The sequence below is a fragment of the Prunus mume genome, linkage group LG2, assembly GCF_029339155.1.
Source record: "Prunus mume cultivar Tortuosa linkage group LG2, ASM2933915v1, whole genome shotgun sequence".
Classification (NCBI taxonomy): domain Eukaryota; kingdom Viridiplantae; phylum Streptophyta; class Magnoliopsida; order Rosales; family Rosaceae; genus Prunus; species Prunus mume.
In genome coordinates, this window is record NC_142699.1 from 38171566 (window position 1) to 38243654 (window position 72089).

Below are 72089 nucleotides of genomic sequence, written 5' to 3' on the forward strand. Positions count from 1 at the left end.
CCATTCTAGGTCTAAGGCGTGCTCAGTGTTCCCGTCGAACTCTTTATCTTTTCCCTCCACTCATGGTCCCATGGCAACCATCTCCGATGACCAAGGTAACAAACTTTTCCAGCATGCCAACCAGAAGTTACATCTTCCTTGCATAGGACATGCCATATAACCTTTGTGCTCCACCCAGAAACCATTGCATATCTGAAATCATTCACGATCCACATAACGCTGCCCGCATAAGTGAACATCTTCCCAGTTGATTTATCGCACGTGCGAACACCGTTTGTCCACAAATCCTTTAGCTCATCAACCAGCGGCTTAAGTAAACATCGATTGACCTCCCAGGATCCTCAGTTATCAAAACAGTCATCATCATGTATTCTTTTTTCATGCATTTCCAAGGCGGCAAATTATATGGGAATACGAAAATCGGCCAAGTGCTTGTGGTGTTGGTTTAGAACCCCATACGGATTGAATCCGTCCGTGGCAAGTCCCAATCTAACATTTCGGGATCAGCACGGCAAACTCGGGAACATTCGATCAACTCTTTCCATGCCTCCCCATCTGCAGGATGCCGCATCACATCATCGTCTACCCGCTTTTTCCCGATGCCATCTCATGTACGTGGCGCAAGTATGCGTCGACATATACAATCGCTGCAACCTAGGTTTCAGGGGCAAATAACGCATGACTTTTTGTGGGATCTTAGTCGTCCTATTCTGAGATGTCATCTTGAACCTCGACTCATTGCATATAGGACATGTATCCAACGATTCATGCTCTTTGTAGAATAACATGCAATTGTTTTTGCAAGCATGGATTTTTTCATAACCCAATCCAAGACCATTCAACACCTTCTGCGCGCTGTTTATGGTCTTTCGCAAACAATTGTCCGTCGGAAGCATTCTCTTGAAAACCCCCAAAAAGTAATCGAAACACAGGTTCGACATACGATACTTTATTTTTCCGTGCATTAGCTCCACAATGGCCGTGAGAACGGAAAAGCTCTCGCACCCGGGTATAACTCTTGGTTGGCATTTTTTAACAATTTCTCATATTGTTCAAACTCCGCACTGTCTATTGGTGTAGGCACATCATCTTGCTCTTCTTGATTCATGTTGGTCGATGCAAATGGAAAAACATCCTGTATAATATCCATGACTTCATCATTAGCATCCACAATAGGTTGAACATTGTCCACTCTTGTGGCATTTGAAGACGAAGCATGCTCTAATTGTTCCCCGTGAAGGTTCCAAATGCTATATGTCTCAATCATTCCATTTCTTACTAAATGAAATCCAACATTTTCAATTGTCTCCCATAACGTGTTGTTGCACCTCCTACAAGGACAACGGATTCTAGTTGCACCCGGGTTGTGTCTACGTGCAAACTCAATAAAATCCTCGATTCCATCCAAGTATTCGCATCTGCACATCTGTTAGGGTTTTGTATCCACCTTCTGTCCATAATTCCTGAAACCAGAATCACAACACAACAATCACAACAACTTCATACGGTTATAATGTCACCTTATGCCTCCGGTAAGGGTCCTATCCCATTCGAATGCATAGCTTGCCACGTAACCTACGACTACATGAGATTAGATTTCGACGCGTGGATGAATTTAAAGACATTCACTCAGAGTTCTTGAGGTGGCCATAGGTATAAATACCTATGTACCACCCGAAGAACGTACCGAGATGACAACGAAATATCCACAATCGAAACCTAATCCTGTAGCCATAGATTACGTGACAACACTATGCATTACCAAACTGTCCAAATAATGGGACAATTCAAGAATTAATTGGACCGCAGTCATGCATTACGCATCCATGCACGAAATCCAACTAATCTCGAACGGGAAACTAAGTGTTACTAAACATAAAAATAAAAGCACGAAGTTAATTTCAATTAACTTCGTACATCACAACAGATTGTACTACGTTACGCACAACATAATATAAATATAACTTCACAAGAACATTTTAAACATATATAAAACAAATAAAATACCTTCTCAATCGTTCTCCACCAATCGCTAATTACAAATATCCCTAACGAAAACAAATTAAAAAACCTTAGTACGAACTTAAATTAATACTTTTAAACTAATGACGAAAAATACTTACCCAATCAATGTATTGAAATCCCAGCAGCAGCAGAGAGGTTGAGAGAGAGGCAGAGGCAGCATGCTTTGTTTTTGCATTCTGCCTCTGCAATGGCGGAATTCTAATATGAAGAAGAAGGACTTTGCACGACGAACATACTTATTCGTCGCGCAAACTCCCGTCGCAAAAAACCAAATTATTCGTCGCACAAACACCTGCCGACATCTAACTTTTGCGCGACGCACTTTCCGTCGCGCAAACTTTCGTCGCGCAAAATTGTCGCAAGCAAAACAAAATTCCGTCGCGCAAAAGAAGATATTCGCGATAAGCGTTGAACTTTACGCGACGAAACGTAAGTACGCCGCGCAAAAAAAATCCCACCCAGGTCATTTTGGCGCCAAAAATAAAATATCTCTTGTTCTCTTACGCGATGAAACGTATTTCCGTCGCTAAATCGTGGGACTGTCTATTTGCGTGACGGAGGTTGTGTTCGTCGCGCAATGTTACTTCAGCGACGATATTTCTCGTCGCAAGAAATGTTTCGCGCTAAAAATTCCCCCGCTTTTTTTAACTTTCGCTTTGCGATTTAAAATTTGTTTGTCGCAAGATATAACTTTATGCGCGACAAAAGAGTTTGTGGCTTAAATTTTGAGTGCATTGAGCGGCGATTTAATATGTATTTTCGTCGAAAGCGATTATGGTTTGCGCGACGAGTTTATATTCGTCGCGCAATGTTTCGTCGCGCAAATAGTGAAACGTAGTAGTGTAGCTAAATTGGTCACTATGTTTCCCAAAGTTTACAATACTTTATAGACATTTTATTATCTTTCGTTAACTTCCTTTTAGTGCAATTTTTTTTTTAACAAGTTAGGGCATTTTGTACTATTAGCTTTTAACAAATTGGGGGAAAATTTGAGTTGAAATCGGAATTGTGAGGTATAAGGATCACAAATTGGATGCTATATTGAAGCTTGAATAGATTGAGTGACAACAGTGTTGTGATTTCGGATGGCAAGGAGACGTAATCAAGGTGATAGAGCACCAAAGTATTTTGGAAAGTTGTTGATTTCATTTTAATTTGGCTTGCCTTTTTTATTTTCTTTATACCTCACAATTCAATTTCAACCCAAGATTTCTCTAAATTGTTAAACCATAATAGCACAATATACCCTAACTCGTTGAGTTAGAGGAAGAGGATTGAAGGTGCTTCTTAAAAAAATAAAAATAAAACTGCACTTAATGGAAGATAACAGAATGTCTATAAATTGTAAACTTTGGAAAACACAATGATCAATTTTGGCTAAATTTTTTTTTTCAGTGACCAAATTGAATTTCCATATAAAACCTAGTGACAAAAAAAAGTATTTAACCCTTTAAATTACATAGAGGATGGAATCCTAGTGAAAATTCACTTCTCAAAGCAATCATTTGTTAAAATTTGGGAATATTAAGATTGGGTGTGTAAGGTTTTGGGTCCCCTATATTTACATCGCTTGAATATAGGGGTGCGTGATTAAAGGATTAAAGGATTTATAATTGGAGTTCGGTTGATTAATGGGTTTAATTTCTGAATTTCGCTTTTTTTTTTTTGGTTGAAATACAATCGATAGTCTTACAAAGAGGAGGAGAGTTTAGTGAAAATTCAATTCTAAATGCAATCAATTTATTGTTAAAAATCAAGAATATTAATTTATTTTTAGAGAAAAAATTGCGTAGCATTAGATAATCAGAACATTACATGATGAGAAGCATGTATAATGTGGCCTCGTTAAAACCTCTCTGAGGAAACTCAATGGAATAAAAGCCCAGAGAAGAAAAGAGTACCACACATGCATGTGACTACAAGAGAGTCAAACATCAAATACTATAAGAAGAGTCCTCAAGCAAACAACCGTGCAGTCAAATAGGTGGGTCAGCAAACCAAAGGACAAATCCTCCTGACCAAGACTCAAGCATGCAAGACGATCCGCAACCCCATTAACAGTACAAGGGACAAAACAAGCGGAGTAGGAAGGCAGTGAATCAAGAAGTCGTTTAATTTCTCAACCAGACTCTTCTGCTGCATAACAAGTTTCCTCTTTGAGAAGCAAATGAATAGCATTAAAGGTGAAAAGGATGCATCCATCACAAAGGAGATACCATCTTTAAGGCAAACAACATAGTTCCCATAACTGACAACAAACTAAGAGCGCAACATCGCCACCACCCTACAAAGGTGGCCATAGGATTCTTGCATTACGATGCCAACCCACGTAAACTAGAAGTCAAACTAAGCCCCCCATCAACGTTAAGTTTAAAATAACCAGGAGGAGGAGGTTGCCACTGTTTCTCGGGAGTTGGCAAAGAAGACCGCCTATGATGAAGTAATAAATCTTCTGATACTCAGCATCATAGTTCTTGGCACAAAAAATAATTTGCTCAAGAGGCAAAACAGGAGAACCAAACAAAGCTGCATTACAAGCATTCCATAGGGACCAAAGACCAATTGCAAACAAAGAATGTTGGGAATTAAGAAGAACTTCCATACACTCCAGCCATCTTGCAATGTCTAGCTGACCTGCCTCACCATCTATAGTTTGGGGTTAATTATTGTTTTATTGTTAGTTAGTTGTCATTGAGTTTGCTAGAAATAGCACTCCCTCTTATAATCACATTCATTAACAATATAATCTAATTCTGCTTCATCTCTCTGATCTTTCTTCCCTCGTTTCTCTCACTCTCAAATTCTAGATTTCTTAGCTCTGCAATCTTCTCTCATGGAATCTAACAAAGGTAAGCAGTAAGAAGTGAAGTCCAACCCAGTTTTTCCAAAATCGAAGAACTCACCGTGCACAATCAGAAAGAGCATGAAAAGGTGTTTCAACCTGGCCAAGATAGCGAAAACAATGAACATCTTGGGTGATTTTCCGACGTTAAAGCACATCACGGGTAAGGAGAACATTTTGGGCCAACCGCATAAGAATTGCTGTATTTTTGGAGGAACTTTTAGCTTCCAGAGATGTTTCCATAACTTCTAAAACCTAGAGGATGAAGGCCCAGAGGTAGACAAAGAAGTCGTCTTTTAGAATTCCAAAGCAGTCTAATACTCACTCCTAACTATATATCGACCATTACTAGAAAAATGTCAAAATACGACAATCACCATTATCACAAGCCAGAGGAATAGAAAGGATTAGCTTAGCTTTGAGAAAAGTAAAGAGACGATAAATCTCAGAAACATTCCAACGTCCACTAGCAATAATAAGAGCACTTGCCCCAAATCTCATAAACATTCAAGGTGATCAGGAACCCACAGATCTCCATATATATATATTTTTACTAAGCGTCCATGGCCAATATGCCATTGAAGACCACGAGAAAGGTGCTCCCGACCCCACATAATCGATTTCCATGTAAAAGAGGGTGTCGAACCCACTTAGGCATAAAAACCGAATCAAGAAAGTAGCGCCTTTGAATATTCGGCAATAAGGGAATTGGGAAATTCCAGAGACGCCACCCTTGTTTGGCAAGTAATTCTTGATTAAAACTAACAAGCTTGAGAAAGCCTGGGCCTCCTTCAATCTTATGCGTACTAAGGCTTTCCAATTCTTCCAATGAATGCCTTTCTCACCTCCTCTTTCGACCACCAAGTGAGCGAAGATACTTCTATCTCGAACATAAACCAGAGGGAGGTGAAAACAATCATAAAATAAGTAGGCATAGCCTGACAGACACCTTTGATAAGCACCTCCTTCCCAACTTTGGAAAGAAGTCTGCCTTCCCAACCAGAGATTTTTCTCCATACATAATCTTTGATAGCACGAATAGCGTTCATGACAAGGAACAACCGATACGTCCAATAATGCTTGGATTTGAGCTTGAACTATTTTAGGGGTAGATGGGCTAAAACAAAGAGCTCACTTGTCAAAATTAATTTGTTGTTCCGAAGCCACTTCATAAAGACCAAAGATGTGTTTCAACTCCATAATCTTTGAAAACTCAATCACAAAATAAAAGACTGTCATCAGCGAAAAATAGATGATTAATAAATAGTGCAAAGGGAGCCTTTTGGAGCAACACCGAGAAACCTTCAGCCACTATAAGGAAAAGATAGGATGACAGTGGGTCTCCTTGGTGAAGACCCCGAGAAGGAATGATATGCCGAGACGTCCTCCCCTGCAGTAATAAGGAATAGGAGATAGTGGTATTGCGTCCCATAATCAATTGAATAAAGTGATCATGAAATTCCATTATGTGCATTATGCGTTCCAAAAATATCCACTCCACCCGATCATAGGCCTTGGCCATATCAAGTTTCAAGATAATCTTTCGTCTTTCCAATTTCCCTCTACGCTTCAAACAATGAATGGTTCCAAACGCTGCAGAACATTATCGAAAATCATACGATGGGGAACAAAGGAGCTTTGATATTCCAAGATAACATCTAGCAAGAACTTTGGAAATAATTTTATAGAGAACATTAAAAAGACTGATGGGGCGAAATTCAATTACCCTAGATGGTGAATTAACTTTCGAAATAAGGGCAATTAGAGTATGGTTGAAAGCAGCCACCCCTTCACTCCCATTAAGAATGTTCAAATAAAGTTGATAGACATCAAAGCTAATAATATTCCAATAACGTTGGTAAAATAAAGTTGGCATTTCATCTGGACCGGGAGCTTTAGGCGATCTCATAGATTTAATGGCATTTTCCACCTCATCGCGAGTGAAAGTCAGGGACAGAAAATGCTGAGTCATTTGAGGGACATGGGTGGAGACTGTCTCAAAAAATATCGCTACTTATATTTGTACCAGTAGAAGAAAATAGGCGTGGGAGAATCCAGGACGATAAACATTGAGCACAAAGAAATATATTAGCCGTAGGAGAATCCCCAGGTTGCCACCCTTCTTGAACTATTTGTTCACATTCTTGATCGGTTGTCCATTGTTCTTCAAACTAAAAGTGACGCATGAAGGGAAATTATGGTGTAGGGATTTCTAAATTCCCTAGAAGCTATGAGAAAACAAATCATCTAGCCTATGCATATCAAATATGAAATCAAATAAAAGCGAAAGCAAGAAAAAACTATAGATTCATGCAAGTCTCAATCTAGGTCCCAATCTTTGTAGGTTTATGAAAGTTTACACTTTTGACACTAATATCACATATTAAAAAGAAGGTAGAAAGTGAAGTTACTTTTGGAGCGTATCTTGAATCCCAAAATGGTATTCAAGTAGAGGGAGTTGTCCCTTAGTTGTTGATTCTCCTCCTTGTTCTCCAAATAGGCACAATATGGTTATGCCTCCCCAAAGTATCTTCACCAAGATAGAATGAGAATGAGAGAATAAAGAACCAAGAGAAGAAGGAGAGGTGCTAGCCTTTCTTCTCTATGGTGGCCAGCCAAGGAAGTGTTTGAGAGAGAGGCTTGATGTTTTCCTCTCTTCCAAAACACCTAACTTGAAACCCTAATGAGCTGTTGTGCTATGATGACAATCATATAGAGACATATTATCACACATGTGCCACTAAAGAGATCTCATGTGCCGCACCCTCCTCTTCCTTGGCCTTTTTGGTCTACTTTGGTCTACCACTTTAACCTTATAATGTGTCACACTTTGCCTAAGTCTATAAGGTCCATTTTCCTTTAAATGCTTAAGTCATGTAAGACCAAAACTAAAGTTCCAAAACTTTAATTAATTCATTAAGCTAATCTAATTAGTTTAATTGATTTAATGACTTAATAAATTAAATCACTAAGTTGCCTAACAAGCATTGGTCCAAGTCAACCTTGTGTTGATTGTGTCAAGTCTCGGTCAATGATTTGACCTTTGATTTTAACTTTTGACTGTGACTTTGATTTTGACCAAGCCGCAAATCATTTATTCTCTTTTCAATTCTCAATCCATACATTTTTGGTGTGCAATCTTATAAGTTCAAATTAGCGATGTTGTGGGTAAGAATGATTAATTCTAAACCAAATGTGAATTGTATACCTTTATACAATTCTCCCTATTGGCGAAGGCTAATTGTACAAACCTTGATTGACATTTAGCAGTATGTCATGGCTGCCTAAGCTAAATAAAATTCATTTTGAGAACCTAGTTAGTTTGTGATTACAATGCAATTCAGTTATTATTTATTACAACACTCTATGTCATGTTGTTGGCATATGGTTAACTTGTGTCAAATCCCTTAACATGACATATTTAGATTATATGATTCACTTGGATCTAATTGAAAACGTTCTTGTTTCAATTCTCATTGTGTACTTTGGCCAAAGATTCAATGAATCATATCTTTAGAGTATTTTCTCTTCTTACTAAGAGTAGAGATTCTTTGTTGTACATTCACATGCCTCTGTGTATATGCTGAGTATCATGAGGAACACCTTTAAGTCACATACAAAAGACAACCATGATGTCTAAGACATTTGTGAGTAAGACTTCCATACAATAATTCTTGAGTTGATCATGTTCAGTGAACTTCATCTCTATATAGCACCTACACACCTGTCTTAGTGTCTCTACATTAATAACTTGAGACTACTCATCCTCTAAATTGAGTAAACATAGTGTGAATCAGGCCTTGCGGATTACCATTGTCTAATTAGTGATCCTATAACCAGGAACTGTTTAGGATTCGATACTACTATGATGTAAAGGTCTCGTGAATCTAACTTCTTTAGACTGCTTACATCCATATCTTTATCCATGGACTTGTTACTTTATGTACATTATGTATCTTAGAGTAACATTCATGCCCTTTTGATTATATTATATTATATCCTTAGAATAATCCATTTTAATATTGGCTTTATATGGCATATATCTAACAATGCGGACCTCTATGATGCCAAACATCAACACCAGATGATGCATCAGGATGTAAGAAAATTGGTTGGTGATCAGATGAGTAAGCCGCAAGATGATATGTAGTAAAGGTACCCCAATGCTGAAGCAAAGCTAAATTACCAAAACCCCAGTCTAGTCGTGCTTGAACATTGGTGTCATCTTTGCAATTGTTCGTCCAAGTAAAAGGATGACCCACAAAATCAAACGATACCATATTACAATCTCCAACCCTTTGAAATTCTTCAATTTGATTGGTTGAATGGGTACAAGGACCACTTTTTTCATCTATATCAAGAATTTCATTGAAATCACCGCAACACAGCCAAGAACCAAAACCCAACTGACTTAGTCAACAAAGAAGTTCCTAAGAATAAGACCGTTGGCTAGGATCAGGATGAGTGTAAAACCTAGTAAATCTAGTTTTAAAAGAGTTATGAAAAGTAATCCTAATGTCGATATGACCCGTAGAAGATGAGAGCAGCATGACCTATAAATTAATCTTCCAAAGAATACATAGCCCACTAGATGCTCATTCTCTGGGAACACAGCACATCACCCAAACCAAGTCTCTGAACAAAACCACCCATTTGAATTGTAGTCATACAAGTCTAAGCAAGGAAAACGATGTCTGGCTTCTTCTCATATATAAGATTTTTTAGATCGTGGAATGTACGACGGTTGCCAAGCTCCCATACGTTCTAACTTAACACTAGCATGACAGGGACAAGAATTGCTCTGCCGTATCCATTGAAATTAACAAAACAGATTGCACCACAATGCACAAAATAGAGAATTCAATGGCATATTATTAGAAACCAACTGAGCAAGAACACCATAGTAAAAATGAGTTCCTAGATTTGTGAACAAGGACCCAAATACAGAACCAACGCAGCAATAGGACAGAGACAACAAGGGGACGCTGGGCAGAAACCCTAATAGTGAGTTGCCAGTCGAAGAATATCAATCCAATCCTGACACAAACCCTAATGCAAATCCAAAATAGCGAATCAAGGCATGAGTGAGAGCAACCAGAAGAGCCAAAGAGAAGGATAAATTGACGCCAACGAAATCGATTGTGAGTGCTGTCAATTCAAAGAGGACGACAACGGCTAAATCATAGAGAAACTCTAGGTTGAACGCATGACTCTCCTCGAGCAGCAAGAAAGCGTCATTTTCCATGTATAGGGTTTTGTGTCTGATCTAGCAATAAGTCTTACTGCACTTGTCAAGTGATAAAAATTAAATAGAAGACCTCGAGTGCAAAATAAATATTATGCTATATCCCATGTTCTACAAGTCCCAGCACAATATTACATATGTGAATATACTCATTAGATCAAGCAATTTGTAACATCCTGACCTAATTTAATCATTTAAATCAATTTATTTCTATTTCAAAATTACAATTTTGCCCTTGAGGGTAGGGATATTTTGGTCAAATTTTTAATCCGAAAGGATTTTGGGTAAATGAATTGCACCATGACGTAGATCGCGTTGAGTTGAGTTCGTAGATACGTAGTGGGCTCAAATTGAAGTTGTAACAAAGAAGTTACAACCAAAGGAACCTTAGTGGCATAACCGTAAATATTTCAAAAATGTTTTCTTTAAACCTGGAATTCCTCTCTCTCTCTCTCTCTCTCTCTCTCTCTTCCAATGCGAACAGCCCCCTCCCCCAGTTTTTGACAATGACGGTTTTTGGGTCACCAAAACCACATCTAGCCTCCATTTTGGACGGACCGATACAAAAGTTTAAGCTTACTTCCCTCTTCCGACCCACCCCATTTCCTTCACAAGACCGCCGTTATATGCCGTAAAACGTAGAAAATTCGTTGCTTTTTACGTAAACTTTTTGACACTCGTTTCGGCGATTCCGACCACTAATTTCTTTGATCAAGATATGCTTTTTCATCCTCTCAATGTGTTCTAGCTGATGGATGGGTTGAATAGGATCGATTTATGCGTTTCTTAACTCAATTTATCGCTTGAAATTTGGCTGGTTTTCGGCAAGTTTTGGTCACTTTTTGGTCACGGTCCAAAAGTTGCCCCACTCATTGTCTTGGTCATGTAGGTACAGGTCTTGACCGGCAGTTTGGAGATTTTCCTGCTACCAGAATTTCTTTGGGCACCCATGTGCTTTCGGCGCATGGGCACTTTTTGGGTGACCCATTTGGTTCTAAAATGATCATCATGTTGTCCCAAGCACGACGGTATGCTCGGATTTGAATTTGGTTATCGTTTGACTGTCGAACGGATTACGCATATTTGGCGTTATCCGAATTCGATATGTTCGGACTATTAGATTGACTCTAATTTCAAATATGTTGATCTAGGCATCTCTAGGATCGTGTAGGAATTCACGGATCGTGAATTGGAGTCCCGGATGATTCGATTCCATGATTCAAAGATTAGATTAAACGGTAACCATCCAATCATGCGATCGCAAGCGATCTGACCGTTTGATTTGGACCAAACTTGCAGGACATGTATGTTAAACCTTGTTGAACCTGTAGGAATTTTCAAATTGGAATTCGGAGGTCGTGGGACCCTCAGGCCCAGTTGACCAAGTTTGGACAGTTTGACCCTCGGTTGACCTTGAGTCTTTCGAGGTAGTTTCACCTTTCTAGAAGTACTAGAACGACTGTGTAAACGAGTCTCGACCGTTATTTAAGTTATTTTGATTATGTTGGGATTATGAGATGGTTTATAGTATCTTATGGAATTCTTGGATATTATCTTGATAATTGAAATTATGGAATAGATAAGCATGGGATAGTTGATTGGTGGGTTGTGAAAGTGAGCCTTGGGCTCGGCTATAATTATTAGGAAATGAGTGGACGTTTGTGTTTAAGCGTACCTCGTTCTTCTATTGTGGAAATTTCTTGCTTAAATAAGTTTTTATTGAAAATTGATTTAATTTGGCTTAATGAGGATATGGGATCTCTAAGGATTATTATTTAGCATTATTTAATATTATTTTGATTATTATTAAAGTATCTGGATTAGGTGATAGAGGGTTGTTTACGAAAGTCTATTATTTTTAATTGTTGAATTTAGTATTTTATAGAAATTATGTGTAAACAAATTTTGGTTTTTATTTGAATTATTTTTGGGTCTTTACGAAATACATGCTTGAGAGTTTATTTTCGATACTATGAATAGATATTTGGAAAAATTGAATTAAGGAAGGGAATATTATTTGTATAATATTTATATAAGGATTACGAACTTCACCATCATATGTATCGTCCTTGGTCACTATACCCACACATGGCGTTGGATTTTCCGATGTGTGGGCTTCCTTGGTTATAGATTCTAGTATTGATGGATAGTTGGAGATTGGGGATATGGTTGGATATGTCGGAACCTGGGCACCTTTGACGGAGTGTTACCATAGACCCTTGGCGGGGTAGTCTGCGTGAGTAAGACTTGTCACAGGCGTATAAGTATTGAGGATTCTACTGTGCCTGTTAGTGAGCCTAGTCCCCCTGTTGGACGGCTCTTTCCTGGCTACATGGTTGTTGAGGATTCCTCCATGTGGTTCAGCCAAACAACCCCCGTGTTGGATCGCTTTCCCCAGTACATTATGTGCAATATCATATGTACCTCCCCTTGGATACTGATACTTGGAAATAGTGGATATGGATACCTAGATATGATCGGAATCCGAGCACCCTTGACGGGGTGTTATCATAGACCCTTGGAGGGGTGGTTTGCGCTTGTAAGACTTGTCACAAGCTCACGAGTATTGAGGATTCTGCTGTGCGTGCTAGTTAGCCCAATCCCTCAGATGGATGGCTCATCCCTAACCACATAGTTGTTGAGGATTCCTCCATGTGGTCTAATCAAATGATCCCCAAATTGGATTGTTTTCCCTTGGTACATGATGATGGTGTGAGGTGGGTGTATATATATGTATGTATGTATGTATGTATGTATATATACATACATATTAAATATATATATATATGTGTGTGGATTTGTTTCCGGGTTGAGATTCTTGAATTTGGGCTTTGTGAGCACCTTGCACAGGTATGAATGTTTAAGTCATGGATTGGGAAGTGTCGTTTGACAACATACGCCTTGGATAAGGTATGGTTGTGGGGAAAGAACTTATAAAGGGAAAGGAACTCATAAAGTGTGCAGGGGTTGCCTTGTCGAATTTGATGTTGTAATGAATCTAAATTTAACTGTTTGTATTATTTTAAATAATCGTATATTATCTGAATTGTGACTGTTGATCGTAGAACTACGTGTGACTTGATCCTCAAAGAGGTACGTAGGTAACCTGGGGCCTCACCTAGGTGCAGCTCCAAGATAACCATATTTTTGTGGACTTTCATTTGGTCATTGGGATCAAATCCTATTTATTAGAGTTGTAAAGTTTGGTTTTGAATTTGTTGGTGACTTGAAGCCCGAGCTTGTGTAGGGCAATCTTTATATATTTCTACTTATGTTGAACTCCGTTTCGTTTGTAAAATGCATGTTAGGGTTGATTGTAAGGCCAGAGGCCTATTATGTAAATTGCATGTTATTAACTTGTGCATTCTGCCGGTTGAGTCATAATTGTCTTAACAAGTTTAAATTTTTTGAGAAATGTCCATTTTTCAGAGGAGACTGCTTAAATTCAAATGTAAAGTCTCTGGTGCCCCTTTTTCCTTAATTTGGAAAATAGGCTATAGTATTAGAAGTGGGCCCGGCATCGGTGTGATATATGAAATTCCACAGGATTCGTCCCAAGTTCCAAGGAATTCAGGGCGGGTCCTATCACAATTCCAATCAAATAGAAATTAAGTCGTACTGCACTTGTTATAAAAATCAATACTATGTGTTATACAAGCCTTGTGTAATAAAAATTAAATACAAAACTTCGAGTGCAAAAATAAATATTATGCTATATCGCATGTTCTACAAGTCCCAGCACAAGGTTTGTCAAATTTGTTTGCCCTTACGACTTGATGTATTTACAATGTTATAGATGTGAATATACTCATTAGATCAAGCAATTCCAATCAAACAAATAGAAATTAAGTCGTACTGCACTTGTTATAAAAATCGATACCATGTGTTATACAAGCCTTGTATAAGAATAAATATAATGTTCTTAACCACATGTGCTATAACTTACAAACCTGCTTAAGGTTGCGAAAGGTTGCAAATTTTTTTAATTCGGAAGCTCGTGTGAAAGCTATAACAGATGATAATATACTTATTATATCAAGAAATGCCAATCAAACAAACAAACCAACAGTACAAAAAAGGACACACACACACATATAATGTATAAGCAACTTATCTCATTATTTAAAATACTTGACTAGAATCACATCCATTTAAATATTGGAAACATTAACCACATTAGAACGTAGTTTTACAAACTTAAACATAACACAAATGATATGGGACTATTAGTTAACAATTTTATTTAACTCCATCACCCTCATAGTGGTCATCCATATATCTCTTCCAAAACCAATGTTTCTTCCACACTCTCTCTGTCATTTCTTCAATAGGCACATTTTTGGTCTCGGGAATTAGAAATAGCACAAAGAGTGACATGACCAAGACCCAAGCAGAGAAGAACAAGAAGATGGCATACTTCAAGCTGCAAAGCATTAAGAGGAAGACTTGTCCTATAACAAAACAGCAGAGCATGTTGACACAAACTGTCACACTTTGCCCTGCTGACCGAGCCTCCAATGGAAATGTCTCACTAGGGATCAACCATCCGATGGGTCCCCAAGACCATGCGAAGGCGGAGACGAAAGTACACACCATGACCACCACCAGAATTGACAAACCATAAGATAAATTATTAGAGTGGTCCTTTACCTTCAAGGCTAGCACAATTGCAACGACTATTTGAGAAAGGAACATTTGGATGCCAGCTTCCAATAAGAGCATTCGACGCCCAACTTTGTCAACCAAGAAGACAGATACAATTGTGGCAAGAACATTGACAGCTCCTGTTATAACTGCGGCGTAAAGGGAGGCATTGTTGCCAAAACCCATACTCGCGAACAAAATGGGAGCGTAGAAAAAAATTGCATTGATGCCTGTGAATTGCTGGAAGATCTGCAAAGCAAACATCGGCAATCAAACGATGTTAACAAAATATGACTCTTATATTTCAAGTAACTGATTGACCAATGTACATATACTGACCTGCATCGCTATTGCAATGATCAGTGGGGGGCGATTTTTACGCTTAAGGAGATTCCTAAAGGGGTGCTTTATCTCTTCTGCTACACGACTTGCCTCTACTATCTCCGCAAACTCTGTTTCAATATTTTCTGTTCCCCTGATCTTTTTAAGCACTGATCTTCCTTCATCCAACTTACCGCGTTGTATCAAACTGTTAGGAGTGTCTACCACAATGAGGGACCCCAAGGTTAGCATAAGTGCAGGAACACCTGCCAGACCCAGTGATAGCCTCCAACCCCATCCCCCTTTAATTCTGTGTCGACAGAACACATGGTTATTGGAGGTTAATTAGTGGATGAAGGTTAAGCATAAGAGTAGCCATAATTATTTTCAGTCATTCCCATCAGTCTGGCATAGACAGTTTATCTTCCTTGCCTAATTGATTAAGAAACTAGTTTCATTTTCTTGGTATTTTTCATGTATATTGCTATTTCAACCAAGGAGAAAGGGACATACTTAGCAGCACCATAATTGACAAGGGTTGCCAAAAGAATTCCAATGGTTGCATTAAGCTGGAAAAGTATGTTGAGTCCTCCGCGTATTCTTGTTGGGGCTATCTCCGAAAGGAAAAGTGGGACAACCTACAAAACATGAAAATAATGCGTGATGAGCACGTTAGGGGGCGAGGCATAATGCATATGCCTCAAGAAAATGGAGGCTGAAGCTCCTATTCAAATGGTAGGAAGAAAAACAGAGTTGGTTCATATTATGTCTGAGCGCGTACCTCCAATATTATAACTAATGTCATAAGGTGTTATTTTGAGACGCAATAACTTTCCCTATATGGGCATGTGCAATTTTTCTCCGTTCGAAACATCAACACTAAAAAGATCAACAGAGAATACCATTTCCTCTAAATCTACGTGTGGTCACAATTAGATTAAAGGCTTAATTACTGTTTTACCTCCTAAACCGGATGCTCGGTCTCACTTTACCCCTAAAACTGAAATTTTCTCACTTAACCCCCATAATCTCTAAAAATTGCTGAAATTTTCTCACTTTACCACTTCAGTCCATTTTCATCCACAAAACCGTTAAGTGTGCTAACATGGCATAGTCATTTTAGTAATTTTAGCTATTAAAAAAACTTCAAAATCCAAATTATAAATAAATAAAACAAATTTTAAACATTTAAAAAAAGAAATTTAGGGTTAACAAACCCCTTTCTTCCCCTCCCCGCAGCTAAGAGGAGAGAGGAGAGAGAGAGGGTGGGGTCGGGTAGGGTCGGGTCGGGGAGGGGAGGGGGGGTTGAGATAAGAGAGAAGCAGAGGGAGAGGGAAAGAGAGAGAGAGAGAGAGGCATACACGAGCTAAAATTACAAAAATGCCCATACTACGTCAGCACACTTAACAGTTTTGTGGATGGAAATGGACGGAAATTGTATAAAAGTGAGAAAATTTCAACAAATTTTAGAGATTTTGGGGGTTAAGTGTGAAAATTTCAATAAATTTTAGAGATTCTGGGGTTAAGTGATAAAATTTTAGTTTCAATGAGCAAAGTGAGACCAAGTGTCCGTTCCTGGGGGTAAAACAGTAATTAAGCTTAGATTAAATTGTGTTAGAATTGTACTGTTTGTGCCTAGCTCTTCAAAAAAGAAAATAATAATATTTTGCTAGAAATTGATAACAGTAATACAACATTCCCAGCTCTCAAACCAAAGTAGAACACGAAGAAGCAAAATTAAAAAATTAAAAATTAGAGATAGGAAACCTGATTGCCGAAACCAATTCCACAGCCAAGCAAGATCCTCCCAATGATGACCAATGCAAGGTCATGAAACGCAGCGTTTAGGACTGTACCAACTATAAAGAAAACCCCAGCAATTAACATGGTTTTCTTTCGACCTAGCCTTTTGGTAGTGTATGATGCGAAGAAGGTTGCCACCAGAGCAGCAAGATACAGCAAAGATGTGAACAATTGCAAGCTCTGATTGTTGTATTTGCAATAATTGCTATTGATATTCAGTTTCTGAGTGCTAGCGTAGACATCAGGGTAGAACTTTTTCAAGAAACCGGGCATCGCTGTCACACCTCCTGCATCAACAAGAACCCCAAAAAAAAAATTCATTGTAATTTAAACTAGAACAGACGATAAATAAATTGCGGGTATTTTATTTTATATGTGAGAGACATAGGGGCTGACCAGAAATGGCAACCTCATAACCAAACATGAGGCCTCCAGTAGAAGCCAGTACACATGAAAAGATGACAATTGGTGTGATCTTGGCTTCAACACGATCTTCTGCAGTACTGGCTAAGGCCAAGGAGCCCTGCTTCGCCATAATTACTGGCTATGATCTCAGTCTTGAAACAGTCTAAACAGCCTTATGAATTAGTATTTGTTGAAGTTCCTTGATTATGAAAGAAAGAAAGAGAGAGAGTTTCTGCAGAACCAGTAAGCAGGTGTAACACTTTTGAGAGACTTACAGCTCTATAAATATCAGCTTCTTCACCAAACTGAAGCTCGTATATTTAATATGGTTTCTGTGCATTTATTGTCTGTTCCATTCCTTCTTGTTCTTTCTTTATGATTCTATGTAGAGAAATCCAGGTACATATCCTGTCTTGTCAAAATCAAGAGACCTGCGAGCCACGGCGCAAGATTATTGTTGCACTTAATAATAGCACTGGATATGGTGATCTTATCACGTTATATGTATTTTTACTTCAATTGATTTAATCAAAGGTACATGTTTAAATGTCTATGTTTACTCCATCAATCTAATTTTGGTGCTTATATCTATTAGCCAATATGTTTCATTCGTGCCAATGGTTTCCATCACAGTGGTGGTGGTGGATTCCCCCTCCCCCCATGGCACACAGGTTTGAAACTCCAATGGGTTTCTTTCCTCCAATGTAACCAAAACAAATATGTTTCATTCTTCTAAATTCATTAAAATTAAAAAAATTAATATTAACAAAATTAATAGAAAAAATTGTATTAATTATAAAATATTCAAATTCGATCTAAAAATGAAATTTAAAAGACTTTCTCTTCCCCCAATTTCACACTCAAACCAAACCACCTTCCAAACCTAAGCCACCTCACCATCACATTTGCTAAGCCACCTCCCAAAAATTAATTTTTATTTTATTTTATTTTTCCTAATGGATGATAAATTGTGAAAGAAATAATAATTTTAAAGTTGCAGTCTTATTTTCATGCGAGTTCGCCTATACATTAAGAGATGCTTTGTTTGTTTTAAAGTAGGCTTATTATCTGTTTCAGGGGGTGGGGGTGGGGGTGGGGTGTGATGGAGGTTGGGTCTAGGAGGAGAGGGAAGAGAGAGGCAGAGGGAGAGAGAAGAGAGTAGATAAGGAGCTAAAATTAATAGAATGCCCATGCCACGTCAACACACTTAACGGTTTTGTGGAAGGAAATGGATGAAAGTGGTAAAGTGAGAAAATTTCAGCAATTTTTAGAGATTCAAGGGGCTAAGTGAGAAATTTTTAATTTAACGAGATAAAGTGAGACCAAATGTTTGTTTCATGGGGTGAAACAGTAAATAAGCCTTTAAAGTATATGACTTGTGGGCTTCCATAAACAGAAGTACATCTCTATTGTAAGGACACAGAGCATCTATATAATACTGCAATTCATTCAGTTTTTTATTTTTTTTATTTATAGAAAAATGGTGTTATGATTTACAAAATATGCTAGATTGTCTCATGAAAATTATATGCAATAATTAAAACACAAGTATGTATTAGTTGTTCTTGCGGTTTGGAGTGCTACTACATACCGCAAGAAGGAGGTCGTTGTTTCCTAGGAGACATTTGCCATTGAAACCTTGAAGCACCAAAAAGGAGCTATTTCTTCGTAAGGTCATAAAATCAAGTTCTAGACTCGACCATATTCGAGTTTTCCTAAACTTCTCTCTATTCTTTTGTTTGATTAATTTTATGCATTAATTTTGGCCTTATTTGCTTGAAATTATTTATTTATTTATTTCTAGAATTATAGCAATTAAATGCCTATTTTTCCAACAATCTTAAGACGAAATTTTTTCCTTTGTAATTGTTTATTTGCTATATTAGACAGACATGTTCCAATAGAGTTCTTGATTATGTTATTCCAGAAGACATGTCAATTTCGTGACTTTATGAGTTTTGTTTCAGTATATCTACGAAACTGGTTTTATTAATTTTTAGTTTTAGACATAAAAATTCACTTTGGAAAGCCAAAACTTTTCAAAAAACTTTCAAACAAAGACATTTTTGTCCATTTTTGCTTCTTTTAAAATTTTTCTCCCTCCTTTTGCTTTTTCTAAAATTCCCTTAATTACTGTCACTTTTTAAATGATTTTGTTGTGATTTGAAAAATTTAGTAAATTTAGCGTACAAACCAATATAGAAACAATTTTTAATTGGATAGTAACTAACACTTTGAATTTGGAAAGATCTCCAAATGGATGTAGTTATTAATTTGGAAATTCTTTTTAAATTTAACAATATATTTAGATTTAACTATCCAATCGGGTTATTTAATTAAAAAAATTATTTATTTATGAAGTATACGAGATTAATTATCTATTAAATAGTGCACATACAATTTTATTTTGAAAAAGAAATGTACCCATTACTTCCTATTATGAAAAATAATGTACCTAGTATGAATTTACTTATTATTCAAATAATATACCCAACTTTTATAAATGCATTTTGGATATAATTTACCTAATAATATCCTATTATCCATATACCTTGTAATTTACCTATTAAGGGTATATTATAGGTATACTAAAGCCATTATATTGTGAAAATAATTTACCTATTATATTCTATTGGATATATATATATTGTGAAAATAATTTACCTATTATATTCTATTGATATATATATATACATATTGATGAAAATAATTTACCTACCTGTATTAGATATATACAAGATAGGTAAATTTGTAGGTACATTATATTGTATTGACAATAATTTACCTATTACATTTTATTGGGATAAAATTTGAGGGAGTTTTTATGTAAACAAATTATTATAAAATGGATATTTTTTATTGTTAGAAAATTTAAGGATTACAAGGAATGCCCAAAAGAAAAAAGTCATTGATATGCTTCAAATGATGAAGTATTAATTAGAAATGAGGGACTTAGTGCAAGTTTGACATTGCTTTTTGGGGTGATAAGTGATTTTTAAAAAAATTTGAGAAGCCCAACCCGTTTGGTAAACTGTGAGAAAATCACTTATTGTTAAAAATTGCTGTGAGAGAAAGCTATAAGGGAAAATAGCTAATGAGGTGCTTTCATTTTCTGATTATGCAGGAATCGGAAAAGGCGCTGAGTTTAATGATTATGCGACAATCATTTTCTGATTATGTGTAAAATCTATACCAACAACACTTTTAACAAAAATTTTATCAATCGCTAAACTGCTTTCTCTCACAGTTGATTTCTCTCATAGCAAATCTGATGATTATTTTCACAAAGACAAGAATGCCAAACTAGCCATTAATGACATGCTTGAAAACTATCATATTGACTTATTTGAAGTTTGGTGGGAAACAATGTAAATATGTAGGAGTATTATGACCTTTTATATCTTATGAGGCATTTTAGTTTGAATTTGGGTTTTATACATTGTTTTCAAAATTAATGGGTTGGTTGATGTCTAGGAAATAGAAATTGTAGGGGCCTCCAGCCCTTGAAAATAATATGATGTAAAGTGAAGCATTTCATGTTTGGTAAACAATATATTTTTAAAGTTCGTATGAAAAGTAATGTCAAAACCGTTCAGTAAATTTTAATATAAAACTATTGTAACTGAATAATGATTAAAATAGACATGATGTTGAAAGTGTTATGTGCTGGCTTATGGTGGTGGTGGTGGGTGGTGGTACATGTCATTTAAATTCAGAAAAGAAAAAAAAAAGTATTATCATTTATGCATATAATCCGATTGCATCATATGTAGAGTGAATTTAAAACAGCAAGATGTGCGTGTATACAAAAATCATCATATCATATTGCACGTGGCTGCTGATTGATGAAAATATAACTGATGCCGAAGGGTATCTGAAATACGTGAAAATGCTTGACATTTCACTTTATTTGCTTTGTCCTCTTTCTTTCTATTGGATAAATTGTTGTGTTTAAAAAAGAAACAAAAATTTGCATGCTCGATGTGGCGTGCATAAATTGGCCTAGAGCCTGTTTTGGTCTGGATCCAAAGGGTGTGGTTGGGTCTGTTTTGAATAAGTTGAGACACAGTTCTCCTGTTGTGAGATGGTGGCTTAGTAGATGCAATGTTTATTGTCTTTGTTTTTTTTGTTTTTTGTTTTTTATGAGAATGTTTGTGTCTTTGTTTTACTGCCTCTGTCTGTGTGCTTGCATAAGTCTGCCATATCAAAATACGTTTCATGAGAAAGAACGAAGCGAATTGATCTTTGCCTTCCTCTAGGAGTCAATGCCGTGTTCCAAATGGTTGTGTATTTAATTGGGTAGTTGCCGTTTTCATTTGTACTGTCATAGCCAGAGAAAATGTAAAAGTTTCAATTTATTTTTTGAGGACTTTTTTTTATTAAGAATGACGATAATATACTAAACTCATACACACTACACAGATACTAGAACTCGAACTTAGAATCTTGCCTGAAAGAGCACTTACTCTAAACCACTACACTGATGAATCATTTACCTTAAATAAGTTTTTTTCTTCTGAATTATGTTGTATTTTTATGAGAGGATCAAGTTAGCAATAGTTTCTTTATAATAAGAAATTAATTTGAAAGCACAAAATGTAACGTTGATATTTGAATATGTTTTAAACTCATTGTCACTGAGTTAAAACAAGTCTAAGATGATAAGCATTTTCAATCAAAGTTGAATTTATGAGTTGCGACAACCGAAAGTGATGTTGTCATTAGTCAAATTGGTATAGCTTGAAATTCATTTTGGATGAATTACATGTTTACGTATATATTTTAATCATTTAATGAGGGTATAGTAAATTAGAGTACGTTAATTATAACATAGTTCTATTACTAGTGCAACATTATAATGATTTAAATAATAAATATAAACTAACAGGTGGAGTTATTTCATTCTGTCAGGGAAAGTAAAAGTGCCCTACTTCTCAAGGCATATGATAGGGTGAATTATTGGCACCCACATTATGAGAGAATTCTAGGGTTCGCCCACAACCGCAATTAAATTTTGGTACCGAAAGGGGGTACCTTCCTAATATGACGTTTGTGGGTGTGTACGACTTAAGTATTAGAAGGTTACTTAGCGTGCACAATTAAGTCTTGACAATATAAATTAGAGACTTGACGTTGTAAACAATTACTCTCAAGTGAATATAAAGCTGAAATGTGTTTGCATACATTATAAATAGTCAACCTAATAGACCTAATTTTCCAAGGTTTGTCTAAAGAGTTAATATTGAGGAAAATGGGTTATAAACATGGACATTTAAAGTCGTCATAGTGGATACCCAATCTAGCTGACTAGAGATTCTAAAATTTAGGTTCAAAAGGAACATCTAAATTATGGATAACCAAATAGTAGGACTATGATGAAATAGTGTTGCCTGTACGTAGCGTGTTTTAAGATAAGATTTGTTTTTAAAGATTTCAATATAGCTTGGAAATCTAAGTATGATATATCAAGATATTTTATTAGGAAGTCACCTATACGAGTGAAATGGGACCTTTAGTATGAGAATTTTTCAAGGCTAAATTCTCTAAACTACATGAATTCGAAAGTGTACAATTAGAACCAGATATTACTATTGTTTGGATTTACAAAAACAGTTGAACAATTTGAGGTGTGTTCAAGGTTCAATGATTAGCCAAGTTGAACAATTTGAGGTGTGTTCAAGGTTCAATGATTAGCCAAGTAAATCCGATAGTATCTCACTAGCATAGGAAAGGTTGAAGGACAAAACCTACCTATATCTTGATATGCAATATCTTTCCAATCGAATTCTTTCAAAGAGTTTGCAGTGTTTTGTGTTTTTCTTTCGACCAATTTTACATCCATGTGGGGGGATTGTTGGAAAAATTAATTTTTATTTTATTTTATTTTATTTTTCCTAATGGGTGATAAATTGTGAAAGATATAATAATTTTAAAGTTATTTGTTTGTATTAAAGTATATGACTTCTTGTGCGCTTGTAAGGACACAAAGCATCTCCACTTGCATCTCACTATTTAAAATGCTTGACTGAAATGAAATTTTCATCTGAAACATCCATTTAAATATTGGAACGTTATCCACTTGACATACTCAACGAAAACCAGGGCCCCATCATAAGAACCTAGGCTTACAAACTTAAAACAAAACACAAACGATAATGGGAATTAAAACATAACACAAACGAGAATGGGACTATTAGTTAACAATATTATTTAGTGGTCATCCATAAATCTCTTCCAAAACCAATGTTTCTTCCACACTCTCTCAGTCATTTCTTCAATAGGAACATTTTTGGTCTCGGGAATTAGAAGTAGCACAAAGAGTGACATGATCAAGACCCAAGCAGCGAAGAACAAGAAGATGGCATACTTCAAGCTGCAAAGCATTAAGAGGAAGACTTGTCCTATAACAAAACAGAAGAGCATGTTGACACAAACTGTCACACTTTGCCCTGCTGACCGAGCCTCCAGTGGAAATGTCTCACTAGGTATCAACCATCCGATGGGTCCCCAGGACCACGCGAAGGCAGAGACGAAAATGCACACCATGACCACCACAAGAATTGCCAAACCAAAAGATAAATTATTAGAATGATCCTTTACCTTCACGGCTAGCACTATTGCAACGACTATTTGAGAAAGCAACATTTGGATGCCAGCTTCCAATAAGAGCATTCGACGCCCAACTTTGTCAACCAAGAAGAGAGATACAATTGTGGCAAGCACATTGACAGCTCCTGTTATAACTGCGGCATAAAGTGAGGCATTGCTGCCAAAACCCATGCTTGCAAACAAAATGGGAGCATAGAAAAAAATTGCATTGATGCCTGTGAATTGCTGGAAGATCTGCAAAGCAAACATTGACAATCAAACAAAGTTAACAAAATGTGACATAATTTTTCAAGTTACTGATTAACCAATGTATATACTGACCTGCATTGCTATTGCAATGACCAGTGGGGGGCGATTTTTACGCTCAAGGAGATTCCTGAAAGGGGTGCTTTATCTCTTCTGCTACACGACTTGCCTCCACTATCTCCGCAAACTCTGTTTCAATATTTTCTGTTCCCCTGATCTTTTTAAGCACTGATCTTCCTTCATCCAACTTACCGCGTTGTATCAAACTGTTAGGAGTGTCTACCACAATGAGGGACCCCAAGGTTAGCATAAGTGCAGGAACACCTGCCAGACCCAGTGATAGCCTCCAACCCCATCCCCCTTTAATTCTGTTTCGACAGAACACATGGTTATTAGAGGTTAATCATAGACAGTTTATCTTCATGTACCTAATTGATTAAGAAACTAGTTTCATTTTCTTGGTATTTTTCATGTATATTGCTAATTCAACCAAGGATAAAGGGACATACTTAGCAGCACCATAATTGACAAGGGTTGCCAAAAGAATTCCAATGGTTGCATTAAGCTGGAAAAGTATGTTGAGTCCTCCACGTATTCTTGTTGGGGCTATCTCCGAAAGGAAAAGTGGGACAACCTACAAAACATGAAAATAATGCTTGATGAGCATGTTAGGGGGCAAGGGATAATGCATATGCCTCAAGAAAATGGAGGCTGAAAGCTCCTATTCAAATGGTAGGAAGAAAAACAGAGCTGCGTCATATTATGTCTCCGATAGGCGTACCTCCAATGCGCCTATTATAATGTCACATGGTGTTATCAGTCACATTACCACATATCGTTTGCTTTTGAGATGCAATAATTTTCCCTATATGGGCATCTGCAATTTTTTCTCCATTCATAACATCAGCACTAAAAAGATCAACAGATTACCATTTCCTCTAAATTCTACATGTCATCACTATTACATGAAATTGTATTAGAGTTGTACTGTGTTTTACTATCCTTTGCCCTGCCTAGCTCTTTGAAAAAGAAAACAATAATGTCTTGCTAGAAATTGATAACAGCAAATACAACATTCTCAAACTCTAAAAACAAAGCAAGATCCTGATTGCCGAAATTAAAAATGAAAACCTGATTGCCGAAACCAACTCCACAACCAAGCAAGACCCTCCCCAGGATGACCACGGAAAGGTGATTAAACGCAGCGTTTAGGACTGTACCAACTATAAAGAAAACCCCAGCAATTAACATGGTTTTCTTTCGACCTAGCCTTTTGGTAGTGTATGATGCGAAGAAGGTTGCCACCAGAGCAGCAAGATACAGCAAAGATGTGAACAATTGCAAGCTTTGATTGTTGTATTTGCAATAATTGCTATTGATATTCAGTTTCTGAGTGCTAGCGTAGACATCAGGGTAGAACTTTTTCAAGAAATCTGGCATGGCTGTCACACCTCCTGCATCAATAAGAACAACCCAAAAATTAAAACAAAAACAAAAACAAAAATCATTGTCAATTTTAACTAAAACAGAAAGAAAAAAAAATTGTGGGTATTTTATTTTATATGTGAGAGAGAAACAGAGGGGCTGACCAGAAATGGCAACCTCATAACCAAACATGAGGCCTCCAGTAGCAGCCAGTACACATGAAAAGATGACAATTGGTGTGATCTTAGCTTCAACACGATCTTCTGCAGTACTTGCTATGGACAAGGAGCCCTGCTTAGCCATAGTTACTAGCTATGACCTCAATCTTTAAACAGTCTAAGCAAACTGTTAATTGGTAAAAATAATGCTTGAAGCTGCTTCTGCAGCTTATAAATATACATACAAGTTAAGAAGAAAGAAAAGGAGAGAGTTTATGCAAAACCAGCAAAGGGGTTGTTTTTAGGATATCTAGATTGTGTTTGTGTGTTTGAAAAAGAAGAGAGAGAGAGAGAGAGAGAGAGAGAGAGAGAGAGAGAGACATTGCATGAGAAACAGGTGTCTCAGTTCTAAGAGTATCTTATCGGCTTCCTTATCTAAATCTAAAGCTAATATTATATGTTTTCTCTGTTCCTTTGTCTGTTCCATTCCTTCGTATTATTTGTCAATGATTCTATGTAAAGAAATCCAGAGACATTCCGTTTCTCTTGTCAAAACCAGAAGACCGTGCGTGACTCTGTGAGCCCACAGTGCAACATTATTGTTGCGTTTTATGATAGCACTGGACATGCAAGATTATCTGTATGTTTACGTTAATTCATTGAATGCAGTCATATATCTTGAAAGATAATTATGTTCTTAGTTTTCTTTTGCAAATTAAGTACTGAAGAAATCGATTGTTTTTATTAGGCGGCACACGGTTCAATTCAACCGAGGGGCGCAGTTCCATTGGTTCTTCTTTTTCCCGTGGCACACTGTTCAACTAAATAATACTTATTTTAAGTGCTGTTATTTTTACCCACAGTCTTATTTTTTCACCCATCTTATCTTTCCACTCACCATATAAATTTGAAAATACACAATCATATCTTTCCACCCACCATTATTCCTAAAATACATTTTATTTATTAATTCAAGCAAATTCAATCTCTCTCAGTCTAGCAACAAGTCAAAAAGAGAAAAGAACAAATTTATTTATTAATATATATATATATATATATATATGAAAATGCTAGGGAGATTAACTTTAAATACTAATCTTATGTACATCTCTTAATAGAGCGTGACCCATTGTATTGGTGGGCTCCACCTCTATTGAAAGATGGTACACAAATTCATCTAAAGTTTAGATATCTAGCATTTACCTATATATATATATATATATCTCTCTCTCTCAACAACAACGAAGAAAGAGAGAAGAACAAATTTATTTACCAATTGACAAAAATTGAAGGTTCAAGTTGCTCCAATAAAGTAGTCAAATCGTATATGAATTTGAATGTCAGAAAGATATGTCAAAAATAATATATCAAAAAGCTTTATTCAAATATTATTTTTAATTTATAATTGTGACATGTCAACTCTCAAGCACTTAGATTGAATTTAAATGATGTGGCATGTTGAGAGGAAAAGGCAACAAAATCATGGAGATCCTTTTCATTAAGTCTTTAAAAGTCATTTTACAAAAGGGTAAATTTGTCTCTAAAATTTTGATGATAAGATGGGTGGGAAAATAGAATAAGGGGTGGAAATAGCAATACTCTTTATTTTTTTCATCTGCACTCTTTATTTTATTACAATTTAATTATTTTCTAGCTTGGAGTAATGCTAATGAGGTGTAGTCCGGCATAAAAGGCCTTAACTTGCAGAGTCATGCTTTTCTTAGATATATTGGCATTGTGTGAGAAAATTCCCTCTCATGCCTATTTGAAAAAAAAAAAAAAAAAAAAAAGAAGAAGCTAGATTAACATATTAAACAAAGTACTTATGTTCAAAATTTTAAAATGTTCTTTGGTATCAAAATCAATTTTACAAACGTTTCTCATTGTTTTTGTTTTGGGCTTTGGCACACTATACATAACAAAGGTGTGCGCAAAAGAAAGATTAGGAATATTCGGGCCCGTTTGATAACCATTTCAATTTTAGTTTTTCATTTTTCATTTTTTGTGCTAGAGTATAGAAGAAAATGAGAGTAAGAATGGGGTTGAGGATGAGGATGAGATTGTGAGAATGGCGAGCCAGAATGAGGTAATTAGGCCCAATGGGCCGGAATGGCCCGTGGCCAATCATAGGCAACGTCAATTCACAATGGATTGGCCCATATAAAGTCCATTTGTTAAATGAATAATACTAGTCTTACTACATTTTTATACCACAGTTTTATACTACATGATGTGGCAGCTGATGTGTACACACCACATCATGTAAAATAATAGTTTCTGTTTTTCTAATTTTATTTATTAAAATACATTTCATTCATTTAATTGATATGACATATGATATGAACATGCCACATCATGTGGTATAGAAATATGGGATAAAAATGTGGTAAGTGTAGCATTATTCTTGTTAAATTATATTTCTTTTAGAGAAAAATATTACATGATATTATTATATTTATATCTTAAATTCAAGACTATTTCTTTTCTCTAATAATATATATATTAAAAGTTAATATTTTCTTTTTATATAAGTTAATTAGGTGATTTACTTCCTTGTTTCATATAATTGACACATCCTTGTATAATTAGAAGATATTCTCCTAATTAATTATTGTATCTATTTCCTTGTAAAGCACCCTTGTAAACTCCTATATATACATACAATTAACCCGAAGTATTCAAACCAAGTATCATATTTTAGCATGGTATCAGAACAACCGATCTTAGGTCGTCTTTAAGCCCTCAAATCATATCCTCAAATTCAAATCGAAACCCTAAATCAAATTCCTTACCTCTCAAATGAAATCTTCTTATCAAACTCCTTAAACACATACCTCTCAAATCAAATTCCTAAATCAAATTCCTCAAATCAAAATCCTCAAATTCTTAAATCCACTCCTCAACTACAAACACCCACTCATATCAAATCTTCCTTCCGTTATTATGTCAGGCCCCCCCAACGATTCTCTCCCTCCTTGTAGACTCAAAGAAGCATGCAGTCAATCATGTTGAACAAGCTACATGGGCTTGTGCCTCTATAGCCACCATCAAAGGTTTTGCTTTCCATACGTCATCTCCAAAGCACACATGGATTATTGACTCGAGTGCTATGGATGACATGACATTTTATCCTGACCAACTTATTACTCATAAACCCTCCACACAATCAGTGGTGTCTAATGCTAATGGTACCCCCTCCCTTGTGGTTGGGGAAGGCTCTCTATCTCTCTATAACTTCATCAATCTTGATTTTGTATTGGTTCTTCCATCTTTAGACCATAACTTGTTGTCTGTTGCACAACTTACTACTAGTTTGGGGTGTCGTGTAATATTTTTGCCGAATCATTGTATTTTTTTACGACATCCTCATCAGGAAGACGATTGGTTGTGGTACTAGGCAAGGCAAACTTTACTACTTAGACTAGGCACCGGATAGTGAGACTAAGGTTGGTCAAGATTTCATAACAAGTGGAGCTCGTTCTGAGAGGTACAATGACAAAGTTTGGTTATGGCATAAATGTCTTGAGCATGCCTCGTTCTATTATGTGAAGAAGTTGTTTCCATCATTATTTTCCAATTTTGATGTTTCCAGTGTCTAATGTGATACATGTGAATTGGCTAAGAGCCATCATGTTCCGTTCCCATTAAGTACAAAAATAAGTTTGGTTTCCTTCTCCTTTATTCATTATGATGTTTGAAGGCCTGCTCAAATCGTTGCTCTGGATGGACTCGATGGTTTGTCACTTTCATTGATGACTATACCCGAATAACTTGGGTTTTCCTTCTCAAAACCAAAGGGGAAGTCAATTTAACGTTTCAACTATTCCACTAAATGGGGGGACTTAGTTTGATGCCCAAATCCAAGTTCTCCGTTCTAACAATGGCAGAGAATTTCTTAATCATTACCTCAACAAATTCTTATAGGATCATGACATCATACATCACACTCATGTCCATATACTCCCCAAAATAGAGTGGCTGAGTGAAAGAACCAACATTTACTGGAAGTCATAGTTGCCTCTCTATGTGGTGCCAACATGCCTCGATCTGTTTAGGGCTAAGGACGTCCTCTTTGCAGCTTACCTTATCAATAGGATTCTCTCAAGTATGTTGAATTTCCAAACTCCTCTTCAAACACTTCACCAACATATCCAAATACTTCCCACCCCAAACCTTGAACCACAGATTTTCGGTTGTGTTGTATTGTTACACTTACATGATTACCAACAAGCAAATTGAAGCTCCACGCAGAAAAGTGTTTTTCATTGGCTATGCCCTTCATTAGAAAGGTTACCGATGTTATCACCCTTCAAGTCAAAAGGTATATACCTTCATGGATGTAGTGTTCCGGAAACACGATATATATTTTTCAGAAGCGCATTAGGAGAATTTAGAGTCAAACACCCTGACTTTCTGGATTTTTTCACAACCAAAGAGACTTAGCATCAAAGCGACAAGTCGACCCCCTTTATCCGTGCGCATAAGGAGTCTCTCGCTTTAAACGCCAGTAGTCCTTCCAAAACGATCGGTCTCCTCCTCGGTTTTTCACACCATGTATCTCTACCACAACATGACCAGTCGTTAGAGCCACACGACTGATTGCCTCTCTGTTGCCAAAATCAAGAGAAGACTGTTAATTCATTTTCTGAGATTTTGCCTACTCCGGACTCATCTTTAGCTCTAGAACCATACTAATTGCATGTTGAGGATGTCATTCAAGTAACATCTCCCCCTAAAACTGATAACACTAATGAAATATATCATGATAATTTGATTTCATAAAGTATAAAGGATACAGGTACCCCTATATATACCAACTTTGATAAAGGAAAAACCGTTGGTAAACCTCGAGTACCAATACGAAGCACATCTTAAAGGCAAATGAAAATACCCCATCAATAATTTTATATCTCTAAACAGATTATCATAGTTACATGTACACATTATGAACCAATTGGCCGATATATTTGTCCCAAATAGTGTGAATATAAAGCATTAGAAGACTCAAAATGAAACGAAGCCATAAATGGAGAAATGCGAGAGCTCCAGAAGAATACCACATGGGATATCGTGCCTTTACCTCACAAAAATAAGACGATGGAATGCAGGTGGATCTATACTATGAAACTCAAAGCAGATAGATCTATTGAAAGATATAAAGCCAAATTGGTGACGAAGGGGTATACATAGAGTTATGGGGTGACTACTAAGAGACCTTTGCCCTAATAGCCAAGATCAACACTATCAGAGTTCCTACTATCTCTAGCAGCAAATCTATATTGGCCATTACATCAGTTCGATGTTAAAAATGCTTTTTTACATGGAAACTTGGAAAAGGAGGTATACATGGATTTACCACCAAGATGTAATTTAGCTCATGACAAGAAAAATCAAGTTTGCAAGCACAGGATATCATTATATAGGTTAATACAATCTCCTAGGGCATGATTTGGAAGATTTACTAAGTCCATAAGGAATTTTGGATACACTCAAAGTAATTCAAACCGCATCTTGTTCTTGAAGTGTGATGGAGGAAAAATTACTACATTAATTGTTTATGTAGATGACATAGTTGTAACTGGGAATGATGGATGAGAGCAACATAAGCTACAAAAGTATTTGTCTAGGGAATTTGAGATGAAGGATTTAGTTGCTCTAAAATACTTCCTCAGAATTAAAGTAGCAAGATCAAAATTTGGTATTTTTATGTCTCAAAGGAAATATATGATGGATACACATTGGAACATGAATGCTAGGATGTAAGCCTGCTAACACACTCATTGAGATGAATCACAAGTTGTGTGAAGACATGGACCATCTACCAACCAATAAGAAACAATACCAGGGCTTTGTTGGAATGTTGATATATTTGGCACCCATAAGACTAGATATTGCATATGTTGTGAGTGTGGTTAGTCAGTTTATGCCTTCACCCAGTGTTTCTTATATGAATGCAGTTGATCGGATCTTGAGATACTTAAAGTCAGCACCTGAAAAGGGATTAATGTTATGAAAGAATGGAAATCTTGAAGTTGTTGGATATATAGATGTTGATTGGGCTAGTTCCATTACATATAGACACTTTACATCGGGTACTTTACATTCGTTAGAGGTAACCTAATCACTTGGCGGAGTAAAAAACAAAATGTGGATGCCCGGTCTAGTGCAGAAGCAGAGTATCGAGGTATAGCTCAAGGAGTTTGTGAATTATTGTGGATCATAGGACACTTAACAGAATTGGGTTTTAAACTAGACAAGCCCATGCAGTTACATTGTGATAATAAGTCAGTAATCAATGTTCCTCATAATCCAATTCAACATGATCGAACAAAACTTGTTGAGGTGGATAATCATTGCATGAAAGAAAATATTGAGAACAAGATAATCTGCTTACCCTTTGTTAAATCAAAAGATCAGTTAACGGATTTCTTGACAAAAGCCGTCTGTGGATGAGTGTTTTGTGACTCACTTACCAAGTTGGGTATGGTAACGTATATGTACCAACTTGAGGAGGAGTGTTGACGTGAGTTAACCTACTAATTCAAGAAGATTTATTTCCTAAGTTAATTAGGTGATTTACTTCTTTGTTTCATATAGTTGACACATCCTGGTATAATTAGGAGATATTCTCCTAATTAATTACTGTATCTATTTCCTTGTAAAGCACCCTTATAAATTCCAAAATATCTCTTTATGAAAAAGATACAATTAACCTAAAGTATTTAAACCAAGTATCATATTTTAGCAATAAAATGAAATGATATAGAGGACTCAATGATCTATACAATATGTAGCAATAGCAAAGAGAGTATTTCTCTCTTAAAAAAGCACATGTTAATTATATTTTGACCAGATAAAAAAACTAACATAGGCAAGCAGTCTCGATCTCTTGAACTACGGGGGTCCAAGAGATTTGTGGTCACCTATCGTTGGATGTAAATTCAACGGTTCGCTCACTCTCGCACTCATTTTAAGAAACTTTTTTGTACGGTGAGTGACTACAAATCTCTTGGACCCTTGTAGTCCAAGAGATCAGAACTGCATAAGCAAGTTGTATTTCAATAATATGAAAAGCATATGTATTTTTGAGGGGAGACTGTGAATTCATTCATGGAGAAAAATTGTTGATAAAAGAAATCTCTTAAAAACAGGAGCATGAACCAATTCCTGAGAAAAAGAAATAGAGATAAACCCTGCCCGTTGGTTTCAATGAAGGGTGAGGATTGGATTTCTTAGAGCATTTCCAGAATTAGCCCCTTGTTATGGTAAGGGGAGCCCTAGGGCAACTACTATTCATGTGAATAGTGGCTGCCCTAGCTCTCCTCCAAAGAAAGTGTATTTCCAGCAGTTAGCCCTTTGCCATGGCAAATACTATTCATCTTTTTTTGTTTTTTTTCACAACTTTGTTTATTTAAACAATTAATTTTGTTAATATTTTCGGATAAGATTTTTGGGTTCCTACATGTCAATAGTATTCATATCGGATAAGATTTTTGGTTTCAAATTTCAAATAAATTTCAAATTTAAGATACATTTCAAAATTCAAATTTCAGATAAATTTAAAATGTCAAATTTCATATACATTTCGAAATTCAAATTTCAGATAAAAATATTGAGTAGAAAGTGAATAATAGTAGAAGGAGAAGAAAATATATGAGGATTTGGTGTTAAAACTGAAGAGTATTGGTTGGTATTTATTAAAAAAAAAAAAAATCAGTATTTTTTGGGTATTTTTTTTTTTTTTTATTTTATTGGAAAAAATTGGCTGCCGATTGGAGCAAAATTATGATCGGAGAGCCTCAGGACGCGACACGTGGCACATATCCTTTGGCGGACATCAGTAGCGCTGGTGTTCAAATTGTTTTAACGTTGGCGCGTGCACGTTAAAAATTTTGAGAGCCTGCACGACGTCAGCTTAGCCCGCAGGCTGGTTCGCCAGCCGTTAGCTAGGTCCCACTCCTTTTGTTGCTGGAAACACCATTTTGGGCTCCCCCGCACAACCACCACAGCCCTCCTCTTGGTCCCCTTGCTGGAAGTGCTCTTAAACCAAACCAACAGGCCCATACAATTTTTTGATATCATAAACCGATTTATAAAAAAAGAAACGTTTGAGTCTTGGTAAGTGGGTGTTCTTAGACCCCTCGCGAGTCACGACCCAGGCAAGGCAAAGGAGGAAGACCCTCCAACTCTCGTGAATATTCGGCCCACTGTTGCTTCCTAGTCCTCCATTGTTGAAGGAGGAGGAGGCCTCCATTACCATTACCCAGGTATGGCCTAAAGTTATGGCCTTTTCATTTTCATTATAGAATTGACACTGCAAATTCTTGACATTTGGTGTGTTGGGATTTTATTGGGTGTGATTAGCAAAAGGGATAAGCAGGGAGAAAAAAGAAACCTATGGCCTTTAGGTTTTTTTTATTGGGTGTGGTTAGCAGAAGGATAAACAGGGGAAAAGAAAGACTTTGTAGGTTTTAGTACAATTTGATACAATGAATAGGTAAAGAGCAAAATTTGGGTATATATTTTCATCGCCCTCTTTGATTTCCAACAAACCCAATTGTTCATCGTCCTGCTCTTAAAGAAGAAATTTGTATAATGGGGGGAACCTTGTTTTGTATGAACTCCATTATTTGCTTGACATTTATCATTGTTGTACAGAAAATGTCAGTTGTTACTGATAAAAGGCTCAGGAGAGGAAGCCCGCCATGGTCTGATCTTCCATATGACATATTGTGTTGCATTATGGGGCACCTTTGTTTTGTGGACCAAATTCAATTTCGTGCTGTTTGCAAGAATTTTGGACTGGTTGCTGGTATTAGGCCTAAAGATAAACTGCCCTGGGTTCTAACATTAAACTTCAGTTTTAAAAATTATATGTACCCATCTAGCCTCTATGATCCATGTACCCTTGAAGCATATAAGCTTGATCATGAATTAACATCTTCTAGCTGGAGTGGGGTTGTCAAACTACAAGTTTGCGGTGCAAGAAACGGTTGGTTGCTTCTAGCTGAAATTACACCATTTTTTTTCTTTGGTCACACTGATTTTTACCTCTACAATCCTTTCACTGATGATGCGAGTATCAATTTGCCCCGTTTAAGAACCAAGGAATTTAAAGCCACATTCACCTCCAATCTGACATCCCAAGATTGTTTGTTTTTGCCATACATGCTGATGAGGAAAGAGAGAAAGTAATGTGCATAAGCACCTGCAGCCATGGTGATAGAAAATGGACTGAGTCTCTAGCTGTTGAAGGTAATTTGAAGCAAGTAATTGGTGTGGTCTATATCAAGGGCATCTTTTACTGTATTTTCAAAACTGGAATGCTAGGTTCCTACAACCCTGCTACCAAAAAGTGGAGTTTGCTTATTTCAGAAAACACGAATTCATCAGAGTTACAAAGCCTTGCAGGCTCTTTTGAAGCTAGATTTGTTGAGTCCGATGGAGAAGTGTTACTAGTATACTCTAAGCGGAGCTATAAGCCTTGGCACACTTTCAGGCTGGACTGGTTGCAAATGACATGGGTGAAGGAAGTTAGCTTGGGTAACAGAGTATTATTCCTTGGTGATATCTCATTCTTGATTTCTGCAGATGGGGAAATAAAGGATTTGTCTGATCGTATCTATTATCATGGATTTAGGAGATCGTACTTCTACCCAATCAAGTCTGGGATTGGCCAAATCCGCAGCCATTCGTTAATACGCCAGTCCTGCAAACATTATGAGGACCGCAGCCCTCATATGCTCAGAGTTTGGATTGAACCACCAAGTCTGTAATGATATGTGCTACTACAGGTATCAATGAAGTGCAGCAGAATTTTAGAATTCAATCTTTGCTAGTAACATTAGCAACTAGTACTAAAATTAGAATGAACCTTATCTTTTGAATTTTATGTTAAATCTTAAATGTTGGTTTGAGTGTGACAAATTCATTTTGTGGTTTAATTATTGCTTGTTTATGTCGATGATCAATCTTGTTTTCGAGGTTTATATTTTTGGCATAGATTCATGCACAGGGTTGTGTTTACCACTTCCATTTCGATTTGGTATTCGAGGATTTGCTTCAAGAGTTTATTTGGGTTTTGATTCACAGTTACATGGAAGTGTAGAAATTTAACATCTTCTGAGGACAAAGCAAGGCCTTCTTCATACTGAAACCATTTCTGAAAAAAGTTGATCTGCTTATGTTTTTGGCGACAGGAAGATAGATACTGTCATACAGACGACAAAATGAACGATATAATCTTTGATCTAAACAAGAAGACTAGCTCCTTTCAGAAGAAGGAAAAAAAGGAAAGCACTTGTCAACTCGCTTCCTAATTGAGCTGAAAACCAGGCATATGCCCAAAAGAATGAAGTTTGTGTGGCTTAACTTGTAAATAAATAAAAAGGAAGAGAGGCTACCTAATATTAAATATTAATTAAAATATAATTCTGTGTGGCTTAATTATAATTATGTGTTACAAAATATAATTCTGTTATATTAAAAATTATATAAAAAAAAGCATAAACAAAAACTTTGAAATTTGACTTTTTGGGCTTTAAGATCCGTCGAGGATATTCTTATAATTTTCTTTGTACTTTCAAAGAACTCCGGTGAGTATCGACTAGGGGCGATATTGTCCAGCCCAATACTCAAATTGGTCCAAGTCATGTGCGTAGCCCACTACTCACTCAGTAAATAGGAGGTACGCTCTCTCTCTCTCTCTCTCACACTTCAACTCTCGTTCAAGAATCAAAAATTCGGCGACCATTCTTCTTCTCCCAGGTAGTTTGTTTAACAAATTGCTCATCAGTTTTCGTTTTCAATTTTTGACCCTTTCTCTTCCATCAGTCCTTTGCGTGATTTCAAGTTAAAAATCTTCTCCTAACCGAATTGATTGCTTTACCTCGATGCTTGGTTGCAGATCAAACTCACTCGCATTTCACTCAAAGTTCGTTTTCTCTTTCTTGGAACTTTTCTGAAGCTGAGGGAATGATTATCGAGTACGTGTTAGGTTTTTGTGCAAAGAAGCTTTGTCTACTTTGCGCAAGAGCAAGAACATTAATTTCACCGTTTTTGTCTTCTCTCTTCTCTCGGTGCCCTAGGCTTGGCCAGGTATGATTTTATATGATTAAATTTGTTGGATTTCTCATTTCACCCTGTTCTTAAAAGTTTAAATTGATTACAGCATTGTGGGTTTTAGATTGCAAGCATGAATATGAATTTCCTGAACCGAAAAAAGAAAAGAATGTTTAAAGAAAATTTTAATTGCCTTGTGCTGTCTTTGGTATGCGTTTTGGTTCTGTATTATAAAGTACATATTTATAAGGCCTATTTCTGGATTTCATTTCTTGTAGATTGATCAACCAAGATGGGATGACTTACCTACGGACTGTTTGGTGAATGTGTTGGAAAAAGTTGGTATGAGGTCCTTGCTCTTGGATGTCCCTTTTGTGTGCAAGTCATGGTACAGGGCTAGCCTCCACCCTTTATGCTGGCAACGTCTCATTTTTGTTGACACTGAAACTAAGATGGACCTTGAAACTCATCGACTTTGGCGTTATCACAGTGAAATTGAAGCTGAGATCGACATTCAATCTGATCGTCTCTGCTTCGAATCCTTGATCAGTAGATTTGTATCTCAATATCAAATTGATGATAGCTGTTTCTCAGATACCGCATTTATAACGTCTGTAGTCAATCGCAGCAGAGGACATGCAACTTTCCTGAGGCTACCTGGATTCTGTCCAGAAGCAGCATTGAAATATGTTGGGGATGTGTAAGTTTTCTCAAACTCATAGGTGGAGAGAAAAGAGTCACTCTTTGGTTAAGCTGTATTATCTAAGACATGCACTTCGATATTAAAACCTTTGTATTGTCACCTGAAAAATGAGTCTTGGTAAACTTTTATTTGCAGGTGTCATGAACTTAAGGGTTTGTCTTTGCCCAGACGTTTACTGCTTTGTTCATCAAGCATTGTAAAAGAATTGATTGGAAAGTGCAAACATTTGGAGTTGTTGTCACTGGGAGGTAGCCATAATTTGGAGGAGATTCTGTTACAGTTCAGCATGGGATGCTGCAGGAATTTTCTAAACATAAATGTGCCAGCTGTTTTAATGAATAGACAAGGAGCAATGAAGATTCCCTATTTGATTCCTAATGTTAGCTTCCTGAGCAGCTATAATTTGGAGGAAATCCTTGCACAGATCCGCATTCACTGCAAGCACTTTTGCCGTTTAAATATGTCGGGTGCTTTAATCAAAAGAGAAGACGTGATGGCAATTGTCAACTTGCTTCCTCATATTAAGTACCTAATCCTGAGGAAGGCATACATTGATCGGGACGATCTTCTCACTTTACTGCGAGGCTGCACAGAACTTGTGCTTTTGGATGCAAGGGATTGCTCTGGTTTTGACGAAGGTGATGTTGAAATATCAGTGCTTGCTTCTCATATTGGTAAGTTCAGCTGTGAGGGTTCTAGGTGTGTTGATGACCCTCTTTTGTGGTTGCGTACTCACATAAGCATTTAGACATTAATGTGAGTGTTTGCTTTTCAAGCAAAGCAAAGCATAGTGTCTTAGCTTAGGTGTTTCTTGTCCACTTCTCTTGTTAACGGAGTTCGATATTTTAAACCCCCTTTCCGTGACAACGAAGTGATTAACGGTTGAGAATTGTTTCCATCAGAAAGTGACAGTTGAGAATTCTAAATCTGGTGAGATTACATTCAGCTTGTTGGTATGTTTGGAGGGTTTATGTAATAGGATCCAGACTTTACCTTTGGGTTGTGGAATTGTCTAATATAGTAGATACTAGCAAAAGGTGCCCGCGCGATGCTGCGGGTTTTAAAATTGTGTGAAATGTGTATAAAGTGATGAAAATAGGCAGAGATTACGTTCTATGTACATATACATGAAAATGTAAATAGTGTCATCGCATTTAGTTTCTCAAGTTTTAGTTACAAAAGATAAACTAATAACATGTTTTATATACTATTTGATACGTGTCTATCTATTTTTGGTTATAATGTATGTGTATATATAAAGCACACATACATACGTGTATACATAAGAAGTAGACACATGCCTATATATATACATATTAAAAGTTTATTATATATACATATATATATATATATTAAAATTTTATTATATATACATATATTTGCATATCTATATGAGTATATATTACTTTATTAGGACCATGTATTTTTCGCCAATATGCTTGTTTGAATATAATATGTGTGGTTATTATAATCTAACAAAAATATAAATCATGATAATTAAGAATATATAACTTTAAGACTATATGTTTTTGACAATATACTTGTTTGAATATAACAAAAATGCATATGTGTTTGTTATATCCAAATATAGGGAGTATAATACTATTCCATTTTGTACTCTATGCATGCATGTATTTTTTGAACTTTTAAACTATCTTAATTTAAACATTTAATTAGATAATTAATTTTATACATAAATGTCACTTACAAAATAAGTATATTAAATGGGGCCTAACAATTGTAGTATTCTAATTATCTAGAGCAAACATCAAGTTATATTTATACAAACCAAGATTAAACATATATTGAATTACATAAGACATAAACTCTCTCTCTCTCTCTCTCTCTCTCTCTCTCTATATATATATATATATATTAATTAAAACATACATATAATTATAAGTAATATGTAATTTATAGGAAGTTTAAAATTTTAAAAATATATATTTAAAAAAATCTTTGCCTTTTGTTGTTGAATAGGACAAAAAGTAAAAAGAGCGAAGGGCAATACGGTCATTTTACTGTGGTTCCAAATAGGACAAAAAAGAACAAAGAACATACGTAGGGGCAAAACCGTAATTTTACTATTCCTAAGCTACAGTCTAGGAACAGTGAATTCCTTAACTCAGTTTTAGTATATATATAATTTTTGTCTGATGGTCTCTTCTTTTATCTTAGTTTGAATAGTGTAGCTAAAATTGTATTAAAAGTATATGATTTTAGATATAATTCCAACTCTTTTAAAATTGAGAGTTCTTGTGTACAATGACTTCCCCACAAAAGGGTTGGACTTAATTCCAACTCTTTTAAGCACGTTTATCAAACAGTCCATGTCTAACTCCTCCAGTGACCCATCTTTGTTCATCCTCATCATCGGTCTACAAGAAATGCAGACACTAGAAACAAAGTTATATCACGTCTTCAACTTCGCTTGACTTTTTCTTGTTATTTCAATTTTGACAATTATCTAGTCTTGGTAATCAAGTCCAATGACCTAACATTGTGAAGTAAAATAAACGGAATGCTCACGTGTTAGACCAGCCGCAAGCGTTTTTATTAGAGACAACTGAAGTCTCACGTGTCGTAGTTGCATATTAAAACTACATGATTTAACACTAAAGAAAACAACATTAACTAAACTTACACAAATTAAAAGGCCAAAAGTCATTTTAGGTCGCTATGGTTTACCATTTTTACTAAGGTCCTGTTTTCAATTTCGTCACTTTTGTTCCTGTGGTTTCAATTTGAACTAATTTGAGTATAATTCCCAATTTTTGATACTTATTGAGAGGCATTTCGTCTAATCTTGCAGCACCTTCCCAACCACCCTACAGCCACCCAGCAACCCCTCCAAAAACTTATCTTTGTTGTAAACCGGCAACAAACAATGCTCCATTTGAATTTTTGTTGATAAAAATTATGGCCATCTATGCATAAACATCAACTAACAAAATCATAATCGAGCGGGCCTTAGGATTACACAAGGGAGATACATTTCTTAAAAAAAAAAATTCTGAACCCAAAGAAAAACTCACAATTATAATCATAATCCATTTCATTTCTTCGTAAGGGATGAAGGTAATCTCCAGCCAAAAAAGAAAAACAAGGTAGCCAGAGCAAGTCTACTTCGGTCTTTTGTAAGCTTCATAAAAGTAGCCCATGATTACAACAGTATCATCAATTGCAGCCCTTACTGCACCTTGTGCTAGTGTCACAAGCTTTGATAGTTTCTTATTATGTAATTCGACATAATGTCTAAAAAAAATTATTAATGAAGATTGTATAATGGTACCTCTCTTTGTACATCTCCAATAAGCATTGTTTGTTGTTGGTTTAGACAGTGGGATTGTCAATGTTTACAACATGGAGGAGTTTTTGGAGGGCTAGTGGCGGTGGAGGTGGTTGGGGAGGGGCTGCGAGTTTGGACTGAAATGCCCCTCAATAAGTATCATAAATTGAGAATTATCCTTAAATCAGATCAAATTAAACTACAAGTGACAAAAGTGATTTAATCGAAACCACAGGGACCTTAGTGGTAAAAGTGGTAAACCACAGGAATCAAAAATGACTTTTTGCCAAAATAAAATGACATGGGTGAAAGTGGAAAGTTAATCTTAAGTTCATCAAAAATGAATATTTGTGTAAACTCTCCAAATTGTCCGTTAGGGGAGAGAATAGGACATCAATATAAAACCCAAATGGAAATTCTTACTCTTTTACGATTGGACAGGTGGCACAACCTTATTGGAGTATAACTGGACAGGGCTTTTCTGACCTGGCATCCCCGGAAAGTCGTACGCATTCGGGTGTCGAGTTCAGCCTCCCTTGGGTCCTTTCTCTGCTGTTCGTTGCAGATGAAACTCAAGCACTCAAATCAATCAAAAGGTTTGTTTACTCTTTCTTGGAAAGAATTTTCTTGATGATTCTACTTGTCTTGCTCTAGGTCTGGTTCGGGGTCTTTTGATTTCCACCTAAAAACCCATTTCAGTTTCAATCGCTTTCATTTCTTCTTGATTTTGTGATTTTGTTTTTCTTCTGCTGGGACTATAAGAGGAAGATTTTCGTCCTGTGTCCCCAAACCACTCCAATGGCGAATCCCGACCTTCCCCAAACCAAGAAGCTTCGTCAGGTATGAATTATATATTTCTTTTAACACTCTACTCTAGTAATAATCAGCTGTGCCCATATTAAAATATTCAAGGTTTAATCTTTGTTTCATGATTAAAGTTACTGGATTGGCTGAAATTATTGGTTTCAGTTCGTGGTGGGTTTGAGATTTCAAGAATGAAAATGAAAATAATGAAACTAATGATTACTTTGAATCTAATTAGATTTTGGGATTTGATTGGATTTGTTGAATTTCGTTATGCATTTTGTTTATGTGTTATATTTTAGCATATCTACAACTACAACTATATTTCTGGATTTTCGATTCTTGTAGACGGTTCAATTTCAACCAAGATGGGAAAACCTAAACGTGGACTGTTTGGCAAATGTGTTTGGAAGAGTTGGTATCACGGCATTGCTCTTGGGTGTCCCTTTCGTGTGTAAGTCTTGGTACAGAGCAAGCCTCGACTCTGCATGTTGGCAACGTCTCATTTTGCCTGATGTTGATACTGAGATTGACCTTGGAAATGAGGGATTTTGGAATTCTGACAATGAAATTGAAGCTGTGGTTGACAGAAGACTAGAGCTTTTCCGTTTCGATACCTTGATGCGCAGATTTGTATGGGGATATCAAATTGATCATAATTGCTTTTCTGAGACTCAATTCATAATGTTTGTAGTCAATCGTAGCAGAGGACAGGCTACTTTCCTCAGGCTGCCTCCACTCTGTCAAATTGCATTATTGAATCGTGTTGCAGATGTGTAAGTTTCCTCAATCAAAACTATCAATGTGTTCCTATCTCTATAGATTGAGAGAAGTAGACTCTTTGGTTAAGCTTTATTTTCTGTGATATGTGTTTTAACATCTAAAAGTACAACAGTTAATTTGTTGTATTTGTTGTGAGTTATGTGCATTAAATTTGTGGTTCAACTTACTCTTTAAACAATTTTTTTTTTTTCTTCTTCTTCTCCAGGGTTCCTAGCTTATAAGTATTGTATTTATGTTTTAACGTTGTTTATGCCTGAGTCATTTTCAGCTTTGTGTTTTAACCTTTTGGATCCATGTCTGCTCTCTTGTTCTTCTGTCTCATCACCTTCTTCTCTAAATCTCTCTAGATTTCTAAGTTCTCTAAACTGGTGCTACATCAAGTTTGTACTCACCCCAAAGACGAGTCATGGTAACTTTTGTTTGCAGGTGTCATGGACTGAAGGGTTTGTCTTTGCATCGCTGTTCACTGATCTATTCAGCAAGCATTATCCCAGAGCTGATTGGAAAGTGTAAACATTTGGAGCTGTTGTCATTGAGGGGGGGCAGTAATAATTTGAAGGAACTCCTTTTGCAGATCAGCATTCACTGTAAGAATTTTTGTCGTTTACTTGTGTTGAATGCTGTAATTGGTAGAGAAGATGCATTGGCAATTGTTAACTTGGTTCCTAATATTAAGTACTTGAGCTTGAGGAAGTCATACATACATCGCGATAATCTTGTCACATTATTCCGGTGCTGCAAAGAACTTGTGCTTTTGGATGCTAGGGATTGCTCTGGTTTTGATGGCGGCGATGTTGAAATATTAGCGCTTGCTTCTCAAATTGATAAGTTCAGCTGTGAGGGTTCTAGAAATGGTGACTGGAAATCATGACGCTCTTTCTTGGGAATGTGTTTGGAAGAGTTGGTATGACGTCATTGCCGTTGAATGTTCCTTTCGTGTGCAAGTCTTGGTACAGTACAGAGCAAGCCTAAACTCTGCATGCTGGCAACATCTCGTTTTCCCTGAGGTTGATACTGAGATTGACATTGACACTCATGCTTTGGGGTTCTGACGATGAATCTAAAGCTTAGATTGACAGGGGAATTGATCGTTGCTGTTTTGAAACCTTTATGAATAGATTTTTATGTGAATATCGAATCCATGATAGTTGTTTTTCTGGCACTCAATATATAAAGTTTGTAGTCAATCGTATCAGAGGACATGCAACTTTCTCAGAAGAAGCATCAATGTTTGAGAGTAAGTATCATGGTCACCGGGTGAAGTTATTTTTGGTATTGGTAAGTCTTGATGAGTATTTAATCAACTGCAGTTTCAAAACTGAGATTGAACTACAGAACTTTCCATGCCAATGTCCAAATTTTCACTGATGACAGATTACTACGGAACATAAGTCACACGTGGTCAACATCCACTGCAAGATTTTTTATGGTTTACACGTGTTCAGTGCTTGTATTGCATTAATAGAGAGAAGGCATTGGCAATTGTCAACCTGGTGGTTCCGTTTTTTATTATCATCCTAATTTTTTGTTAATTTTGAGGTTTGTTTTGCACCCGGTTTGATTCATGTATGAGACAATCTTGAAGTGTATTTAGCAATCAGCGTTAATCTCATAAATTATTTGTGATACGATACTTCTCTCATTGCCCATAAGGAGAAACTCCTCATTGCTTTCTATTATGGCTCAACAACGTCTTTTTGTTTGATTTTCAAAGGTAGATTTTCCCTTCACTTTTATTATCTTTAAGGGTTTCAACAAGAATGACCACAAAAAAAAAAAAATAATAAAATAAAATAAAAGTTGGCATAAATTTGCTAATAAATCTGGCGTAAGTTATAACAAAAAGCCTATCATCAATTTTGTTGGGGAAAAAAAAATTGGTGCAGCTATGGATTTGCGAGCATTACCACTCAACCTTTATTATTCTTAATTGAATCCATTACTTTTTATCAAAAAGCCAAAAACCCATAGCTTTCATCTCTGACGAAACTCACATCTCTATAGCTTTCACTTTTATTTGCCTCAACTCACTTTTCTTCTTTTAAAATTTCTTTCCTCAGTCAAAATTTTGAGTCTTTGTGACCCTTTGCAACTTTAACCTAAATAATTCCCCTACAACCAAATTTGTCGACAACAACATTGATATGGAGGTTTTTTTTTTTTTTTTTTTTTTTTTTTTTGGGAAAAGCGATATAGGATCAAGTAAATTTTGAGTTGTAGAGACTGTACCAAGCATATCTTTTTGTCACTTGAAGGAAAAATGCACTTTTGACAATTAAAAAAAAAAGAGGACACATGTCACTTTATTATTGGGGCTTGAGTCACAATATTAGGTAAATGCATACTTCCTCGTCATGGGCAAGGAGAGAAGCATTGTCCATTTAAAAGGGTCTTTTCTTTGAAGTTGATATTGATACTCTATAAAATTCAATTTGTCCCTTTAGCAAGTGATTATTATTATTATTATTATTATTATTATTATTATTTAATGATACAAAGAACATTAGTAAGTATAAACTTTAGATTTCTCTCTATTAATTACTTAGACTATCTGTAAAATTTCACTTGCAATGTTGTGATTTATTTCATTACAATAGATGCAATTGTAGTAGAGGGTGCAATGTGATGAACCCTCTATTGCAATAGGCCAACCATGAGACCCACGTGCTAATTAAAAATAGAAAAAAAAATACAACAATTAATGTGCTATGTCGTTAATGCATTGCATTAGGCTACCCATGAGACCCACATCTCTATTGAATTGCATTAAACCTTTCTTTGCCTATATTTTTTAAAGAAAACAATCCAAATAAATAAGTTTGGCATGAGAATAAATTTTTTTTGTCTCAAATATATTCAAAATTGGTCTCTTTTTACATATTTTTTTTAAAATATTTCAATGGTACAATTTGTTATTAAATTTATCCATTTCATTTTATTTGAGTATGAACAAAAAATATATATATGTAAGAAGATACAACTACTAATATGAAGCTATTGAAATATACCATTGCAAGTAAAAATACAGTTCAATTCAATAGATATCAAAACAGTTCAATTGATTGAACTATTGAATAACCATTGTGGATGCTCTTAGGGTCAAAGCAACCTCTCGTTTTTCCAGATATTGAAAAAAATAAAAGGGCACAAAAGGAGAAAAATGACAGAGTCTAGCTCTCCCTCATCGGAAAACACTTATAAGAAACGGGGATAACATTGTTTTGCTATCTCTGGCCAATCACATATTGGCATATAAAAAAGTTATCATGTGTGGCATGCTGTGATTGGCCAGGAATAACAAAATAGTGTTATTTCTGTTTCATATAAGTGTTTGTCCTCTTTCATTAAGAAAAAGTTCATATCTTCAATAGAAGGAGGCTGTGTATATATATATATATATATATATATATATATATATGGTTGAGGGAACCCTCAAATAAGTTTATTTGAGGGACAGCCATGTAGGGTTCACCATACATTGTATTCCATTAATCCAAACTAGGGGTGGGCAATCAGACCGATAACCCGAGAAACCGACCGAACCAAACCGATATGGGTGGTTTGGTTCAGGTTTTTTAGATATTTTAGTTTATTTCCAGTTTTAAATATGGACCAAATTGGTCAATCCGATTCAGTTTGCGGTTTGAAGTTTTCAATCTCCTTGCTCCCTACTTATCTCCTGAAAACGTAGTCTGCTTATCTCTTGGAAAACTTCAAACCGCATTCAAGTAAACCAGTCATTCTGCCAAAATAATAAACTTCACTCTTTTATGGCATTGAAGAAAGAAAAGATCTTTTGAAAGATCTACTACCCATTATTAAAGATTAAAAACCCCACTCCAACATTTCCTATAAATATGAGAGGATTTGAATAGACCAATGGACATCCAAAAAAATCAATAAAAACAAAAACTCTCAAAGTCACAACTAACAAACTCAAAAAGATCAACTGATCTCAAAAGCTTTCAGACCCTAAAGCAACCAAAAGCTCTTTGATCCACAAGAAACAAATCAGCTAGAATTCAAATCTCTGGTTTCAGTTCAATTCAGAGAAACAATTTTACAAAGTGAGATTTCTCTCATTACGAATTTGATTTAGCACAAAGCCAAGTCAAGCAGAGTCCTTGTTTTTACAAAAATGAAAACCTCAACAAATTTACAAAAAGCCTTGGTCAAGCAGAATAGGCACCATAGCACAACTCTAGCTCAGTGACCATCAATCCAGCCACTTCTATTCTCTCCAGACTAAAGAGGTCTCAATTCTGCCCGTTCAACAAGCCTTCCATGGCTCAGAATAACTTGAAGCTCTGCCAAACTCAAACGTTGGTATCGATTTCCAGATAAAACTCATTAGTTGAAGGTGTTGACAATTCAATCTAGTATAGACACATCCAATCTAGCCAAGTTCAGAGGCAGCTACCTAGGCAGAAATCGAAGTCCAACGCTTTGTTTCTTTTTTGAAGTTTCCATTTCTTTTTTAGTCCTATAATAGGCAGTTCTGCCTAAACAGTTTTTCTTTTATATCTATTCTGGCCAGAACTACCAATTTTGTATTGTGAAAAATTGTGAAGTCCTCACTAGTCTGAGGCAATAAAAGAACTTATTAGGAGATATTCCTCACCCAAATTCACAATTACTTGTTTAAGAATTAGTAACTTGGGCACAAGTTATCTATTTTTTAGAAGTCTGCTAGAGTTTTAAAACTGCTAGCAGTATCACACTTACGCACAAAAGAAAGTTGACTTGTTGACCACCAATGGTTGTCAAGCCAATGGGGAACTTTACCCTACCATCACATGATTAAAATCAAAACGGGTGAACACTTCCTCCCTATTCATTGTATTATCACTCTCTTAAATTAATGACTCACCTAGCCTAAGAATCTTCAATCATGAAATTATTCTTATCCTCATCATTCATTGTTTCATCACTTTCTTCCTCATTCACCTTATTTTCATCTTCATTCTTCTTTTGTTCTTCTTCAAAATCCAAAATTCGTCACTTCCTTGGAGTAGCCGAGGACTCAAATTTTGGAAGCTCAAATGAGAAAACGTCCTTCATAAAAGTTGTTCATTTACGTGATTCCTATAATATGCTCCAATTTCACTTCAATCCGATTAGTATAGACTCTGAAAAGTTGGTTTGATGTTTACCATTTTCTGATTTCGTAGTAGTATGCTCGGCTTCAATATATTTCTATGATTTCCTGTACTTAAATGACTTTGGTTCCTTCATCAAAGTTGTTCAAAATTCTGTCTATTATAACATATCAAAAATGTAGATTGATCGAACTTCTATAGCCACCTTGGGAAAATTTAGAGTAGAACTTGTTCATTGATTATATTGAATTTCTTGTTATAGATGTGTACTTTCTCTCAAATGGCTTGTTACTTGTCATTCAATTGATCAAATTAGCCACTATCATCTCAAGTAAATGATTCTTTGAATATATGAAGCTCATCTTCTTATTTTCTCTTTGAGTACTAGTTGTAAATCAAGTGTTGGTTAGAATGACTCAATGACATATATCTCTTTCAAAGCGTGTTTCTGTGAAGTTCTAAATTATTTCGATGTGATTTTGTTCCAATTTCATTATGGGTATCATTCCCACTAATAATCATGTCGTTAACATAGATTATTAAAGTTGTTACCTTTCCTTTTTTGATGTTTCAAGAACAAAGCATCATATGAGTTACTCTGTCTGAAACCATTGTTCTTCATTGCCATGGTGAACTGTCCAAACCATGCACGTGGTGACTGTTTCAATTCATACAATACCTTTTGTAATTTGAATACTATTCCACTCTGAGTAGTATTATATCCAGGAGAAATATCCATATACACCTCCTTGAGTTCTCCATGTAGGAAGACATTCTTTATATCAAACTGGTGTTATGGCTAGTCCAAATTAGCTACGAGGGACAATAAGACTCTAACTGTGTTCAATTTTGCAACTGGGGCAAAGGTTTCTTCATAATTTACGCCATAAATCTGTGTGTACCCTTTCGCCACAAGTCTTGCCTTGTATCGCTTGATAGATCCATCAGCGTTGTGTTTTATGGTAAACACCCATCTACATCCGACAATCTTTTTTCATATTGGTAAAATTTCCAGTGTCTAAGTCTGATTCTTCTCAAGAGATTTCATCTCTTCCGCAGTGCATACAAAAGAAAAAACCCACAAAAGAACTTGCACCCACTTCTGTCCCTTCTTCTTCTTCTTCTTCTTCTTGTTTCGATACGATTCTTCTTCTTCTTCGATCCAACAACAACCTTGGAGATTGCCATGAATAAAATAAACATTAAAAAGCTTGCCTTTTTTTCTTTTTAAATTCAAGAAAGAAACAAGAAAAAAGAAAGGGAAGAAAAAGTGAAACAATATGGGTAGAATATTTTCAGGTTTTATTTCATTCTCCAAAAGAAGGTATTTATAATATAAGGATGTAACCCCAGTATGGTCAAACTAGGAAACAAAATAAAATCTGAATTGCACAATATCTGTACAAAAAGAAAGAAATATAGTCATAATAAACTAGGAAATAAATCTCCTAATTAAACTAGGATCTCGCTAACACTCCCCCTCAAGTTGGAGCAAAGATGTCACGCATGCCTAACTTGTCAAGTGAATTGAGAAAGACCGTAGTAGACACAGCTTTCGTAAGAACATCTGCCAGTTGATATTTGGATGATATAAAAGGAAAATATATAATTCCAGCATCCAACTTTTCTTTAAAAAAATGTCAATCAACCTCCATGTGCTTTGTATGATCATGTTGCACACAGTTATGCACAATTGTGGCTTTATTATCACAATACAAATCCTTGGGTTTTTGGGGCCCAAACTCAAGATCTCTCAGCAATCTTCTCAACAATAGTAACTTGCACACACCTTGAGCCATCCCACGGTACTCTCGGCACTAGGCCTAGACACCACTTTTTGCTTTTTACTCATCCAAGTAACAAGATTATCACCAACAATTAAATGTGAAATACCCAGACGTGTATGAGCTAAACTAACTCACTACACTCACTGCATATGCAATATCAGGACATGTATGAGCTAAATAAATCAATTTCCCCATAAGTGGTTGATAACGCTATTTATCTATAGGGACTTGATCAAGATACAACCCCAATTTATGATTCTGTTCATTAGGGGTATCAATTGATTTACAATCCAACATTCCAACCTCTACAAGTAAATCCAAAATATACTTTCTTTGAGACAGAAAGATATCATGTTTAGATTTGGCAACTTCAATCCCAAGAAAGTATTTCAAATCACCCAATGACTCCATCTCAAACTCAGAAACTAGATACTTCTGAAGATTTTGCATTTATGCCTGATCATCTCCATTCATAATCATATCATCAACATAAAAAATTAAAGCTGTCAATTTATTTTTATGACGCTTTCGAAACAAAGTATGGTCTGAGTTACTCTACACATACCCAAATTTCTTTATAGATGCTGCAAATCTCCTAAACCATGTTCTTGGAAACTGCTTCAATCCATATAAGGACTTCCACAGCTTACACACAACACCCTCCTTAGAGATTATAGGAATACCAGGAGTAAGATCCGTGTAAATGATGTGACCCGCCTGAATTTCCCGCTAAACAGGGGCGGACTCGCCTTGGTGCCGACATCTCCCCGATGCCGGGCCCACTTACTAAAACCCGAGACATCCTACCAAAATTTTGGCATAGTCTCCCCTGTAAAATGCTCAAACCCAACAACATTCAACCTGCATAATTTACATAATATAAATCCCAACTGCCAGCATGCTTTCAACATACAACAAATCCAAACTAAAGTGGCCTCCGGCCTCAAGTAACAACCTAACATGGGCGATAACAGAGCATCTAACAGAATTAATTTACAACAAACAGTTGAGTAGAAGGAATTTACACAAGTCCTATCTACGGATAGAATGATTTGAGCTCGTACTCTGCTCGAACGCTTCCAAGAGCAACTACTACCTGGGGACGCAAAACAGAAATATGTGAGTGGACAAAAATAAAGTTTGCATTTAAAACAACATAATAACCCCACCGTGTAAAAATAATGTTCAAGCATGCAATTTCACAATTCATAAACCAAATACTCAAAACACATAATCCCATAGTCCGATAAATCTCAAAATCTCAAACCACAACTCCATTCCCAAAGATATGCAACTCTCGCCAACCCATACATACATATATAAATATATATATATATAACTATAATATAACATATACTTCTCTCCATACTAATGTACCGGGGAAAACAATCCAACTGGGGGATTCTTTGGCTGGTACGCAGGATTTTCAGGTACTAACCCGGCCCGGGATGAGTAGTCCAATCGGGGACGGAACTCCATAGCTCACACACCGGCACTGCCAACGATACGTGTAGCTCACATTTCTCATAACAAGTCCTACGGGCGCAGACGGTATCATCACCCCACCGGCACTGCCAATGACGTGTTGATAATACTAAGCAATATACATACTCTTCACATACGTACGCTAACGACACGTATGGGAAGTGTCTTACACACCGATGCGCAACGATATGTGTGAGACCCACAAACTCATGGCCTTCCCACCCCACCAACACTGCCAAAGACGTGTGTGGGAAGCCTAGTAACCAGGGAATGGTACTTACATAACATACTCATATATCTCCCAACCATCGCTCAAACTCATATCCTTCCACAATCTCACACAACAACTCCTCATATTCTATACATAAACAATATAGATAGACATCCGGAAATCGATATATACATATCCATAATACTCAAATATAGCCTATATATTGCCAATACGTATAAGAATATCCAAACCCATCAATCAAATAATTATTAAATCATAATCACCGTTTAAAACATATGCACAAATCTTTTATCAATAAAACCATGCAAATGCTTAAAACAAAGTCCACTCACAGGTAATCCTGCCCGCCCAAAGGGCCTGCTCATGATCAACCGAAGTACCTATTTCGAGATACGAATGCTTGATTAATATAATACACTTCGAAACGGGAATTCACAAAAGAGAATACTTAAATCCCCAAGTTCCGGGTGCGTACGCCCAATGAGATATCCTAAGGTCCGTTATGTTTGTGAATCGCCCAATCGCACGGTTATCGCTAATCCCCAAACTTTGAATTATTGAATCGAACATCCGGCTCCGATTCACATCCGAACCCGATAACGGACAAGATGCGAAATCCGCTCGATAGTCAAACGACATCCAAATTGAGATCCGTAAAATCCTACGCACTCGTGACAACCTAAGGATCTCATCAAGATAAAATGCAGCTCCACCACCCTTGCCCACGCGCCGCCACACGCACCGGTAGCGCATGGGTGTGTAGAGAAATTTCTGGCAACGAAAAATCTCCACACCAACGCTCACCCTTCCTACCCTAGCTTCTTCTCAAGGTCAGGATCACTTTATTCAACTACCACGAGGTCCAATTCACACAGGAACTGGCCAAAATTTCAAATTGAAAACCGGCCAAAACCTAATTCAAAAATTAACTTCCAAAACCTCTAAATCGTTCCAATCCTAGGCAACAGACAGCTAGAACAGATAAAAAGAGGAAGAAAGCCCATCAATTTTACGTGAAACGGACGGTGGAGGCGGCAGTGCAACGATCGGAAACTTCCGGTTCAAACTACAATACCGCGACGATTCTCGGTCTTTCCGGCAAGGAAATTAGGTGAGTCTTGATCGACTTCACGACAAGTCGAACAGACCGCCTCACGCTCAGCCGTGGCCGGCCGGAGATCAAAGAGAGAGAAATGGTCGAGGTCGAGAGTGATGAGAGAGGGAGAGAGAGAGGGAGTGAGGTAAAAGTGAAAAAATCTGAATTTTACTCCAACTTACTTTGAAATAATTACGGTAGCGCCACCGAACCTAATTTGCTCGCCAAAACTTCATTACAACTCCGATTCAAGCCTACTGCATGTCTACGGATTCATCTCAGTACCACCTACGCAACCATACCACTTGTGGTCCCAAAATCTTTTCGGTTAAGAAAATGACCAAAATTACCCTTAAACCAAGGGTAAATTCATAATTTCTCTTACTTTAATTAAAATATGAATAAATTTGGAGTCGGGGTGTTATAGTAAATCTCCTCCTTGAGGTCACCATGTAAAAACGCATTTTTGATATCAAATTGCAATAAGGACTAGTCATGGTTAGCAACCAGGGCCAATAGTACACGCATAGTATTGAGATTTGCCACTGGAGCAAAGGTCTCCAAATAATCAACTCCATAAGTCTGAGCCTTATGCTTCAATGTAAACACCCATCTGCATCCAACGGCTTTCTTCCCTCCTAGAAAAGGAACTAAATCCCTTGTTTTGTTCTTGTTCAAGGCATCCATTTCAACATTCATGGTATCCATCTATTTGGGGTTAGATAAAGCATCCTGCAGTTTAATTGGCACACATACACTAGATAATTAACACAAATATGATGCATATGACTTAGATAAACGATGAGTTAACACATAATGGCTAATGGGATATTTAGAATTGGCATGTATATCAGGAGCATATTGTACTTTAGGTTTCCCACGAGTGATTCGTGGGGGTAATTGATAAGTTGACATAGATAGATCATTAGAAATTACCATACAAGAATCACTGTCATTATTTTCATATACATGCGACTGGTCGCTTACTTCAATGTGACCGGTCATTTCAACACCGAGAGCACCTGCTTCATCCCCATATATGGGCGACCGATCGAGTTTCAAAGGGTGATCGGTCGTTTCTTCATAGAGACCACATGTTTCATTTTCATATATGGACGACCAATCGCTTGTTTCAGTGCTACCGGGCATTTCCTTCTCAAGAGCAGTATCTTCAAACACATCATTCTCCAATCCAAGTATCTCCAATTCACTTCCCATCTCTCTCTGAATTGGAGAAGAGGGAGAGATATAATAGGGCACTTCTTCAAGAAAGTTCACATCCAAAGTAACATACATGTTCTGGGTAGGTGGATGATAGCACTTATAACCCTTATGAGTAGAAGATTAACCAATAAAGACACATCGCAAAGCACAAGGATCAAGTTTACTCCGTTGATGACACGAACATAGGTAACACACCCAAAAACTTTAGAGGGCAACTTAGATACAGGGGAAACATGGTCACTAAACATGTCATGCGGAGTTTTGAATTCAAGAACCCAGTTAGGAGTACGATTAATCAAATAGGCAGCAAAAAGAACAGCATGCCCCCAAATATGATAAGGAACAGACATATCCAATATGAGTGAACGGGCAACCTCAAGCAATTGTTGGTTCTTTCTTTTAAACACACCATTTTGTTGAGGGGTAAATGGGGTTGTCATTTGGTGAATAATATCTTGAGTACGGAAGAAAGACTCCAAAGTATTATTCACATATTCACCTCCGTTATCACTCTAGAATACTTTGACCCGAGCATGAAACTGAGTAAATACCATAGTACAAAACTCTGGAAGGATTGAAGCAACATCATGTTAATTTTTCAATAAGAAAACCCAAGTGAGTCAGGTAAAATCATCAATAAATGTGCCGAACCAGCGAAATTAGTTTGAACTAACACAAGCCGGACCCCACACATCATAATGCACTAAATTAAAAGGCTTTGCAACTTTACTGTCACTCAAAGGAAACACAGTGCGATGACTCTTGGCCAAAATACATGTCTCACACTTAAAACTGAACTTATCACAATAGCGGAATAAATATGGTAACAGACGCTTAATGTAGCTAAATGACGGGTGTCCCAAGCGACGATGCCATAACCAAATTTGCTATTTGTCTTTGACACTGGAACTTTAAACAATATTAAAGACACGATCATGAACTGGTGCAAAAGGCAATGTCAAATAATATAACCCCCTATCCGTTTACCATGCCCAATTGTCTCGTGAATCTTAAGATCCTAAAAAGAGCAATGTGTAAGATAGAAAGTAACAGACGCATTAAGTGTATCAAGTAATCGACCAACATATAACAAATTGCAATGGATATTGGGAACTAATAACACATGAGACAAAGACAGAGTAGGAGTGAGAGAGATTGTGCCCTCGCCTGTTATTGGATAGGGCAAGCAATTAGCACTAGTTATGTATGGGTTAAGGGTGTTTCTAGACAACTCATCAAAAAATTTAGCATCATAAGTCATATGATCAGAAGCACTAGTGTCAATTATACAAGTATTGGAGCCAGCACCAGGAATAGAGTAAGAAACACAAAAATTTGTAGAAGAACCGCAACAGCACCAACAATAGAGTTATCACCCATGATTGTAGCAGAAACTCAACAAATCACGACAGAGTATACAATGGAACACAACAGAGGCACAAATACGGCAGATGCACGAAGATAGGAATCACACGAACATAATAGAGGTACGAACACTACAACACAACACACAACCCCAAGAGGGCACATGTGGCACAAGTAGAAAACAATATGAAGCTAGAACACGGGTGGGCACAACACACAGATCACTAAAAAATTTGGCTCTGATGCCAAGTCAAACAATATGGGTAAAATATTGTTTTCAGGTTTTATTTTATTCTCCAAAAGGACGTATTTATAATACAAGGATGTAACCCTAGTAGTGTCAAATTAGAAAACAAGATAAAATCCTAATTACACAATATCTATACAAAAGGAAAAAATATAGTCATAACAAACTAGGAACTAAATCTCCTAATTAAACTAGGATCTCGCTAACAGAAAATACATGCCTAGTTTCCTCTCATGAGTTTGGCCTACACAGCATGGATACACGTATGAACCATAGCCTAGCAACCACTAGCATGATGAAACTTGGAATATTACAAATCAGTCACATCGGAAGCCAAATGGAATATGGAAGTATGACAAGCAATTTGAGCCAATAAGATGTCCACAAGCATAATAGAACTACCCAAGTGGTAGAAACGTATGGAAGATGATATGAAATAAGTAGAAGCCACCACTATGCAACTCACAACCATAAAGTAACACCCACCATTAATGCATGCTTGACTTAAACATCACCAGAACATGGGTAAGGCTGACATGATGATGACTAATTGTTTAGCCTTGTCATTCATGGTGAGGATGGAGGAGTGGAAGTAGACTAAGAAGAAGAGGAAAACTAATATAAGCAAAATAGAAAGAGGAAGAGAGTAACTAGCTAGCTAGGAAAAACATAGAGGAAGGAAGAGTAAACAAAATATGAGAAATAATCAACTGGAGGGCTTACTTTTATATAGGGTAAAGAGTTTTACCTAGCTGAGAGGCTAAGGGTAAATAATGCATGCTCGAATCCGAATTGGTGGGAATAAAAATGAGAAAAGTTACCGTTGCTTTTTGAATATGATAGGAATCATGGTGAGATAGCAACTTTGTTTTTACCTAATGTTGCAGCAAAGATCTCATCCTCTGCATTAAAGTCAAGCAAGGAGTAGGCATGCGTTTTTGTGTGGGGAGAAAAAACAGTCAATACCATATCAAGTAACATTAATGTTAGCGAGATCCTAGACTAATTAGAATATTTATTTCCTAGTATATTAGGACTTTATTTCTTTCATTTTGTACAAATATTGTGTAATTAGGATTGTATCTTGTTTCCTAATTTGACCATGCTAGGGTTACATCCTTGTATTATAAATACCTCATTTTGGAGAATGAAATACAACTTAAAAATATTATATCCATATTGTTTAGCTTAGTATCAGAGCCGATTTTCTGGTCACCTCTGTGTTGTGCTCACTCGTCTTCTACTGCATGCCCAAATTTCCACTTGTGTTTGTGCTTGTGCCATGTTTGTCGTATATGTTTCGTGTTGTGTTTTCACTGCTATCAAGGATGATGCTTCAAAAGTTGTGGCATGTTCTAGTACTTCTAAAATGAAGTTGGAGTGGAAGTAGACTAAGAAAAGGAGAAAAACTAATATAAGCAAAATAAAAAGAGAAAGATAGTAGCTAGTTAGCTAGGAAAAATATAGAGGAAGGAAAAGTAAACAAAATATGAGAAATCATGAACATAAGCGCTTACTTTTATATAGGGTAAAGAGCTTTACTTAGCTGAGAGGCATGCATGCTTGAATTCGAATTGTTGAGGATAAGAATGAGAAAAGTTACCATTGCTTTTGGAATGTGATAGGAATCATGGTGAGACAGCAACATTGTTTTTATCTAGTGTTGCAACAAAGATCTCATCCTCTGCATTAAAATCAAGCAAGAGGTAGGCATGCATTTTTGTGTGGGGAGAAAAAATGGTCAATATTGTATTATGTAACATTAATGCTAGCGAGATCTTAGACTAATTAGGATATTTATTTCCTAGTATATTAGGACTCTACTTCTTTCCTTTTGTACAAATATTGTGTAATTATGATTTTCTCTTGTTTCCTAGTTTGATCCTACTAGGGTTACATCCTTATATTATAAATACCTTATTTTGGAGAATGACATACAATCTGAAAATATTCTACCCATATTGTTTAGCTTAGTATTAGAGCCGTCTTTCTAGTGACCTCTGTGTTGTGCCCACTCGTGTTCTACTACATGCCCTAATTTCTTTTAGGATTTTCTCTTGTATATGTGCCTGTGCCATGTTTGTCGTATATGTTTTCACTGCTAACATGGATGATGCTTCCAAAGTTGTTGCACATTCTAGTGCTTCTGAAACGAAGGAGGAGTGGAAGTAGACTAGGAAGAGGAAGGAACCTAATATAAGCAAAATAGAAAGAGGAAGACAGTAGCTAGCTAGCTAGGAAAAACATAGAGGAAGGAAAAGTAAACAAAATATGAGAAATCATGAACATAAGGGCTTACTTTTATATAGGGTAAAAAGTTTTACCTAGCTGAAAGGCATGCATGCTCGAAGTCGAATTGCTGAGGATAAGAATGAGAAAAGTTATCGTTGCTTTTAGAATATGATAGGAATCATGGTGAGACAGTAGTTTTGTTTTTATCTAGTATTGCAGTAAAGATCTCATCCTCTGCATTAAAATGAAGCAAGGGGTGGGCATGCGTTTTTGTGTGGGGAGAAAAAATAGTCAACACTATATCAGGTAACATTAATGTTAGCGAGATACTAGACTAATTATGATATTTATTTCCTAGTATATTAGAACTCTACCTCTTTCCTTTTGTACAGATATTGTGTAATTATGATTTTCTCTTGTTTCCTAGTTTGACTATATTAAGGTCACATCCTTGTATTATAATTACCTCCTTTTGGAGAATAAAATACAACCTGAAAATATTCTACCCATATTGTTTGACTTCTTATTATGGCCGACTTTCTGGTGACCTATGTGTTGTGTCCACTTGTGTTCTACTGTGTGCTCTAATTTCTTTTAGGGTTTTCTTTTGTGCTTGTGCCTATGCCATGCTTGTCGTCTCTGCTTCGTGTTTGTTTCCGCTGTTATCATGGGTGATACTTCTAAAGTTGTGGCACGTTTTAGTACTTCTGAAACGAATGAGGAGTGGAAGTAGACTAGGAAAAAAGGGAAACTAATATAAGCAAAATAGAAAGAGGAAGACAATAGCTAGCTAGCTAGGAAAAACATAGAGGATAGAAGAGTAAACAAAATTTGAGAAATCATGAACTTGAGGGCTTACTTTTATATAGGGTAAATAGTTTTACCTAGATGAGAGGCATGCATGCTCGAAGTCGAATTACTGAGGATAAGAATGAGAAAAGTTACCATTGCTTTTGGAATATGATAGGAATCATGGTGAGACAGCAGCTTTGTTTTTATCTAGTGTTGCAACAAAGATCTCATCCTCTACATTAAAATGAAGCAAGGGGTAGGCAAGCGTTTTTGTGTGGAGAGAAAAAACGGTCAATACTATATCAGGTAACATTAATATTAGTGAGATCCTAGACTAATTAGGATATTTATTTCCTAGTATATTAGAACTCTACCTCTTTCTTTTTGTACAAGTATTGTGTAATTAGGATTTTCTCTTGCTTCCTAGCTTGACCCTACTAGGGTCACATCCTTATATTATAAATACCTCTTTTTGGAGAATAAAATACAACCTGAAAATATTATGTCCATATTGTTTGACTTTGTATCAGGGCCGACTTTCTGGTGACCTGTGTGTTGTACCCACTCGTGTTCTACTGTGTGCCCTAATTTCGTTTAGGATTTTCTCTTGTGCTCGTGCCTGTGCCTTGTTTGTAGTCTCTGCTTCATGTTGTGTTTTCGCTACTTTCATGGGTGATGCTTCTAAAGTTGTAGCACGTTCTAGTGCTTTTGAAATGAATGAGGAACATCCCTCCCGTGATTATGCTACCCCTATTACTTCTGAAAATTTAGATGGCTCCAATTAGGCCTCTTGGTCTCGTGGTGCATGCCTTACGTTTACTAGTTGTCGTATGGCAAATTGGATCAATTAGAAGAAGCCTGCTCCGTCTCCAGACTCCGTTACCTATGCCAAATGGGAATAAGATAATTGTTTGGTGCAGTAATGGCTTCTCAATTCCATAACTAAACCAGTTCGTGCCTTGTTTGAACATGGTGGTACTGCTTTTGATATATGGGGGGCCGCTCAAACGACCTATACTGTGACTCATAATAGTTCTCGGTTGTTTCAACTCTAACGGAAGTTGTCATAATGGTGAATCTGTAAAAGTATTTTATGAAAAACTCCATGCTATCTGGCAGGAGATTGATTGTCTGCATCCAAATGAATTTAGTTGTTCTGTTGATGTGGTTCGTCATCAAAAAGAAATTGAAGTCGATCGAGTTTATGATTTTCTTGGAGAAGGATCCACCGTATGATGGTGTCCGTATCCAAATCTTTGCTTTCAATCCTATCCTGCCTCCTCTAGAAGCTTATGTCATGGTCATGGGGGATCATGGGGGAAGACACTCGTCAGTCTGCTATGCTTGGAGGAAGTGCGATGGACCTAAAGTGGATCCAACCCGTAATGATCAGTGGCATATTAGGATACGAACAGTCGTCTGTCATCTCACAAGCCCACATCTTCCAATGGTTCTTATCCTTTTGAATGTTCTTGTTAGTGTTGTCATTGCAATGGTGATCATTACTCTAAGAAGTTGTTTTAAGGAGCATGGTTACTTGGATTGGTTTGCTGACTACAAAGCTCGTATGTATGGCCTCAAGGCCGCTTGTACTATGACCTAAGACGGGCCAATCTTTAAGCCCCATTTGTAAATTTGTGTGTTTCTGAGACTATGCCAGGTATGGGCTCTAATACTTGGATAATTGACATTGGTGATTCTAATCATATGACTTGTGATATTAATCTATTTTGATGAGTTGTCTCGTACCCCTCGTGACCCCTATATTACTAGTGCTAATGATTTACCTATTCCTCTTCGTTTGATTATCTTAAGCATTTGTTTCTTTCGTTATTTAGTTCGTGTAATGAGTCTACCTTCAAATGTGAGACTTGTGTAGTTGCCAATAGCCACTGTACTATTTTTCCCTTAAGTAATAATAAAGTTGCATTGCCTTTTGAGTTCGTACATTCAGATGTATGAGGCCTTGTGTCATGTGACTTCTAATGGTTTCCGTTGGTTTGTTACATGATACTGCTTCTATTCTTCCTGAATTTTGTGTCATGTTGTCTACTTAGTTTCATGTTCGAGTCAAAGTGTTTTAGACTGATAACAGAGGTAAATATGTGAATAAGACCTTGACCTGTTTCTTTCGTAATCAAGGCATTATTCACCAAACTACCACTTCATTCACTCTTCAGCAGAATGGTGTGTCTGAACATAATAATCATCAGTTACTTGAAGTTGCCCGCTCCCTTATGTTGGACATGTCTGTTCCCTATCACCTTTGGAACCATGGTGTTTTGATTGCGACCTATTTGATTAACCGTACTCCTAGTCGGGTTCTTGATTTCAAGACTCGCTTGATGTGTTGTGTGCTCATACTTCTCCGGTTTCTGTCTCTAAGTTACCTCCGAAGGTGTTTGGATGTGTTGCATATGTTCATGTCTAATCCTATCAATGAAGTAAACTTTATCCATGTGCTTTACGATGTGTCTTCATTGGCTATTCTATTACTCATAAGGGTTATAAATGCTATCACCCTCCTACTCAGAAGGTGCACGTTACTTTGGATGCAACATTCCATGAAGAAGTGCTGTATTATATTTATCCCTCATCTCCAATTCAGGGGGAGAGGGGAAGTGAATTTAAGAGTCTCGGATTAAAGGATCTTGGACTTAATGATATAGGTGAAGATAGTACAAATGTTGCTTTCGGCCTCGAAACTGCTGATCGCGAAGATGGCCACGACCGGTCGCTTGGCTCGACCCTAAAGATGATGCTCTCAGCTTCAAATCAACTGGTTGCCAAGATGGTCACAACCGGTCGCCTAACTCTGAAATGATTGGTCGCCTTGAGTAGTGTGACCGGTTGCCTTGAGTAGTGTGACCGATCGCCTAGGACAACTGATGTTGTTCCTTGTGATTCTTGCGAAGACAAGTTTGATACAAGACCCATTTCTACCTTGTCATTGCTCTAGTCAAATTGTGATAATGAGCCAAGTTAGGTAATTTCTGATGATCTGGCTATGTTTACTTGTCAATTACCCACACAAACTACTCATGGGAAGCCCAAAGTACAATATTCTCCTGATATACATGTGAAATCTAAATATCTCGTTAGCCATTATGTGACAACTCATCACTTATCTAAGTTATATGCATCATATTTATGTTAATTATCTAGTGTATGTGTGCCAACTAAGCTGCATGATGCTCTATCTAACACCAAATGGATAGATGTCATGAATATGGAAATGGATTCGTTTAACAAGAATAAGACATGGGATTTAGTTCCTTTTCCACGAGGGAAGAAAGCAATTGGATGCAGATGGGTGTTTACTTTGAAACATAAGGCTAATGATTCTATTGATTATTACAAGGCTAGATTTGTAGCAAATGGGTATACTCAGACCTATGGAGTGGATTATGTGGAGACCTTTGCTCTAGTGGCAAAACTCAATACTGTGCGTGTGCTTTTATCCATTGTTGCTAACTACGATTGGCTCTTATTGCAATTTAATGTCAAAAATACGTTTCTACATGGTGACCTCAAGGAGGAGATTTACATGGATCTCCCTCCTGGTATTCCTGTGACCTCTAAGAAGGGTATTGTATGTAAGTTGCTGAAGTCCTTGTATAGATTGAAGCAGTCTCCAAGAGCATGGTTTGGAAGATTTGCTATATCAATGAAGAAATTTAGGTATGTGCAAAGTAACTTAGACCACACTTTATTTCTAAAGCATCATAAAGGTAAATTGATGGCTTTAATTATTTATGTTGACGATATAATTGTGATTGGAGATGATAAGGCAGAAATGCAAAGTCTTCAGAAGTATCTGGCTTCCAAGTTTGAGATGAAATCATTGGGTGATTAAAGTACTTTCTTGGTATTTAAGTTGCCAAGTCTAAACATGGTATCTTTATGTCCTAAAGAAAGTATATTTTGGATCTACTTGCAGAGACTAAAATGTTGGATTGTAAACCAATTGATACCTCTAATGAATAGAATCATAAGTTAGGGCTGTATCCTGATCAAGTTCCTACACATAAAGAGCGTTATCAACGAATTGTGGTAAAATTTATTTATTTAGCTCATACACGTCCTGATATTGCATATGCAATGAGTGTAGTGAGTCAGTTTATGCATTCTCCTAGTAAAGATCATATGGGTGTTGTGGTGCGCATTCTGAGGTATCGGAAAGTAACTCCTTGCAAGGAATTAATGTTTTGCAAGTATGGTCATACAGATGTGGAAGGGTATACAAATGCTGATTGGGCTGGTTCAGTTACTAATAGACGTTTTACGTCTAGGTATTTCACATTTATTGGTGGTAATCTTGTTACTTGGAGGAGTAAAAAATTAAAAAGCGGTGTCTAGATCTAATGCTGAGGCAGAGTACCGTGGGATGGCTCAAGGGGTGTGTGAGTTACTATGGTTGAGAAGGTTGTTGAGAGATCTTGGGTTTGGACCCCAAAAACCCATGGATTTGTATTGTGATAACAAAAATGCAATTGCAATTGCCCATAACCCTGTGCAACATGATTGTACAAAGTACGTGAAGGTTGATCGACATTTTGTTAAAGAAAAGTTGGATGCTGAAATTATTTCTTTTCTGTTTTATATCATCAGAGAATCAATTGGCAGATGTTTTTATGAAAGCTGTATCTACAATGGTCTTCCTCAACTCGCTTGACAAGTTAGGCATGCATGACATCTTTGCTCCAACTTGAGGGAGAGTGTTAGCGAGATTCTAGACTAATTATGGTATTTATTTCCTAGTATATTATGACACTGTTTCTTTCATTTTGTACAAATTTTGTGTAATTAGGATTTTATCTTGTTTCCTAGTTTGAACTTGTTAGAGTTACATCATTGTATTATAAATACCTCATTTTGAAGAATGAAATACAATCTAAAAATATTCTACCCATATTGTTTAACTATGAATTCAGTCAGCAGTTGCAGCTAATGGCGATCATGCATGAGGTTTTGTCATGGTCTCTCAAATTCCAAAAAAAAAACAAATAGCAAACTTCTTGTTGTAAATGCATGAGTTGGTGGATGACCACCAAACCTATTAGCATTCACCTTTTCTAATTCTATGTAACCTATAAATATCATAGTTGTGAGCTTGTAATTTATAAGTTGTTAATGTCTTTTTATCACTGTAAGTCTGTAAATAAGAGGTTTTACCAAGATGAGATATACAAGTTGATTGTCACAAATTCTATTGTCTTTCTCTACTTTCCAATTCTCTCTACAATTTTTCCTCAGTTATATAACACTTCTGTTTTTTTGTCGAAATATCAAACATATATGAATACTGTTTTTTTTTTTTCTTTTAAGGAGATGCATATGAATACGTTTTTGTATAAAAAAAAAAAAGTTCTTTTCCATTACACTGAGAATGAATATATAAGACACTACTCCATATCCCATGTCTCTTCAACTGTCCTTTTCTATTAAAGATTTGTAATGCCAACAAAATGACCAGGAACGTTTTGCTTTGTCTCTCTCTCCTTTCTTTTTCCTTAGTCAAAGCCAAGGGCGGCCCTGGGTGGCGCAACAAAAAAAATTTCTTTATATTATATTTTATATATATATATATATACTTACTTAATAGTAAATATTATCTGATTTGTATATATAATATAACGTGTTAAATATTTGCACAAGAGCATATTTGTTGGAGTCGATTCTCGTTGAAGCCAATCTATTTGCCTTTTTTTTATATTGTTTTTATAACAAACTTTACATAATTATTAAAAAAAACACACACATACATAAAGCCTTTAAAAAAAAAGGAAACATTGAAGCTAACCACAAAAGGATTATATATATAGGAACTTCTCCATTGTAAGTCGAAGATGCGGATTGGTTACGAATTTCTGCTTTTGACCGTTGGATGATTTCAACGCTCAGATTGGATTTTTTTCCTTCTTTCTTCCTCTCCCCGATTTCAGTCTTCTCTCTCTCCTCTTTCTTTTTTTATTTCCTTTCCTTCCATCTCTCTTGCTTTTCTTCTTCTTTCTTCTTTCTCTCCCCGAGTTCACTCTTCTCTCTCTCACTCTCTTTCTTTTTTTCTTCTTCCTCTTGTCATGGGTGATTTTTTTCTTCTCCTCTCAGCTGGAAAATTTCCCTTCTCTCTCTCCTCTCTCTTTCATTTTTTCTTCTTCATTTTCTGAGAATGATTTGGCTACAATGTGCTGGGGTTGGCTTGGGGCAAAAAATTGTCTCGACGTCGGCTTCTATTGGCCTCTTCTTCTACCTTTGTTCAATTTTTATTTTTATTTTGGAAAAAAAATTGAGGAGAAAGATAATAAAAAAAACCCACAGACGCAGACCCATTCACTCCCCATCCTCTGTTATTTCTCCGTGGCTCAAGAAAAAGATAACAAAAAACTCCACTGTAATAATGTATTTGCCCTCTTTTGTAATAGTTGACCACTGCTAGGAAAGAAACAGGGGAGAGAGAGAGAGAGAGGATAGGGAAACGCAGGAAAAAAAAAGAGAAACGGAGAGAGAAGAGATAAGGAATAAAGGGAAAGGGCAGATTCTTGAAGTCAAGTCCGGGCTTTTTATTGGGCTTGGTGGCTATTGACAAGGGTATTAGCGAGCTCATTGTTGAAATGGATGCTGCCACAGTTGTCCAGGTTGTGCAGAAACAAGAGGAAGAAAAGCAAGAGAGAAAGAAGAAGAAAAAAGAGAGAGATAGAAGGAAAGGAAATAAAAAAAGAAAGAGGAGAGAGAGAAGACTGAAATCGGGGAGAGGAAGAAAGAAGGAAAAAAAATCCAATCTGGCGTTGAAATCATCCAACGGTCAAAAACAAACCGTAACCAGTCCGCATCTTCCGACTTCAATGGAGAAGTTCCTATATATATATCCCCCAAACACTTTCTACTCCTCCCCTAATCATTCTTAAATTAAAAAATAAAAAAATAAAAAATTTCTCTTCCAAGAAAAGTACTTATTGGAGGTATTTTATTTTTGTACCAAACATTTAACTTTATCAAATGGAAACATTTAAATTTTGAGATATTCACTATTATACCAAATATAAAAGCGCAAATTTAAAAAAAAAAAACCATATATGAAATGGACTTTAGAAACACACTCAAAGCCCATTTACAACATAACAAAAGCCTTTTAAATTACAAAACTGCTATTGATTTCCTAAAACAAACCCAACCCAAAAACCTCATACAAAAGCCCAAAACATTCAATAGGACATCAAAGTAATTTAATAATCAAAATTAAATTCAATAGGTTCAGCTGTCATTTTTTATGTTTTTTTTAGGTATGTTTATAAAAATTTAATAGTGCAGGGTTTATTTATAGTTTTAGTGCTACGATGGGTATATGACTAAATATCTCTTAAATTTTTATGAATTTGATTTCTAGTTGTCATTACATATTTATTGATGGCGACTTTTAGTTATAAAAAAATTGTTTATGACATTAAGTTATGGAAAATTTTTACTAATAGTATTTTTCATATTAAATTATGTGAAACCCTAATTTAAGTTTCACACAGGGCCCTCAAAACCTTAGGGACGACCCTAGTCAAAGCTTGCTTTCTCTTAAACCCTTTTTATAAAACAATATTTCCCGTGTAAATTCTATCACTTCCATTGTCTGCTGTACATTTTGCTTTGTGTGTTCGCATATAGTTTTTCATGTCTAAGACATTACAGACTTCCTACATATATATATATATATATATTCCTTTTGCTCTAACTCTTGGATAAATATATAAACAAAAGGAGCATATACTGAACATTAGTAAATGTATGTGTTTAGGATAAATATATAAACAAAAGGAGCATATACTGATTACTGAACATTATTAAATGTGTGTGTGAGATATATATATATATATATGTGTGTGTGTGTCACATATACACTGACCATACTGTATCAAATACATACATGAAATCATGAATACAAGGGCTTTTTTCTTCAGCTTACATTGAATATTGTGTGACGTACGTAATTCGATAGGGCTGCCCATTTGGTTGCAACTTTTACTTTCCAGGAATTTGAATCGGACATGATCTTTTATTTTCCAAAATATATGCACAGAACCCTAGCATTCTAGGTCTTGACCGTTGAGGAGGATAAGGACAAGAAGGACCGTCCTTTATTTTGTGCAAGCGTTGCTTGAGGTACACTGGAGGAGTGATGTTGAGGTGCATGGGTGTCTTGAGAGGTTTGAGAAACCACAATGTAGGTGTGTTGTATCAAATTAGGGAGAGGTGTGTTTGAGGAGGTATATGCCATCGATGGCAACAAAATCAAGAAAAAGGATTGAGATCAACCAAAGGAGAGGACAACAAATAAAAACTTGAAACAAGTAATAAAGATACGTGGGTTGGTGAAAAATTGCATTACCAAAAATAAGTGACAGTAAACTATTTATTTATAGGTCTCATGGTACCAAAGTTATGTGTATACCACTTTCTGATACATTTAAATAAGCTGTCTTTAGTTCCGTTAAGAACATCTGCAATGGTTAGGATCAATGCAATTTTTATATATTATATATATTTAACATAACATGTGCTCTCCTTAGTTCCTTTGTGTGTTAGCCATGAAAGAGGCTCCTCCATTTGAATATGAAAAAAGTCCGATGTATTAGTTCATGTGCTTGTAATACCATCTACCTGCGTTTTGATGTTTTGGAATTGTCTTCTCTTTGTTTTTTTCCCATCTCATTTCTACTTCATAATTCAATTCTTAGAATATGTCCAATCAAATATTAAACATTAAATTTGAATTTGATGAATTATGTGGAAATTTAACTTATAATAGAGTTTTACATTCCACCCGATATGTCAAATTAAAATACAATAGCCATAAGGTAGTTTTTTTGGTTGTACAATAAGGAAGTTTTTTCTTTTTTTCTTTTTGGCAGAATGAGAATTGAGCACTTCCATTGAAGGATCCCTTAGATAAATTTATTTGAGGGACACCATTTAAGGTACAGTACGATTTTTTTTTTTCAACAATCCAAACCATCTATTTTTCAAGTTTTCATTCATAGATCATCCTTGCAAAAAAAAAAAAAAAAAAAACATAAAAATTGAAAATCATTAAGGCATCTAATTGCTAGCAACAAAATAGATTAACATGATACTTCAAGAAAAGACTAAAATAACAATAATCTAATTAAGTGGTAAAATGGAATTTCGGATTCAAGTGATTTTTTGCAGATATGATCTTTGAGAAATATCTAAAAATTAGACAGTTCAGATCATTAAAAAACAATGTGTGGTTGGCTACAATAGTGTCCCTCAAATATCCCCTCAATACACAAAGTAAGTTCAATAAGATCAAATTGGAGAAATCTAGGCGTGTTCCGTTTTTAGTCGAGTTCCTTCATTCACAATATTGGTGAGCCCAACAGAAGCAACGAAAATGACCAATGGCCCAACAACAACCAACCAAAGTCCAAACAATACATAAACCCTACCCCGGATTTCTGGAGTCTCAATCTAGGGTTTGAAAATGTATAAAATTGGAGTGTTTGGGGGAAAAGAGAATCGGGGAGAGAGTCGTAAGCCAAAGAGGAGAAGAATTGCTGAGGTAATTTCGGCTCTGTTTCTTTGGAATAATTAGTTTTCTTTCCGATTTTCGTTTGAAATCCCTACATATTTGAATCTTTTTTAAATTTTAATTTAATTTGTTTCAGATGGATCAAAGAAGATGGGAAGAGTTCAACACTGACTGTTTGACGAATATTTTTGGAAGAGTTGGTATGGAGTCACTGCTTTTCGATGTGCCTTTTGTATGCAAGTCATGGTACAAAGCAAGTCTCGATCCTTGTTGCTGGCAACGTCTCATTTTTTCCCAACGACTTCTGTTTGGGAAGATTTGTCAATGAATATCAAATTGATGCGGGGAAGTTTTCGACTAGTGCGTTTATTAAGTTTGTCGTCAGTCGTAGCAAAGGACATGCTACTGTTCTCAGCCTACCTCCATCTGCTTCAAAGCAGAGTTGAAATATTTTTCGAATGTGTTAAGTTTCTTCTTGAGGATTTTGTTCATTTTCCTTTTCAAATGTATCCACCATATAACTGAGTCATTGTAAAATTTTGTTTGCAGGTGTGGTGATCTCAAGGTTGTGGCATTTCATGGGGACGAACCACATGTAATCCCAAAGCTGATTGGTAAGTGGAAACATTTGGAGTGGTTAATGTTGGAAAGCGGCGATGATTTCGAAGAAATCCTCTCACAGATCAGCATTCACTGCAAGGATTTTTGTGGCTTATGTGTGTCTAATGATGTTTTTGTACTGGAGAGGGAATGGCAATCGTTAACTTCCTGCCTAAGATTAAACAGTTGATCTTTAGGAGGGTGGAAATTGGTCGGGATGATCTTATGGCGTTACTGCTGCGCTGCAAAAAGCTTCTGCTGCTGGAAGGCAGTGATTGTATAGGTTTTAGTCCGGATGATTTGGAGATTTCACATTGGTAATTTCTGCTTTAAGGGCTCTTGTGATTATGCTTTTGATGATGACTCGGGAAACAGTTGTGACGAAATGGTGAACGATGGATATAATTCTAATTAACTGAATTTTAATTAGTGAACGTGCTTGTAATATTATTTCCTGCATTTTGATTTTTGAAATTGCCAAAATGGTTACCGCTATATATACTTTATTTTGATATTTCTTTATATAAATATTATTTTCTGTCAATTTGATAAAGCCATGAACATTCTTTTTTGATAATCCATATTTGGTAAAACAATTCGGTAATTTTTTTAATTTAATGAAGAAACGAATGTGTATTATTTATTATGAACATTACCGGTATTATTAATCGAAGTCAATCGGGAGGCACAAGAGCCATTATAGCTTTTCTCCTACATTTGAATACAGTAACTCGGGAAGGGTAAAAGTTAATTAGGCATGTATTAAAAGAATTTCCCACAAAGGGTTAGCATGGTTTGCGCTGTCGCTGTATTGTCTTGTACCACTCAATGTGCTTTCCTAATCATATAAGGATTGGGAATTTTCATGTGGATTAAGGTTTCATTAATGTAATAAGGACAGCTAAAGAGTTTCCTGATGGGTAAGACTTTCTAGACAGATGCATATAAATACAAGAGCTCCTGCTCAACCAAAATTACGCGACCTACACTAAAGTATTCACCCCATCTAGAATTAGAGAGATCAGATTGAGAAGAAGAGCTCTTGTATATGTTCTTGATATTTCCACAACTTCTATGACAAGCCAAAAGGTAAGTGTTCTATTTATATGCAGTCAATATGGTTTGCAGTCGCTTCTTATTTCATTGCCTTATGTGTGGTTTTGCGGTTCTTTCTTAGCTCTCTCTTAATTTAGATTATTAGTTTTTTCTACTGATGTTTAATACTTCTTTGTGGTTTTTGCATTTTGCTTATGTATGTATCTAGTTCTGTGTTGATATATTTTGATGTAGGATATGGGTGAATTGAGTATTTGGGTAATTTAGAGGAAGCGAAAACAATGGAAAATAGAAAATAAAACAAAATAGATAGGTTTGGAATCACTCCAAGGCATTTCGCCTCAACTAAGTAGTCCCCAATCTCTGGAAAATAAACTTCTCTTATATCTCAACAACTCAACTCCATAATGAATTACGTGAGAGCCTAGAGACAATAGGATAAAAATTTCATTGCTAAAACATAAATTCTAACCTAAATAAAATAGGAAACTTAGAAATCCTATTAAAATCTGGAAAACTTAAAAATCTTACTAAAATCTGGGAAACTTAGAGAACAAGTTAGAAACTAATCACAAGAATAAAAATTGCCAGATTTAAAGACCAAATTAAATGACTTCCTCTTCCATCTCTTTCTTTTGTAAACCCTAATGGGTTCGACATAGATGTCCTCATCATATTTATAGCTGGACTAATATTTATGTTTTGATTTGTTGTAGATGGATCAAAGAAGATGGGAGGACTTAGACGTGGACTGTTTGTTGATTGTGTTGGGAAGAGTTGGAATGGAGTCGCTGCTTTTGGATGTCCCTTTTGTGTGCAAGTCATGGTACAAAGCAAGCCTCGATCCTTCATTCTGGCAATGTCTCATATTACCGGACTTTCATGATGGTTTGATGGTTGCTCGGTTTTCTTATTTCGCAAAAAATCAATATTGGATCGCTACTCCCTTTTATAGAAAATTCATACGTCAGTATCGAATTAGTAAGTACCGTTTCTCCATGACTGGTTTTGTAAAGCTTGTTGTTAGTCGTAGCCGTGGAAATGCTACTTCTCTGAGCCTACCTGAATGTTCAAACAGACTACTGAGATTAGTCGCAAATACGTAAGTTATTTTATTTTATTTTAATTATTGGCATTTCAATGGTTTGTTTTGCTGGATGTGTATTTTTATTTTTGTTTTCCCTTTGGCATTTACTTCAATTTATACTATTCAATATTTATGATGAACTGCTGTTTGCAGGTGTCCTAGCCTCAAGGCTTTGTCTTTGCCTAGAAATTTCGTGTTACGGCAATCAAGCATAATTATGGAACTGACTGAAAAGTTGAAACATTTGGAGTCATTGTCTTTGGGAGACAGCACAGATATTACTGAAATTCTTTCACAGATCAGCCTTCACTGCAAGAACTTTCGTAGGTTAGACGTCTTTCGTGCTTCATTATGTAAAGATGAGGTATTGTCGATTGTCAAGTTCGTACCTAATATTGAATACTTAAGCTTGAGGAGGGCAATCATTCGTCGGTGTGATCTCATCACATTACTGCAGGGATGTAGGGAGCTTGTGTTTTTGGATGTCAGTGGTACTGGTTTTGATGAGGGTGACCATGAAATATCAATGTTTGCTTCTCATATTTCTAATTTTAGGTGTAAGGGTTTGATGCATGACAAAATATGTGGGTCAATTACGGTGTGAAAAATTAATTAGAATAAAATGGTTCAAAGTTGGAAGGAAATAGTGCAAGAGAGGAAAATTCCAACTAAATGTCAATTATGGCGCTACGAAAAGAAGGAAAGCATATCTTCGAGATTTTCTAATTGATTAAGTTTGAAGCAATTATGATTCTGTCAAGATTTGTATTTTAATTTAATGTTTTATTTTATATTTTGAAGAATAAGTTATCTATTAAGATATTATTTTCCTAATATGATTTTTATTATTTTCTTGTTAGTTAAGTTTAGGAATATTCTAGAACCTAGGGTTTCCTACAATTTTAGGGTTTTCTATTCATGGTTGTATTTGTTAGTTTATTGGGTTTAGGGTTTTTTCAATCAATATATTTGAAGTTTACTCAATTTCTTTGGTGGATTCCAATTTGTTGGTGGATTCCGACATTGTTACTTGTAGGGTTATTGTTCAATCTCCCTATTCCTTATATCTCGCTGAGTCAGGGTTCTAGCTAAGCCATTTGATTTTGATGATGATGTTGATTACAATACATATGACTTTGATTACTTTTTACGACACAGATGGAGATAGTTTTTATTATGACTCTAATTATTATAGGTTGTTTTATTGTATTTGCTCTGTAAACTTTTTGATACAAAGAACACTCATCCCTAGGTCTTGATGAAGCTTTTATTTATTTTGCGGCGGCCCCTATATATATATATATATACAGAGAGCTTCCATTGAGGGATCCCTCAAATAAGCTTATTTGAGGGACACCCTTTGTAGGCCCCACTATGCATTGTATTTCACTAATTCAAACCGTCTATTTTGTAGATACTCATTCAAAGATTATCTCTACAAAAAATCACTTGAATCCGATATGATTTGACCACTCAATTGAGTTATTGAAATTTTAGTACTTTCTTGAAGCACCGTATTCATTGATTTTGTAAGACACAATTGGATATCGAAACGATTTCCGATTTGTCTAATTATATATATATATATATATATATACATTCAATTGTTTTGTTGTTGGTTTTTTTGGGTCAAGACTCAAGATTGTTTTGTTTTATATAATATTGATATTGTTTCTTCTTAAGTGTATGGGCTTTTTAGGGCTTGTCCAATATATGTCCTTACAATTTTTATTTTCTAAACATCCATTATTCTATAAATCTATGTGTAAAACTCAATTTCAAACTTAAATGACCAGTAGGATATAAGATGTCATAGTATTCTTATGTTTTTACATCATTGCCATCAAACTTCATATTTTATTTATAATTTATTCCAAGCATTTCAT

The 72089-nt window shown here is 36.1% G+C and overlaps 5 protein-coding genes, 1 long non-coding RNA gene and 2 pseudogenes across 10 annotated transcripts; 5 read left to right on the forward strand and 3 right to left on the reverse strand.

The window, feature by feature from the left end:
* Positions 1–14210: 14210 nt before the first annotated feature.
* Positions 14211–17539, reverse strand: LOC148920253 (sugar transport protein 13-like). The gene is made up of 5 exons (XM_089046210.1): positions 17277–17539; positions 16845–17167; positions 15591–15715; positions 15096–15387; positions 14211–15005 (listed from the first exon to the last, which is right to left on the reverse strand). Exons 1-5 carry the CDS (start codon positions 17413–17415, stop codon positions 14352–14354), a joined length of 1533 nt encoding a protein of 510 aa, XP_088902336.1. The 5' UTR covers positions 17416–17539; the 3' UTR covers positions 14211–14351.
* Positions 17540–23279: 5740 nt separating this feature from the next.
* LOC148920254 (sugar transport protein 13 pseudogene) lies at positions 23280–24065 on the reverse strand (annotated as a pseudogene). The gene has a single exon (XR_016124204.1). The product of XR_016124204.1 is annotated as a sugar transport protein 13 pseudogene (transcript).
* LOC103322773 (sugar transport protein 13-like) lies at positions 23280–26148 on the reverse strand. The gene is made up of 5 exons (XM_008224702.3): positions 25730–26148; positions 25272–25594; positions 24650–24774; positions 24216–24508; positions 23280–24128 (listed from the first exon to the last, which is right to left on the reverse strand). The coding sequence occupies exons 1-4, from the start codon at positions 25866–25868 to the stop codon at positions 24259–24261; spliced, it is 837 nt and encodes a 278-aa protein (XP_008222924.2). The 5' UTR covers positions 25869–26148; the 3' UTR covers positions 23280–24128; positions 24216–24258.
* Positions 26149–33806: 7658 nt separating this feature from the next.
* LOC148920255 (F-box/kelch-repeat protein At1g57790-like) lies at positions 33807–35687 on the forward strand (annotated as a pseudogene). Its single transcript, XR_016124628.1, has 2 exons — positions 33807–33990; positions 34382–35687. The product of XR_016124628.1 is annotated as an F-box/kelch-repeat protein At1g57790-like (transcript).
* A 677-nt stretch (positions 35688–36364) lies between these two features.
* On the forward strand, positions 36365–38697 carry LOC148920256 (uncharacterized). The gene is made up of 4 exons (XM_089047149.1): positions 36365–36490; positions 36630–36820; positions 37063–37484; positions 37623–38697. Exons 2-4 carry the CDS (start codon positions 36698–36700, stop codon positions 38233–38235), a joined length of 1158 nt encoding a protein of 385 aa, XP_088903275.1. The 5' UTR covers positions 36365–36490; positions 36630–36697; the 3' UTR covers positions 38236–38697.
* A 2573-nt stretch (positions 38698–41270) lies between these two features.
* Positions 41271–43991, forward strand: LOC103322770 (F-box protein FBW2-like). Of its 3 annotated transcripts, none has more exons than XM_089047377.1 (4): positions 41271–41616; positions 41929–42356; positions 42790–42950; positions 43129–43991. In XM_089047377.1, the coding sequence occupies exons 1-4, from the start codon at positions 41575–41577 to the stop codon at positions 43167–43169; spliced, it is 672 nt and encodes a 223-aa protein (XP_088903503.1). In that variant the 5' UTR covers positions 41271–41574; the 3' UTR covers positions 43170–43991. The 3 variants fall into 3 exon arrangements, with proteins under 3 accessions (XP_088903503.1, XP_008222922.2, XP_088903502.1); XM_008224700.3 differs by having other exon boundaries at positions 43040–43181; XM_089047376.1 differs by having other exon boundaries at positions 41273–41616; positions 42790–43991.
* A 23387-nt stretch (positions 43992–67378) lies between these two features.
* On the forward strand, positions 67379–68633 carry LOC148920257 (uncharacterized). The gene is made up of 3 exons (XR_016124276.1): positions 67379–67490; positions 67597–67922; positions 68010–68633. It is a non-coding gene; the product is annotated as an uncharacterized LOC148920257 (long non-coding RNA).
* Positions 68634–68670: 37 nt separating this feature from the next.
* LOC148920258 (F-box/LRR-repeat protein At3g48880-like) lies at positions 68671–70807 on the forward strand. The gene is made up of 3 exons (XM_089044575.1): positions 68671–69149; positions 69833–70218; positions 70357–70807. The coding sequence occupies exons 1-3, from the start codon at positions 69135–69137 to the stop codon at positions 70805–70807; spliced, it is 852 nt and encodes a 283-aa protein (XP_088900701.1). The 5' UTR covers positions 68671–69134.
* Positions 70808–72089: the final 1282 nt, after the last annotated feature.

Coding starts and splice junctions, on each gene's coding strand:
- LOC148920253 (XM_089046210.1), bottom strand. CDS start 17,415: ATGGCGAAGCAGGGCTCCTTGGCCTTAGCCAGTACTGCAGAAGATCGT. Junction 15,388..15,590: donor GTCAATTATGGTGCTGCTAA/GTATGTCCCTTT, acceptor CTGTCGACACAG/AATTAAAGGGGGATGGGGTT. Junction 15,006..15,095: donor TCATTGCAATAGCGATGCAG/GTCAGTATATGT, acceptor TTTGCTTTGCAG/ATCTTCCAGCAATTCACAGG.
- LOC103322773 (XM_008224702.3), bottom strand. CDS start 25,868: ATGGCTAAGCAGGGCTCCTTGTCCATAGCAAGTACTGCAGAAGATCGT. Junction 25,595..25,729: donor TTATGAGGTTGCCATTTCTG/GTCAGCCCCTCT, acceptor TTATTGATGCAG/GAGGTGTGACAGCCATGCCA. Junction 24,775..25,271: donor GAGTTGGTTTCGGCAATCAG/GTTTTCATTTTT, acceptor CATGTTTTGTAG/GTTGTCCCACTTTTCCTTTC.
- LOC148920256 (XM_089047149.1), top strand. CDS start 36,698: ATGATTATCGAGTACGTGTTAGGTTTTTGTGCAAAGAAGCTTTGTCTA. Junction 36,821..37,062: donor GGTGCCCTAGGCTTGGCCAG/GTATGATTTTAT, acceptor CATTTCTTGTAG/ATTGATCAACCAAGATGGGA. Junction 37,485..37,622: donor TTGAAATATGTTGGGGATGT/GTAAGTTTTCTC, acceptor TTTTATTTGCAG/GTGTCATGAACTTAAGGGTT.
- LOC103322770 (XM_089047376.1), top strand. CDS start 41,575: ATGGCGAATCCCGACCTTCCCCAAACCAAGAAGCTTCGTCAG. Junction 41,617..41,928: donor AAACCAAGAAGCTTCGTCAG/GTATGAATTATA, acceptor CGATTCTTGTAG/ACGGTTCAATTTCAACCAAG. Junction 42,357..42,789: donor TTGAATCGTGTTGCAGATGT/GTAAGTTTCCTC, acceptor TTTTGTTTGCAG/GTGTCATGGACTGAAGGGTT.
- LOC148920258 (XM_089044575.1), top strand. Junction 70,219..70,356: donor CTGAGATTAGTCGCAAATAC/GTAAGTTATTTT, acceptor TGCTGTTTGCAG/GTGTCCTAGCCTCAAGGCTT.